The 72,089-nt window shown below is 42.9% G+C and overlaps 1 protein-coding gene across 1 annotated transcript; it reads right to left on the bottom strand.

Moving 5' to 3' along the window:
• Positions 1-22,744: 22,744 nt before the first annotated feature.
• Positions 22,745-48,663, bottom strand: EGLN3 (egl-9 family hypoxia inducible factor 3; the record flags this gene model as incomplete). The annotated part of the gene is made up of 5 exons (XM_080346116.1): positions 22,745-22,782; positions 24,147-24,220; positions 24,913-25,049; positions 26,954-27,073; positions 48,307-48,663. 5 exons carry the CDS (start codon positions 48,661-48,663, stop codon positions 22,745-22,747), a joined length of 726 nt encoding a protein of 241 aa, XP_080202242.1.
• Between the last annotated feature and the right edge of the window lie 23,426 nt (positions 48,664-72,089).

The raw sequence follows: 72,089 nt of genomic DNA, 5'->3' as shown, positions 1-72,089 counted from the left end.
TGGCTCCGCACTGTGAACAGGGAGTCACACCAGCCAGTCAGCTCGAGCACCATACAGCAGAGTCACAGCAAGGCAGGACAGGACATGGGACCCCAGCACAGGCCTGCATGACTGTCACCCATCACACTCTGCACATCGTCCCTCCTACACGTCATTCCTGCCTGGTGGTGTCAGAGATATACTGAGTGGTGGGAGTGAGCATAGCGCAAGAATTCTACAGACACTTGGGGCCATCCAAACTAAAATCAAGTTGCTTAAGACATTAAAATTCATATGACCAGAAATCACACCATTAAAACAATTTTCCCAAACCTCACAAGTATTAACATCACCAGTGGCTGAATACCAGACTCAAGAAAAAGAATAAAAAGCTCAAAAACTCTCCCACTGCTCTAATGGCATGGTGCTGCATTGTGCACTATTTCAAATGTGTGTCCCTTCAGCTTCACGGTGCTGCAATGAGACACAGACTTTGTCACCTAGCTATGCATTTGTTCCCGCTACTTAAATTCACCTTCTGATATAGACAAGAGGGGTTTTTTTCCAAACTAAATTAAGTCACTACAATATCCTAGACCCTTACTTAGACCATGAACATACACCTTCTGTCCTCATAGAGACTCTGTGCAACTGAGACACTGCTGCAGGTGGAATGATATCTCCCTGAAGTCCACATCTCTCCCTTAAATGTGGGAAATCCCAAACGTCTCCTTTTGAGAGATTCTTGCTTCAGCTTAACATCTTCTCACCTGCTATTTTGGCCAGGTCCAAAAGAAGAAAAAACTGAGGGAGTGATAAGTAAATGGATCTAAGAAAACAGCCACTTCTAACAAACTATAAATGTGTAGAGATAGTACTTGATAGCAGTACTTAGTAATGACACCACTACTATTAGCAAAAGTAGTTGCCTTAGCATCAGTAGTAGCGGTGCTATATTGTTGTAGTAGTGGTAGCAGCAGTATCACATCTACAATGCCATAGTAAAGATAGTACTGGAGATGACTGAATAGTTGAGTTGTTATCAAGATAAACTCAGAGTACTTCTGGATTTTCCAGTGCTTATGAAAGTGTGCTGAACTGGGAACACTCTCACATCCAATTTCTCTGACCCTCTGCTTGCTTCTACCCTTTCTGGTCATTGATAGACTCATTTTTTCATTTGTGTACAAGATTACGCACTGTCAGAGGTTAGCAAAGTGAGCAATTTTGAGGCTTCATTTTGGAATATTATTTGTCTGTTGACCTTGTAATACTATCATTTGATAACTGCATATGACACCAGCATTTAATACTCTGTCTGGGCTGACAGATAAAATTCAAGGCACGAAATCAGTAACTCTCCAAGGACTTGATCACCACAAAGACAGTCTGCCTTTTCATACCACACCCAAACTAATACTGCCTAAAGAAATCTGCATGAGCAATTAGGAGGACTTCATCATGGTGGGTCACTGGCTCTTAAAATTATTCCCATTATAATTTGCTACAGTGGGAACTTCGCAGCCTTGTGAGGGGCATGCCAGAAGCTTTCCTTTAGTTGTCTAAAATGGCTGAAAAATGCTGTGGTAAGTCAGAAGTAACATCTTCTTTGATGATATAGGGGGGTTTTGGGGCCCACAAGGCAACCCTCTGCTCCCTACTCTGAGATGTTACAGACTAGGGCTCAAAGAGTACCAAATGCTGATCACTATCTCAACACAGTTTAATAAAAATAATAATAATAACAACAAAACCAATAATAATAGAATTTTTAAACAGGCTTATTCATAAATATTAGTTAGAAGTGAAATCTGATTAGATCTTCATGCACATTCCATCTGTGTACCTGACAGCCCTCTGCTGAGAAATAAAGGTAAGAGGCACATGCTCAGTTAAGCTGACCCATACAGCGAAATGGTTTATGAGAAATGACGATATATGATGAGAATACAAAACTTAATAATAGGTTTATTTATTGATTGAAAATAAAATTCATGAACTGTGAAGCTGAAAACTGTACCAGAGGGAATTGGTCCATGAGGACGTTAGAGGGAGAGAGAAAGAGAGAGCGTGTATAACTGTGTGTGTGTGTATTACACGTAAACTAAGTTAAAGGTTGCCTAAAGGCTTCTGATTCCACAAGCAGAGCCTCTGAGGATAGGATCTGAAAGCCTTTAATGCTACTAAGGCTTTGTCAGTAAGATATTTGCATATTTTGCCTACAAACCCAAAACACTGTATTAATTCATTTTTATTTACCTTTCTGCTGCATGCAAAAGAAACCTTGCAGGAAGCTATTAATGACACAGCTTCACAAGAGATAATTTTTAGAGAGGCTTTGCAGGTAGTGACTGAAGAGCGAAAAAAATGTGTGTCAAATTTAGGTTATTAACAACATAATCCTTAAACAGACAGTATCTCAAAGAGTAATTCATCTTCAAATTTGACTGTAAAAATTGCATGATCCTTTGCTCTGTGTGCATGTGAATTCATATTGCATGTCTTTTTTTCTTCATGTTTACTAGAAAGGGAAGCAAGAGAGTTTTGAAGCGCCAAGCTGGAGGCTGGAAAATACAATTTCATCTTCCTGCTGTCACACCTTCCATGCAAATTCAGGTCCCTTTTTCCAAATTCACCAGCAAAACTACTGGGAAGCGGCTTTCTCTCACAGCCCATGTGCAAAGCCATTGGGTAATATCAGGGCCTGTTTCCAACAGCAGCTGCCTGGGCCTATTTGGGCAGGGTGGGCCAGTGGGGAATTCTCTACAGGGCACCTCACAGTCCCCAGCAAGTGACAGCCCAAAGACTTCGCTCGCTTGGGGCATGTTTGCTGTCTCTGGCATCGTACGTGGGGAATCTGAATTGCCACAACACCTCACCATAAGCCAAATCATGCTGGTATCTAAAGACACCCACCAAGTTCACCCACACAAAATTGGACCTGGTGTCCCTGATTAGCCCATGACTCACAGAGGCTGGCATTTGGGATGAGACTGCCATATTTTGTTGTAACTTCAATAATACTTTTTGTTTGGTTAAGTGCCAGGTTCTCAGTAGATAAGCCTTTGGACAAAATGAATGAGAAACAATTGCTTTGCAATCTGTGACCTCCTGCAAAAAAGCAGGAGTCCCATTTAACACAATTTTAACAGCATGATTTGTTAAACACAATACAGCAAAAACAGTCTCAACCTTTTCCCCACTTAAGCATAAAGTACCAAAACCTTTGTGCCTTCCCACACTGAGAGAAGTAAAATCCCTTTTTCTTGTGTGAATTTATAATATTCAGTACAAGCTTTTTTAAACCTTCCTGTTGTTGGAAGTACATTTTTCCTCCCGCTACTCAGATCCTTTCCAGATATATAATTTAATAGCAGTTTCCTCTTCCTTCCTGTACTTTTCTGGTCTGGATGCTCTATGAATAGCCTTTCTAGTGTCAAAATTATCTCTGAGGAAAAACACAGAAAGTCATATAGGTAGGCAACAGAGACAGGCCCTGTTCCACTGTCCAGTCTGGTACCTTTGCAACACATTTATAGTTTAAACAGAGGAACCATTTCTCTTAATTTATGTACATGCTAATTTGTCTGCTTTTAACCTATGTTTAATAATTTTATCTACATCTACTTTATTTTCATACAGTACCCCTTGTCTCCCCACATGCCGCATAGACCTGGTCTCCCATTGCATCCCTTGTTGGGCTGGGATGTACATGGTGTCCCTGCACACAGGGAGGTGCTGTGTCCTGGTTACAACCCATCAAAGGCTCTCACAGCTGAAACACAAGGTTATATATGTGACCCATATGAGACACCAGACACCCAGGCCCCACTGCCCTGGAGGCTGGGTGGAGAGTGGGGAGAAGTAACACATTCATTGCACAATTACCATCCTTCCACCGCCTCCTTGGCCAGAGAACCTGGTTGAAGCCAGCAAGATTCTGTGCAGCTGTGAGACTCCTTCAGGGGTGCAAGAAAGAAAAAGCACTGCCTGGTCATGCCGTGGCACCCTTATCCCCTATTCCTCAGTTGCACTGAAGTGGGTCTGCACCCAGACTTTCCTTTTTATTCAGGGAAAGACTGAACCCATAATGTCCTGGAGGAAGTCAAAATGCTTCTGTTCCTTGTAGAGCAATTATTCCCAGGAGCAATCCCACTGAAATCAAGAGCACTCCAACAGCAAGTCCCCACATCACAGTGTGTTTCAAAGCCTGAGCCCGCTTCAATGGATACACCTGGAGTTCATCACAAGGTCACTCTTTCCTGTGATAGACCAGTGGCTGAAATTTCCTTCAAAGAGAGCCCCTGTACTCACCAGCCATGCATGGCTTGGACGTGGATGAGCAGGCCCATGTGCTAGGGAGGTGTACAAGGAGGACAAAAAACGGTTATGGCAGCAATGACGGTGAGTGAGCAGAAAGACCTTGATTTCTACTGGAGCATTATGTGCAGCCTAGGAAGGTTTTGGGGGCTCTGCACTGAAAGGCTATAGTACATTGCAGTTATTCGTTCTTTGCGGGTGCTCTTCTGTTTTCCTGGGATTTTCTGTACAAACCAACGAATCGTTGCATTTGTAAAACTGCAAGGTCAGCTTGTGCCAGTAGCTGTTGCTGGAGAAGCAGCCCTGTGACACCATTAACCAGGTCACTGCCACAACTAATTAGCAGCAAACCCCGAAGACATTTCTTAGATCATGACATAGAGAGCTAATGGAGAAAGTAAGGAAAAAGAGATTTCTGGGTAGGGGACTCCAAGCTGGGACATTTCCTAAAGCAATTAATTCAGGGGAAGCAAAAAATTAGAAAGCTCAGGAATGTATGAATGCTGGTCATTTCTTCCTCCAAATACAAGTGCTTGAGATACCTTTGAAAACTAGCGGCAGCTCTGTGCAACTGCATCCCACCGTGCTGGGTGCTGTCGCAGGGACGCAGCAGGGGAAAGTGCCGCAGGGGTGAAGTCAGGTGTGCACCGAGTGTGCATGAGTAGTGTGCCAAAATGCCTCTTTGTGCTGATCTTCATTCCCTGTAATTCTAATATGACAATTATTTTATAATCCTTTAATATATTTTTAATATATTTTTAATGTATTTTTAACTAATTTAAAGTTCAGGGCTGAGAGGAGATTAGCCACATAGCTCAATTATGCAAATGCTTAAGCCTTTTCTAACACACCAAAAGAAAGAAGGGAGTTTAGGTATTTCAGCTTTAATGCCCCACAATAATTCTTTCCCTTCCTCCAAAAATGGCTGCAAAACAAACAAATAAATAAAGTGAAATGTGCAGGGCCAGAAACTGTTTCTCTTTGCTTATCCTCAGAGGTCATTACGAAGGTTTAATCCTTACTTGCAGTTCCGTAAAAAAGCAAACCATGGGCAGTGGCAGAAGAAGGCATGGGGCTGTGTGTGAGCGCAGGGCTGCTCTGTCTGATGGAGGGGGGCACTCGTGTTATGTGCCCACGTGGTCTTGCTGCGGGTGAGCCAAGCCAGGCAAGACATGGGTTGGGTTCTGGAGGCTTGCCTGGGAGACTATTTACCAAACTCAGTCACCATGTAAGTCAAAGGTGGCAAACCCAATCCTCCACCCCATGTTCCCAATGGATTGTGTGCATCTGCTTCCAGTGTCCAGCAGGACTGGGATAAGTCTCTGAAGATGACAATCCTGGCACGTGGCACACTGCCTGTCACATCTGTCACCTACCTCATCAAAAATAACCATGTCTTTGCTGCAAGTGGGTTGCCTGTTGCTAAAGGACATTAAGATTTGGGTCAATTGCCTTCAAATTTATTCTCACCCCACTACAGCCCAATAATATTTGGTCTACCATTTTGCTTACCAAAATGTACTCACCCTACTCAACCAAACATACCTGAGTTCTTTTGTTTTGTTTCTGGCCCTTGTAAAGTGTCAATAAAAATAAGATGGTTCTAAGTAGTTTCAAATACCTTGCTTAAAACTGTTCTTTGTCAATGTTCAGAGTTTTAGTTGAAGTCACAGACAGTTGTCCAGTGACTTCTTTATGTTTCATTTTAACATTGTTTTATGACATTTTCTGTTTATGTTTCTATCTCTTCAGTAAGAGAAAGAATTTAATAGAGAGGGAAAAGAAGTACATATTATGCTTACAAATGCAGATATGACATATGCAACAGATATAACCATATACAAACAACTATGTCAGAAAGAGTTGGCATCTTCCATCTGCAAAACCTCACCAGAAAATAAAGAAAACCTGATTTTCCTATAGTAATTTCTAAAATAATTACTTGGTCTGCTAGTGAATTTTTTACATCAAATGTCTGCTTGATTTATCAGTGTTAATTATTTTTTAAAGGAGGAGTAGTAAAAGCAAGAAGTGGAAGAAACAAATATAGTTTCTAAAGAGCAGTCATTGTATCAGAAAAGAACTAGCTATTCATAAATGGTCAAGTTAAACTTACTCTATAAAACAGAGTAAAACACAAGCCATTTCAGGCAAGTTCTCCTGCTCCTGACAGGACATATTTTAAATAGATCTGATAACCTAATTATAATCTTTTCCCTCTGGGTAGCAATGCTAGGTGTTATTCAGGTTAATGCCCCCCTTTACAATTTTCTTTATCTTTATAATGAGAAAAAATAAAATTGAAATGTATGCACAGTCACACTTGTAAGAGCTTTGGAAGTTATGTGGCAAGATTTTTGGAGACCTTTTCTCCCATCAGGTTTCACTAACAGACATATTTGCCAATTCCCTTCTAGTGCTTCCTTTCAGAATATCAGCTGCATTAATTTCACTCCTATGCTGTGACTTGTTAACAGACACTAAACCTGAGATAAAAGGAGCTTCTGGTCACTGCTTCTGCCTTTTGTCATCATTTGCTTGGTCTGATGATAATGGTGACAACATGGAAAACGTTTAAAAGAAAAAAAAAAAAAGAGGAGTACTTCAGGCTTTCACTCTAACAAACAAAAGGCAATTATCCAGTGACAAAGAGAGAGGTTGTTGAAAGAAAGCTAAGAAGTCATGTCTGCTGAGAAAATATGTCAGTTTTGAAATTGACCTAAATCTTTCCTGCTGGGTTCCTATTCCAGGCCTGGCCAACCCCACACTGCACAGCCACCACTCCATGAGGGTCCACTGCCATTTTCAGTTCCCCCAGCTCCTACACCACCCACACTTTCCCACCCACCAAAGACGAAGGGCTCTTCTGTTGATGGCTTTGCTAGTACTGGCAGCCACACTGCATGGGCAGCAGAGACCTGCAGACCCTCTGCACCCCCAGCACATGCTGGCATTTAAACGCGCATGTGTGTCTGTGTGCGTGTGCACAAGTCTCTATCCCTTTCACTCTGTCCTTCTCACTTTCCCTGCTGCTGCCTCATGCCTCAAGCAGCTTTGGGGAACCCTGTCCCCAGGGGAGAGGCACGTCTCAAGAATAAAGTTGTGTGCATCACAATATAAATAATTAAGATGTGCCTCAGTCTTGTCTCCATAAAAAATTCTTTTTTTTTTTTTAATCTAGACTTTTTAAACAACAGGGAAGCAAAGGGCATTATTCAGCTGCTGCACATTAAGAAAAACACGTGGCTAAAGTACAGTGTACTTAGTACTTTGGCTAAAAACCAAACCACCATAACATACACATAAGTGCCATTAAGAACCATATAAATTTGCAGGCAATTTCAAAGGTGTCAAAGTCATCTGTGAGGAGCTGTGTTGGAAATGACGGGACAGCCTGGGGTGTCCTTCAGCTGGTAGTTGGGACCTGAGGGATGCGTTTGCCTGCAGGAACATTCGCTCTGCTCCCATGTGAGGTTGTGGAGGGAGGTACACATCACATCCTGACGAGACAGGGGACTGTGTTGGAGACACCCTGAACAGTCCCATACACCCGGAAGACCCTTTGTATTTGCATCTCCACTGCCTGCAGCTCCAGAAGAACCTAAAACAGACATGTAATACACCCCATGAGTGCATGGAGATGGGTGCTAGTATGATTGTTTAACACCATGGAAGTAAAATACATCACAAAAAGAGAAAGCCAAACAAAGCAAAAAAAATAATATACATATATATATAAATAGATCAAGGCATCTCAGATTTATCACTGTGATCTATAAATTATGAGCTATTGCCTAACACAGCTTGTACCACTTGGTGGCAACACTTCCATGTTTGATTTATTGAACCTTTCTCATAATCATTCTTCTAATACTTGAAAGGACAAGTGGAGGCCTTGATTTGTGTAACTAATTACTGCAGAGAATAAAAAAATAAAAGTTTTGAACAAATTTACTTTCTGTTCAGGAGTCATACTAAATTGTTTACAAGAGCATGTTGCTTTAGGTCCTGAGACTTTTCTAATATGAAACTTTCACATGCCACAGAGATATCACGGCACAACCTTGACAGCAATCATCTCAAATGCTGGCAGAAAACAGCTACTTCCTATGTGCAGCCAGAACCATGGAAGAAAGTGTTGACCAGCTTGCAGAACATCAGGTGCTCTCGAAAGACAGGGTAGATGGCTACAACTGTGCAAAGCTCTCCATTGCCAGTGTGGTTTAAAACTGCAGGCACACATCCAAAAGGCATTCAAGGTGAAGTCTTGCATGGTACCCAAACAACAGCCATGCCATGGCTCTTACAGTTTAAGTTTAATCTGCAAGATTCATTCTCTAAGAAAAGATCACTCAGTGTCCCCATTTGCTCAACTCTGGGTCCCTGGCTAAAAAACTTCCCGAATTGCAGAATGTGCAAACTCACTGGTACTGGGCCCATACATGCAGTTTGTAGTGTCCTGTTCTGCCACATGTCCCTGCAGTAACATGCTGCTCCAAAGCTATTAAGGGGCAGGCAGGATAGCCCTGGCAAAAGCAGCCCAAATTCACACAGCAGCCCAGGAGTGGTACTGACAATGAGGATGCTCCTGAGTCTCTGTCCATGACCACAGGCACATTCTGGGTAGCAAAGCTGTCCACAGACAACATGGGTGAGGTTAATGTGCTGCAACAGCCTGCAGCAGTGACCTCCAGCCCAGAGTACCATAGCAAAATGCAAAAGGCACCTGCATTTACCTATACTATACCTCTCAGGACACACAGCACAAATCGTGCAAAGTCCTTGAGATCAGCAGCTGACACAGCAAATGAAGCCATTATTTGAGTCTTAAGATTGCCCTTCATGTGTGCTGCACAAGTCAGGGTGCTGGCACAGGTGCTGTATCCAGAGGGGACGGCAGTGGGGTCCATCGCCTCCAAGGTGCTGAGCCAGACTGGAGAGGACGTGCCATCTGCAGAGGCTGGGCAAGCACCCACCTCCTCCAAAATGTCCTCATCTACATCTCTGGCCATGAGTTGCTGACAGGGGGAATGAAAGGAAGCTGAGACTCTAACAATTTTCATGCACATTCGCAGAGACTAAGCAAAGGAAATACATTAACAATACAGGGGGAAATGTTTGGCTTATGATATTAACGTATTTATAGCAGCAAGAATACTATAGGTCCCAACCTTATATAAAATTTTGATGGACTGCCAGTTTTAAAAGTGGAAGAAAAGTTTGCAAGGACTACCCATGGTGTTTAATTAATCATAAACACATCTAGGCTCAAGTACTGATATTCCAAGTGCTTGAATTTACAGTCATGTTAGTTAACTCAAGTTCTTTCAGATGTGTTGAAAGAATTAATGACTCAACTGAGAATTTACTTAAAATATACTCGGAAATCGACACAGCTTTGCAAAGGGAAGAAAATGTTCAACAGAGGTAGCAAATGTTGACTTTCGGATGGACGTACGCACGTTCTCTTTAATCGGGACATGAACTGGGGGGAGGGAGCGGAGGTTCCTGCCTTCAAAACCTTGTATGCTGCCAAAGGATAACTTCCAATACCCTGCTATATATTTTTCATCATACCACTTTTTTTCCTCCCAGTATTATTTCCATCTGTAATGGATGACTGAAGATGACTTATAACTCAACGTTTCTTAGAAAACAGAGAGAGTCCAACCAGTTGGACAGCTGCTTTGAGTAGGAGGGAAAGCACGATGTGCTTCCTCCTCTAAATCTGTTCCCAACACCACCTTGGGGCTAGATCCAAAGGGGCATCAGGCTCAGAATGGCAATTCCAAATTTGAGACATAAAAAGAGAAGATGAGAATTCACAGCCTTAGGCACTAGATCAAAAGGTTTGGGTATCAAATAATAGGATAACTGGCATGAACCATCTGACAGTTGGCAGGTACAGAAAGAGATACTGCTTCTTCCTAGCTGTGGAAAAGGGTGTTCAGATCATCACTGCATGGAAAGATGAGAGGTGTTGCTCAGCACAGAGCAGTGCCAGGCTGCAGGGTCCTCCTAGTGTATGTGCTCACCTTGCCCAACCTGCTGCATGGTGCATGCGGCATGGGCATCCGCAAGGGTGTTGGGCCAGAAAGAAATGGGCAGGGGAGGACAACTGCTCACAACAGTGTTGGGCTGAATTTCACTCCTCAGGAAGTGGAGCCCTGGCCTAGAGCCATACCAATGAGTGTCAGCCATTCCTGTAACCATTCACTGGTACAGGACAACCCCAACCTCTTCCCTTCCATGGAGTACCTTGGCCACTTAAGACTTCAAAATCACACATTACCACGACGTGGAGCATGTCATCTAGTCTGGTCACTGCTCCAAGGAAAAACATCAGCTTTACCTACATAATTATTGGCACATGTTTCTCTAACAACATCTCTGGTAACGGCACCTTCACAACCTCTTCAGGCACTCCAGTAATTCAGTGTCGCAGCCATAAGAAAACTCTTCCCAATAAATAACTGGCAACTTCCTTCCCGCAGTTTTATCTCATTATTTGTTACCAATCACAGATACAGAGAACAAACTGCTTCCTTATTCTTTGCAGTAACATTTCCTGCATTTTAAGACTCCTATTGTGCTTTTAATTTTTTTCTTCACCTCTCTCCCCATTCTCCTTATCCCTGGAAGAAACAATCCTACTTCTTTTAGCCTGTCCTCACAGATCATGTTTTCCGGGTCTCTGATCATACTCATTTTTTCCAGTAGACTGATAGGACTTTTTTTTCACATCTTTCTTGAAGGCAGTTGAGCCACAATATTCTGGTTGAGATAAATTTCCTCTTGCATGTATGAAAATCTATTTATTATCTTGGAAGTGGAACAGCCTCAATGAGTTAACCAGAAAGATCATATTCCGTCACCACAAGGACATAGGCTGTGTAGCTTAGTATTCAGGATCTTCTCTGAGTAGGTGAATGAAGGCAGTTTGAATCTCCTTGGATAAGGCTGGTATCAGCTTTTGGCATTCTGCCTCTGTGCCAGAGAATGGCATAGGGGCAGGTCCCTTCCCTTTTGCCATGGTCCACATGGGACCCAGGCCCGTAAGAATCATGTCTGCTCAGTGCTGCCAAGACTGAGGCAGCTCTTGACCAACTAGAAGGACATCTGATGGTGCTCTGGGAACTTTGCTAAAATAAATGTAGATTACTGTGGTGGTAGGCAGGAGGTTGGGAAGCTCCAAATCTAGGCCTCTGGCATAGAGTATGGCACTTGGGCACCCACAGCCACATGCGTGCCAATTAGCTATTACAGTTTAATGAGCTGCACTGCTCAACTGATGGTGGTTTAGAATCCTCCATCTCTCTGGCCCTGGAAGGGATTTACATCCCTAGTGCTGCATTCATATGACTGTACCACAGCTCACAGCTTTGGCTTGGATCCAGCTCTGTCATGTCCACGCATTGAGTTCACAGCAGAGAAAGCTAAAAATAATCAGCCTTTCCCAAATCAAGGAAAGATATTGCAGGTGAGGGCCAACAGAGTGCGAGCTAAGTGCAAGGGGAAATAAAGCCTTTGAAGAAAGAGAAATCAAAACAGCTTTCTATATTGACGCTTGTTTTTAAACCAAAGACATAATTATCCTGTTGCAAGCCTTGGCTACAGAGAAAAACATCTTGTTGGGAACTAATTAAAGAATTAGCCAGTGTTTAGCTTCTCGTAGATAAAGCAGCATAAGCTTTGAAACAGAAGTGTTTGCAGTGAGCTTTTGAAAACTCTCTGAAGACAGCTGAGCTTAAGTCTGTTAAGCCTCTTCCTTCACCTACTAAATGCCTGTTAAAATGTCTTTTTTTTTTTCTTCCTTTCTTTTTTTCCTTCTTATGAGAGAAGTCACTGGTACCTCTTAACAACAGGCATCTTTGCTTTCTTGGAGTATGGAGTGCGGTGCAATACATCACAGTGATGAATATGGGACATCAACTGCATGTCTGCAAAGGTAGGACAAGTGTCAAAGTGAGCACAAAGTACAGTGTTTAGTAAATACAAAGCCACCTGCTGTTGCTGCATGCTACATCACTCCGAGGTTACATTCTGACCAGCCCTTGTGGCCTTTGCGAGGCACAGCCACCTTGCCTGGCCCACCTAGCTCAGCACCGTGCCCCTGACAGAGGCAACCTCTGGGTGCTGCAGGGGATGCCCAGTCCCTGCTAAGAAACTGAGCAGCTTCTTGGTTATGTGTGGGGCAACTTTCATCCAGGTTTCCCTGCCTATGACCTCTTTTTCATTTCTGGGACAGCTTTTATCTATGAAAATGAAAACTTTGCTTATGTGGACAGAGAACCTGAATGCTTTGCAAACCATTTGCAGCTACTAGTACTTTTCTGACCTACCTGCTGGGCAGCTGGTAAACTTGGCTATATCCCCAATGCACCACTGGATGTGCCAGAGGACGGTGGCAGTTAAAGTATGTAAATCCACAAGGAGATCCTGAAACTCTTCTGCCAACTGTTCCCTAACCTAACATCATGAGAACCCGTATTTTCTAACCACTTACTTTAGGTATCGGATCTGTTTCTCCCAGTTCCCCTGCTGCCAATGTCTTGGCAGGGACCAACAGCTGGTGTCTGAGTCCCTGAGATCATCTGGGCTCTACTGCCTAAGTGGTTCTCCCTTGGAAGGAGATAGATAAACCTCCCACCTGCAACTGGCCAGCACCTGCACTGCGGCCCCAGCCTTGCACTCAAGGGTCCTACCAAAGGCAGTAGCAGCCGCTGCACTGGGTTTGAAACCTGTCATGGAGGCATCTCAAAAAGCAATTTAGGCAGGCAAGAAGTTCCAAACAGACTTTATTCTAACCAGAACTGTTTAGCAGAAAACTAACTATTAACAAGGTTTACCCAAAAGTATTCAGCACTTGGACAACATTGTAAAACATAGGTTCAGATACCAGTTAGAAGTTCAGCTACTACACAGCTGATTCAAACTCAAAGGATCAGATCCTGAAACTCTGGAGTAATGATTCAAAATGTGTAACTTTCCACTCTTACAAAGTGAGGATTCTCAAGGGTACCCAGAAGATCACCTACCAGGTCAGCAAGGTGTCTTGGTCCATGAGGAGTGTGCCTTGGATGGTGAGTCTAAGGAAAAAAAGTCCCTGACCACAGACCTCCTACTCCTAGAAACACCAACTCAACATTGTTTCCAGCAGGTTCTATATAGACCCTAGTTGAATCTGAGTTCTGGTCATTTATGGTAGTTGTCCAGAAACTTCTCTCAACTGAAGCATCTCATTGGTCACAGTCCCTGTCTGTCAACCAAGGGGCGTGTGCATGACCATAGTGGTCCATCAGCCTAGAGGTTTCTGTTGTTTTTGGGGTAGGGTGGGGAGGGAGTGAGTCTGCTAGAGAACAGGAGTGACATTGCCACTTTATCCCATTTGTATGCTGGATATAATCATTTTGTACAATAACTTTCTGCTCTCTATATGGACTAGCCACCCATACAGACTGCTTAAATGCAACATGGGAGCTCTAATTCTCTTCTTGCTTTAAAGATCCAGTTTCTCTCCCCGTCAGAAAAATGTCATTGAATCCTCTTTCTTATTCACTGTTCTGGTAGTGTTTTCAACTCAAGTTCAAGAAGAAAAGCAAACCTTGATTAGTTTCTCTTTTATTTCACATGAATACAACATATATTGAAAAACAAAGATATTTCCAACATAAAATGTGATTACTTTCTTTATCTTTGGGGAAAAAAAATAGCAAACAGCCTTTTCTTCACTTTATTGAGATACCAGCAGTCACTGAGGATGAAGGCAAGCGTTTCCCATGGCTGATCAGGAGACTTTGCAGTACTGCTACAGGGAAATTCCAAGCCTTCCAAGCCTATTTGGGTGATTTGCATGTGGTTACAAGTACCATGATTGGCAGGCTGATCAAGCCTGAGTTTTTGGCCAGATGTGAAGTGTCTATCTCTTTTCTATTTATCTTTTTCTTCTCCTTTTTATTTCCCCTTTTCCTTCAGATTAAATAAGGAAGTGTTATGCAGTTTTCCTGGCATTCAGAAGTTTTTATGCTTGTTTTCAGGTTTGCACACTGATGATCCTTTCTTATCACTTCTTCCATTAGGTCTGGCCCACAGCTTGGCCGTAGGCTCAGAAGGTCCCTCCAGGCCCCGAGGGCTCAGACCAGCCAGGATATGTCCTTGTGGCCATGCAAGACACTGCGTGAGGCTGCTGAAGCTCATCCTGGGCCATTTACCTTGTTGGGACATTGCACAGCAGCTCATACCAAACAACTTGGCAGCCAGTAGTAAGGGTGTGGCAGTGGCAGGTAGGTGACAAAGGCCCTGAGTCCCAGATGAGAGCATTAAGCTCTTTAGGAATAGGACTTTGGAGACTTATTTTTCAGGGCTATCGGGTCCATCACAGGCAGCCTATGTAAAATAGCTCAGGGCTAAGCTCTGCCCCACAGAGGCATTTGATGAGAGATGAGGTGCAGCTGAGTTAAACAAAGCCAGAAACAGCACCAATATGTGACAGCAGTGATAGCACTGATTTTATTTCTCACTTTGCATGCTCCTGACTGATACACAGTAATGCCACATTGCAAAACAGCTGTCAGAGGAGAGCTGGGGTCTGCTCTGGTTTACTGCAGTGCTGCAGACTAGCCTAATCCTGCTCCCTTAAGAACAGCACTAGTAAGTACTAGTTATATCATGAACGGATGCTATACTTCTATGTTTACCTCTCCTTCAGTTTACTTAAGGAAAAAAAATAATCAAAACAACTTCAAAGATGCACCTCTCAGGAATGGCAAATATCTTAACTATAGATACCTCCCTATGCCAGTCTGGCAAAGGGAATGAGTCCCTTCTGTATGCTGGAAAACACAGCATATCTTTTCTCCAGTAACAGTAGCTAGTGAAAGAGCCTGGGAGGTTAGCTGAGCCATAACAAAGGCTTGATGGTAAAATTACTACCATCTAAATCATTCCATTTTCAAAACATGTGCTACCTGGTTTCGTTTTGCAGTCCTTTCAGGAAAAATAAGTTGTTTTTTTTTTCCACCAAGCTTAGTTGGTAGCAGACGAGTGACTTTCAGTCCAGGCTCCCATCTGGCTGCACTGGGAAAAACACAACCATGCAGACAGACACAGACACACATAACACAGGCCCCCCTCCGATGCTTTTATCTCCCCACTCTCCACAGGCAGTGGCTGCCGAATCTCTGCTACAGCACTGCAGAGATGTAGCTGGTTTCTGGTACCAGTATCAGAGCCAGTGAGAGGGAACGGTGGCAGTAATGTGTCATCTTTCATAAACTTTAATAGCTCAATGTCCTCTGCCAGGGAAGGGCTGACCCAGCCTGGAGCGTGGGGACAGGCAGCCTCTGGGCACGCTCCCATGCTGGTGTGAGTGCTCGGAGCTGGGCACTCTGCTCAGGGGTAACTGGCCTTAGCTTCAAAAGCAGCTTTTCTCTGCTGTGGAAACAGAGTTTATCACTACAACTGACCCAGGAAGGCGACAGCCATGGTGGCATCAGCAGAGCTGTGGGGGCAGCGAACATAAAATTGAGGCAAAACCAGACATTTGTCCTAGGAAGGTGGGACATGAGCTACAGATGGGGTGACCAGTGGTTGTGTGGTTCACCCTGTGAGGATTGTCTATACCAATGGATGCTCCAAGTAGTTGTCTCACCCTGTCTTCCATAAAGCCCACCAACACCAGCATGCCATCACCACCTCATGCAGCCACGTCCAGGATGTGCCTGTGGCCACAGCTGAGCTGCTGGGACACTCAGGAGATTGGTGACCAACTCCCCTGTGTGAGGGGCAACAAAATACTGCTTGTCCCAGCTCCAGCTGCAAAGGTTGCAATGGGAGGGGGATATGGCCCCTGCCAGTCTCCATATGCACCACCACCCCATCTCTTTTTTACTGTTTCCATGCACTGAGGAGATTTAAATCTTTACATTCTCACATTACAGTACCCATTGCTGCAGTGCCCACAGGTCACACTTTCAGTTCCCCCAACAGTTTCTTCCCTAAACATCCATACCTAGGAGACAGGCACTTCTGAATGCTACCACTAATACTGACGATGAGGCAGAATTTTTGCAGAATTTCAGCCCAATATGCAGATCTCAGACAGGTGCTGCTCTGAAACTGAGCTTCATTCCCAGGGCGGGGTTTTTACTGCTGCGCTGCTGGCTCCGAAGCAGCTCCCATCCCTACCTGTGTAAAGTGAAAGAGAAGCCTGGATGATGGCTCTGCTACCTTCTGCCCAGCATCCCAACAGGAGCTGTGAAATCAATCCCCTCTGCCAGGAGCAAAGGCACCGCCTGGAGATGGTGGTCATGGCTCCACATTATAACTCCTAAATGCATAAGTGCTTGGGTTTCCACTCTCAGCTTTCTGCATCAGATCCCCCAGCTGATCCCCAAGCTCTCCCACAGCGGCAGGACCATGTGCCTGGTCACAGCACACACTGGCAGAGGGCAGCCCAGTGCCAGCAGCTGCTGTTCCCAGGGTGCTGGGAAAACTTGCCCATCATACACTGGAGCCTTCACCACTGCCATGTAGTTGATTCTTGTGCTAGCCCAGATCTGCTCTTACCTATTGCTATCATACATGCTGTTGTTAAATAAGCATAACAAAACCAGCTTGCCACAGCACCACCATCAGCTCCATAGGGCAGAAAGGGCTTCTGAGTAATGCCATCCTTTCTCCTGCTTCTTTGCTAAATTGGGCAATGATTTCTCAGTTGAGACATCTTCTGTGCTGCACACAGCATCATGGTGTTTGAAAGATCATGCAGCAGCAATGCTTCATAGATCATGGGGCATCAGGGACCAGGGAAATGATGCAAGTCCACAGTTGTGGAAGTTACTAAATCATAACAGCTATATGAGAGAGGCAGCGCTTATAAGGCGACAGTATTTTTTTTTGTTAATCAGATGGGCACAGCTGCAAAAAAAAGGGCACATTCAGGGACAAAAATCCTTCTGTTTAAACGCACTGCCTCTAATGTTGGGAGATCTCTTCCCCACCATAAGTGCTCTAATTTATATGTCCATTCTGATTTTGCTACTCTGAGGTGTTTTAGCACAATACACTCAACAGGTAAAAACTGAGAAAACATCAAAATTAAAAGAACTAAGAACAGCTGCAGGTAATCACAAGTGATCTTCAGAGCTCTGTTAGCTTGGGCTACGGAGTCTTTTCCTGCTTCTCACCAGCCACCCATACAGGAGACTTTTAAAAGAAACAGCCACATTAACACTTTCCTAAAACCTTGGGACTAGACAACTACACCCTGACTCCTCTCCTGCTAAATCAGTCTCCAGGGAGTTGGCTAAGACCAGGGACCACAAACTGCCTCCTCTCTCAGCTGCAGCAGGAAGATTTACCTGTATGGGTGTCCAGCATAGACTTGCATACTGCACTGACTGGGTTTGCCACCATATGAGAATTGCTGTTGACTGTGGTTGGCCTAGTGTAGCTTATTTAGTATCTCCAGCATTGTTTAAAATAAGCACATGCGCAGATTAAATTATCCCCTCTTTCCACATGATTAAAAAAACAAACAAAAAAAAACCACCAAAAAAATTTCTATACTTTGTGAAAGAGGATGAGAGTTCTAGTAACTCTGAAGTGGATGTATTCCACAGAGACAAAATTATGTGGGAAAAGGGAAATCAGTTTTTACTAACCTCTCTTACACTGTCATGCTACTTTGTAATTTTCAGTACAACTTCTGATATCAGACGCATTCTCAAGAGTCATGGGAATTGTCAGTGCAAGTATATTTAGCCATATCCCTTTGGGTAGGTGGAGGAGGAAAGAGACCCCTAAATAGCTGTAAGATAACAATTACTACAAGCATATTTACTTAGAGAAAGTTTAGTCAGAGTTCAGAGAAAAGATGAAGACCTTGGCAGCTGGATGGCCAATAGCCAGCTTCTTCTTGACAAACCCTTACCGTCTGCTTTCCTTCGGTCTTCACATGGAACAAGCACTCCTCTGTGAGAATTAAATGCTTAACTAAGTAGCAAATTATCTGGAATTCTCTTCCCTCTTTAATAATTACAAAAAAAAAAGAAAAAGACAATCCAAGCCCTCCACAGCAGAAAGTGTCTTTTACATTGCGGGGCAGGTAGGGGAAGATGGGAATTACCACTATTCACAATATTACAAAAAGAATCAGAAAAGTTCACAGGACTTTAACAAACAAGTGAAAAATGTCCTGTTTTTCATTCAACTGCAATGTTAGTGGGAGTGGGGAGAAGCCTCCCCTGTGGTTGCAGGAGAAAACTCTGGGACTTGGGCTAGAAACATAGCGGGGGGGGGATGTGAATGCTGTTAAAAAAAAAACTTATCAGACAACAGTTGAATCATGAGAATTTACAGGAGTGTAAAAACAAATAGGCATTTCAAGAAAAGGGTCACTATAGCAAGGTAAATAACTTCAAAACAGCAGGAAGTGTCCAAGGAAACATGCCAAGCTGATGGCAAACATCATAGTCTCCCTGACCATGGAGAACAGCAGTAGCCACAGATTACAGTGTCACCTCTGTGCAGTGCCACCACCCTTCACCCAGCTGTGTGGCACTGCACACACCTGCCACAACCCCAGCCATGGTAAAATACAAGATTGAAAATAATTGCACCGGACAACATTTAATATGACCCAGTTTTTATTCACTCCTGCCACATCTTTATTTTTTTTAAATAGTAACAGGAACACAAAGCGTGATGTATGGTAAAACACTACGTGGTGTTTCTATATCAATCTGATGCAAAGTGCCAGCATTGTTGACCAGCATACAACCTGACAAGAGAAGATGTAATCATAACTCACTTTCAGATATCTGCTGGGAGTACAGCACAGTCAAAGTAGAACTAGTTATTTGCCTGCAAATAGATATATTATCTTCTAGATGCAAGTGGTGTTAGAGCCAGCTATTTTGCAACAACAACAACAAATACATATAATATATTCCAACATTTTTAAAAACATTATATTCCAACATTTTTAAAAACACGATAAGAAAGGACTAAAACTGTTTAAAGAGAGAAGGAAGAAAGTGGATCTTTTTAGACATTATTTTGCAGAGGCCATTCCTCATAGAACCAGAAGTAATCTAGAGAAAATAGTATTTATTAAAGGCTACTTTACCCAAAAGGCCAGAAGTTACAGGTTTAAGAATAAAAATAGTCGCTTGATTTTTAGTACAGTGTCCTGGCCTTTTTCCTCCCTGCACAACAAAAACCACCTGTCAGAAGCTGTGGCTTGGTGGCTCTGCATATTTTTCCAATGCAATTGCATTTGGAAAGGCAACCATATTTCTTAAAAAGCAATGAAAATCTTGCATGACACACAGGTGGCATGTAACATCTTCACAGGTATGAATGATGAAGGCACATTACCTAAAGGTTGCAGAAAACCCAACAAAACTTCTGGAGGACTAAAAATTAAATGCCTTAAAGAAAACACCTCCTCTCAACTGGGTGACAAGTGCTGTTCAGCTGTAGATCTTTCAGTTGACCATGAAAACAAAACACAAGTAAGGGAGTCTCCTTGGAATGCCCTCCCTACTACAGCAGCCTGCTTCCCCCACAGTTCTTCAGACAACTCCATTCTTGCAGAGCAGTTTGCAACAATTCCAGAGACAGGCATGAGAAATTCATGTCAAAAATATCAAGCCTGTGCATTCCTACATGACCAACACCTCTCTTATCCACTCAGTTAAACTACAGCATCTTCAAGGGGGTCGTCACACTGATCTGGAAATGGGGTAATGTCTGGAACAGAAGAATTAGTTTCAAAATCTTGTGCCCTCAACTTTTTTGTACTTAATTATATATGTTAATAAAGAAAAAGAGTGCTCTCTGCCACTGAACAATTGCTCTCTCCTCTATCTAGATCATGAAGATACTGGCTAAAAATGAAAATAGGTACTTTATTTACAATAAATGAAATCTATACTGCTCCACGTTTCATCCACCACATGTTGCTGACCAATGTTGAAGCCATGTGGTAGCAATAGTGGTAACTGAAGTACCTTTCTTTTTCAACCTTTATACAAAGCCTTTCCTCTCCCACCCCATCATTTTTCCACTGTTCTAGGCTCCAGAGAGATGTGTACTAACATCTCTTTCTAGTGCATTTTTTTGAAGGTTACAGTTTCTAAAAGCAAAGCAAGACTTGCTCTGCTCTGTTTTAGCTATCTTTGCCCCCTTTAAAATCATGTAGGAGTTTCAAATTTACGTGCCATTATCAACTTTGCATAGCAATACAACAGGTTAGGCTCCCTCTTGCCCCCTCCTTTTTGAATAATAATCCTGTGGCTCCCCTTTTTCAACACCTCCCATCTTTCAGTACATTACCTCTCATTCTCAACCAAGAGCCCTAACTCTTCTTCCTCCCATATGAGCACTGCAGAATGAGAACTTCAAGTTATCATTAAATTTCCTTCAAGTCTATGTTATGCTACTTAAAAGCAACTGTAGTGGAATAATGTTTTTCCTAACATTAAAGGAACATTTACCAGATTATTTGTCTTTCTAGTCTTTTAATTTATAAGAATTTGTGTCACTGTTCCCTCATGTTCCTCTCTTAAGGTGCAAAGTGGTCAGGTTGAACAAAGTCCAGCCCATAAGACCATAGCTTTATCTCTGGGAGAAGCCAGAGAGAACAAGGGGTTTCTTCACACAAGTGTGTTTACATTCAGAATTCAAGGGCAGGCTGAAGGATGCCCAGCTTTTTTCCTTTTTCTTTTAAGTGACATAACTGCTTAAAAAAATACTCCATTTTTATTACCATTTTTTTATATTACAAAAGTTATTTCTTCACTGTCCTATGCAGCCATTACCTTTCTGTCAGTGCTGTTTAATAGTTGCCATTGCACACTGCCTTTAATTTCCTAGCTGAAGGGTAACAGAGCTGGCCCACAGACCCATCCCTAGCATGACCGCCCAGCACAGTGTGGTGAACTGGTGCAGGGGCCAGTGGTGCAGACAGACCATCTGCACCTCTGCAGGCACGTGGCGTGGGAACATATGGGACACCAAACAGGGCACCTATTCACAACACTTAGTAGGGTCTGACATACACACTGACAACATGAGATGAAAATGAATACAAGTGAGTGTATTAGGTTGAGAATAATTAGTGTGAGTGATGAATACATCCACCACCAGCTCCCAGCTTCACGAAGAGCTACTCTGAACTGCATAGTAAGTGCTGGCTGTAGAAGCTTAGGAAGATTGGAGATAGCTCACCAGTTCTCATTGAGTCTAAGTTGTTTAAAAAAAATAATGGAGAAAAAACAAACAAACAAACACAAACATGCTTTGCCAATTGAATAACTCTGATCTCACAGCTTGGGCACAGCAGAAGTAGTTACCCAGTGTAACAGGCCAATTGAAACCAAACTGTTTCATTCAAATTGCATATGCATGCAAAGTCAAACAAGTGTGTTAACTAAGGATAAGCAGCATAGAAATCAAGTCTAAGTTACCCATTATTTGTCATATATTTGTCAGACTGCCAAACATATCTTTACCTTTCAGATTCATATTTGTGTCATACAAAACATAGTAGATGGAGAAATCATGAAAATAACACTTAACTCTACATATTGTTTGCCTTTAGTGCCAATGCATTGTGTGCCATTAGCCATCCATGTTTACCAGACTTTTTGGAGAAAACTGCTGCTTTACAAAGCCATGAAAATAGAAAACACGCAACCAATCCTGCTCAGAAGAGAAAGGAAATGGTTTTACAAAGTTGTGGACAGATGCATAACTTCTTCCCCCTCAGTCCTGGGACAGAAAGGGCAGCACAACACACAGTGAGAACTTGACTCTTGAAAAGGAAAAAAAAAAAAATCAGGAAATGTGATGACTGTGTAGACAAGAATCTGTTCGTAAAGTCATGCTATGGAAGAGCTGAGCCAGTGTTCTGCACAGCAAAGTGATGAACAGTACGTCAACAGGCCTGTGCAGGACAGACCATAAGATGACACTCCAAAAAATCCAGTTTAATTTCACATTTCCAATATTTGTCCTTGCCCATTAGCAGTCTGCCACAGATTTTCAACTTGTAAAGCTCCTTCCCATTGAGCTAGGATTTTTTTTTTTCCCATAAAGTGCAAATAAGACTCAAGTTTTTACTAGTCCCAATGATCATTATCTTGATTACAAGAATGATCAAAAGCCAGCTGGCTGAGCCACTACCACTAGGTTTAGTGATACTATTTTTTATTTAACCCTGGTTACTTTTTCCAGCAAAAGGCAAATAGAAAACAAGCTTTCCTTCTGCCAAATGCAGGCATGACAGGAGGCTGCCTTGAGTACCATCAATATAAAAATGCACATGCTAGACACAAACAGTACATTCTTGTGCATAACAAGAATTTGCCCTTGTTCACTGGAAATGAAAGTCATCTTTGGGATCTTATTTCCTCACAAATAATTCAGGAACAGTTGATTAGTCTTCATTAAGAGGTGCTTCTCTCTTCCTTGCATCTGCATTGAAAATACGAAAAAAGGAGACACAGTTAAGCCAGAGAGTTCTGACAGCATTCTTCTCAAAACTCAAACAGCTAGAGTTGGTTTGTTTTCAATTGACAGCACCTTCCATTTCAGACTCATTATATGAATTCACTACATGGACTGAAATGCTGTATGAATCCACAGCATGTTAACAAGATACAGCAAGATTTTGTACATATGCCTTGATGAAACCGAAGATGATTCATGCAGTATTTAAGCAGCCCAAAAAACTTTCAGACTCCAAATCCATGATACTTTTCCCCTTCACTCTTGGCTCCTCGCTCATGGTCCCTTTTAAGGGCAAAGTCAGTATTTGCTTTGCATACCAGCTACATAGATGACAGTGTGTTCTAAAATGCATTTGACTAATTACAATACTGCTGGTCCTCAACTGCATACCACACATTTTAAAAAAAGATGAATGCTCTCCACATTGTATTTTGAGAAGCTACCTGAAGCAGTCCCTGAAGATCAGATCTTAAACTGCTCCAAACAGCAAACCTTTGAGCATGGCCCCAGGTAGGGTGTTAGAGCACATCTGGATGACTCAGTCCATTACTCATGTGCCATTACTACAGTAGCAGGCAGTGTGGCTGCCATTAGGAAAGCTGGGGTCACCTCTTCTCAGGCTTCTGCAGAAGTGCCTCTGGGCTGACTTTAAGCAAACTGTGAGACCCGGTTGAATGCAAGTAGCACTTGAAGTGCACTATGATCACAGCTAATCTAGCAACTGCATGCCAAAAGATTCACTTATATATATTTATAAACTTAAGTTTCTTTCCAGCTCACAATCTATACATTCCAAGTTCATTATGAATATTCCCAGTCAGAAATTACTTGTAAATTAAATACAAATCCCTTTTGCATTACTGCAGGTCCCAACTGCCCTTCATCAATATAGAAGACAGGTCCTGTTTGGCCAGAACATGATTAGGAAACTGTTTATGTAATCCTCACAACTTTGTGCTAAATGACGTTTGGAGGAAACAAAATATATTTCACTAATAACAAAAGAAGATCTTAGAGACTCCCAGTGACTAGAGCAGCCACCTGGACTAGGACAAAATCTCAGCAGCCATTTGGGAAAGAAATCAGAAACCGCTGCTCCCATGTTCCACATCATGCTCATCAGTGATACCAGCGCCAGGCCTGAATCTTCTTCTGTCACAATCTCTCCACTTCATATAAAATAACTGACCAGTGATTAGAGATGAAAAAGCTTTCTAAAAATGAATGTCACACCCATCTAGCTACAGAGTGACTCCCGGACTGTCTCTGACTTTGCAAATATCAAAATGCATTTCTTTTTCTGGTAAACACTTATAAAAGAATCATACCAGTTAAGTTCCTGAACTTCTTTTTGGCTTCTGCTCTTTCTTCGGCATCAAAGTACCACACAGTCATGGCATATCTATAAAGAAAAGAAATCTTGTGTTTGTTTCAAGATTTGCTATTAAAATAGAGCCCAGGAGTTTTATGCTTATGGAGAAAGCAAAAAACTAAAACTGCATTAGTAGGTTAAAAAAACCAGGATGCAAATGGCACATCTTTATAGACAAATATAGATAGCACTTTTAAATGCAAGTAAGACAGAAATATAGGTGAGAATTTCTGCTTGGAGGCACAAGAGTTCACAGCCCCTGGCAACAGAGGGCAAAAGTAGCTTACAGACCTTTGCATGTTTTTCTGTGTTGGGGCACCTATAGGCAGCTTGGGGTTTGTCCTGCATCACATCAGCTTTTCATAGCCTGTTGACAGAGGGCAGCCCCAAGAATCCCTATAGTGTCACAAGGGCAAAAGGATAACCCAGCATCTCCCAGCTAAATAGCTATGCCTGGCTTGGAAGACTTATCCTGTCAATGGTAAAAAAAAAAAAAAAAAATAATCTTTTTTTCCCCATCACACAAGGAATCTTATCATTCAAGCTTGTTCCTCACTTGATGACAGAACTCCCAGTGATTCAAAAACATAAAATCCACTCAAAATCTAGCTATTTTTTTATGCACATGTGTACTTGGTGGTTATGATTTTAGATACAAATATTGGTAGAAGAGACACTTTGCCTTTTCCTAGCCAAATGTCACTACCAAATATGCTACTTACCTGGTTGCATAAGAAGGCTGGACTTCATGTGGGTTCCTTCGATCTGACCAAAAAAAAAGTAACCGGTCAAAAATCGGCTCAACATCTGCTACATAGGACTTTCCTTCTGGGAATATTCGAAGAATTCCACCATGCAGCTGAAAGAAAAGGAAAGGTTGCCTTTTACACATAGGAGCATCCACACATTCATGTGAACAATGACTTATTTCTCCCTCCTCAGCAACCAACAAATGGGGAATAAACATCTAATGATAACCAAGACAGCTACATGGCAACACTGGAAAACCATACACCAAATCTCTTGGCCACCTTGATTTTGCCAGTTTGTAGCATTTCAGCATAAACATCTGGCTTAAGCAAATGAACCAAGATAAATAAAGACAACACTGGCCCTGTAACAAACACTGGGAAACTTCTGAGCTCCTAGTCATATCTCTAGAACCAGTGAATACCGTAAGGCAGGTCAGGGTGCTCCACCTGACCAGCTGGAGATTAGATTCTCCTCTCAGCAATTGCCAGATACTGCTTATGGCATTTCAGAGCCTGCATATGATCATATAGGAGTTAACTTTAACACCCTGGGAAGAGTGAAGGCTGTTCTATTGTTGGATTTGTAATAAACTTCTCATAAATGCATTGTATTTCCCTGCCAGTTTTTTCCCTACTTATGACATACCCTAGTTTCTCTACCACATCATTTCTCTCTTGCCACGTGCCACAAGTTTCCGGCAAAAAGTCTGGTGATCTGCACGCACTTTAGAAACTTCAAAAGCTGCGGATGAACTCTGTCTCTTCCCTGCTGCTGTTTGAGGGCTCTTCAGAGGCTTTTATGCTGCAGCTGCACAACCGAGTGCAGGGGAAATGCTGTCAACCCAGCACTGACCTCACTTAGTAACTCCACGTGGCACGCAAGCCTCAGTAAGAAACTATTAGGTCAGGCTTAAAGCAACATGGTCGCTTTCAAAGGCCAGCATGGTTATATTGCATCTCCTCCAGCATACATTTGCGTAAAATTACTGTCACTCCCACACAATACTCTCCACCAGTGTCCTGGATTTCTGTTAGGTTTCTCAGTGTCCACTTGGGTGCTTTCACACTAATAGAATAAGAGTTCTGTGCACAAAATAAATTGGATACTTGCACTTCTCCTACATCTCCTCCACTGTCATACTCTTGGTAAAGGAATGTGTTTTTTCTTAACGGTGCATTTTTCAGTGGCATTGCCTCTAAATCTGAACTTACTTGTAGGGGTTCATAGTATTTACAAGTGCTTAATAAACAGCATCCACCTGAAGTGGCCAACACAGGTTAGAGAGACAAAATATATTGGGCCATTTTCAATAGATAATCTATTTGAGTGATTTGTGCCACATTATGACAACAGAAGTATAAAGAGACATCCTGCAATTCTACAAACCTGTATTTCGTTTCTGACTTAAAGGTATGGTAAATTCAAGGCTGACTTAATTGCCTTACAGTAATGCAGGCAGAAGCAGAAGCATTGTCCTGTCAAGAGACTGCTGGAGTCAAAGATGGAGAGGACAAACCAAGTCATGTGCTCACTCCTCTTACTAAGCTTCATAACTTCTAAGTAAGAAAACCACTAAGGCAACTGCCTGAAGATCATCTGCAGGTTAGCCTGAAGGAACAGCATCAAGAACACTAAGTCCCAAATTTGGGCTGTGATTTTATTCTCCTCCCAGAATCCACTTAGTCCTTAGTGGATTATGTTTTTCTTTCTAGTGCTTCATTGTTCTCTCCTCTAAACAAAGCCTAAGAGCCAGCAGTCCGGCACTTAGAAGCTTCATTCTATAGCAACAAAACAGCATGTGTGTGGGATGGGAGAGAGAATGATGAGGAAACAGTTCAGATTCTTACTTCCAAAGGGTTGCTATAAACACCAAGAAAATAAATGTAGAGATGAAGAATGGACCAGCTGCTCGAAAGTTTACCAGAGTTCATAGAAGCAACGGACAGCTCCAGAGCTCTGTTTCTGAAGTAGTTTTTCGTTTGTTATGTCTCAACCCTGTGGCTTACTCACCTTGGAGTCCCAGTTCTTATTCAGGTAATAAATACAGGTGATGCAGCGCCCGTCACCATTTGGATTGTCCACATGACGAACATACCCAGTTCCATTTCCAGGATAGCAAGCGACCATAGCCTGGATGAAAGATAAAGATTGTTAAAAAACAAGTTCTGCAAGATGCCCACCTTCAGTTTGTCTTTGCTAAGCATCCTCCCACCACCAGTTTGGCTTAGCACTTTTCAAATGAGCAATCCAAAACCTACAGCAGACACCACCAGAAGGTATCTCTGCACAGCTTCTTTCACTGCATGAGTCAGTGTGAAATTCCAAACTGGAAATAACTACCCTTCATATTTCACAGTATATACAACAACAACAACAAAGAGCACAGCCAAAAAAAGACCAAAAACGCGCACACACACAAAAACAAAACCAAACAAACAAAAAAAACAACCACAAGAACACTGGTATGTATGGGACAAGCTTGTTGTTCTCTACAAGGTGTGTGACTTTGAGGCTGTTTTAGCTAAAGTTTGCTAGTGTTTCTAAAGCTGAGCAGTCATTGCAAAAGTGATTTGCCAGTCATAACGAAAGTAGAAATTAATCTCAGGACATCATGCCTTACTACCACTGTCTTCCTCTATTCATATCATCCAGTCCCTGTCATATACGTCCCTATAATCCAACACAATGTGAGGATCCCCAGGAAGTGTGGGTAGAAGTCCACAGAGTAAAGTCTGCAAAAACCTGCAGTGCCTTTGTGCTGTGTTTGCAGAGCGCAGTGCATGTTTGCCTTCATGGACTGAGCAACAGAACTAACCAAACAGTTTTCAGAAGCATACTTTTCTCTTTGATCATCTCCACTTGCTGACACAATCATTTAATTCATGGTTCATTTAGATTTTACCTTGAAAGATGAGATAAGCCTAAGACGAATTACTCCAAACCACATGACAGTCAACAGGTCTTAAAAGGGTTTTTACAGCAAAAGCATATTAAACTTGACTTGACACAAATTAGCAGCCTAAGCAGGATGCCAGGAAGAACAGGTGAGACTGCTGGTAGGGTACCAGATCTCTGGCTCAGAGTCACTTCTTCGCTATTGGGACTACTTGGTAGCAACACCAGTCACCTTCCACTGAGTTTAGTCCCCTAAAGCTGTGGTAACAGAAGTGTTATTCCCACTCCTCTAACATCTTTCATTGCTTGCCAGTATTAACAGCAAGAGTGATGGGAGATGTTGGGCTAAGTTTGGTTGGAAAACTGGACACAGTGTCCAGATGTGGTCTCCTGAGGGCTGAGGTGAGAGCAATAGTCACTCCCCTCAACCTACTGGCTGTGCTCCTGTGACTGTGGCCCTGGATGTTCTCATGGAGGGACACACCGCAGGCTCATGTCCTGTTCACTACCCACCAAGACCATCAGGGTCCCCAGGCTCTCCCATGGAGCAGAGCTGCTCCCCAGCCTGGCAGCCCCCAGCCTGGGCCACTGCAAGAGGCTCTTCCTTCCCAGGGGCAGGACTTCACATTTGTCCATGTTTAATTTCATAAAGGTTGCCATTGGCCTGTTTCCCCAGCACATCTGGGTCCCTTAAGGTGGCAGCCCTGCCCTTGAGTGCATTAACTGTTCCCCCTCAATTTGGTGTCATCTTCACACTTGATGAGGGCGCACTCTGCCATCTGCTTCAGGTTACTGAAAAAGGTGTTTAACAGGTCAGGTTCCATGACAGACCCTTGTGGTGCTCCTTTTGCAGTTACCAGCCACTAGGTATAATACAACTCAATCGTTACCCTCTAAGCCCAACCATTGAACCAGATTTTTACCCTCTAGTTTTCTATCCATTCAAACCGTAAAGTCCAGACTCTGGATAGAAGAGTATTGTAGATGCCTGTTGCACAGAACGAGGATGTGATTGTGCACCATTTACGTGACCTGCACCTAATAATCTGCCAAGCACAGTTGCTAGCATTTAAGATTGACAATACAGTTTTCACCAAGAGCAACTGAAATTCTGATCTAGGAACCCCAGGGGTCTTGTTTTCTGTTTTCCTAGCACATGCTAAAGCCATCCTGTCCTCATTGAACACATGACCAGACAGAGTATATATAGCACATGCTGCTTTAATCATAAAGGTAATTTTTCTGTGCCAAACATTGGTACAGAAATTACCACCAGCCAGAGCAGTGGATCCCTTGGGCCCTCTGGTACCAAAAATGAAAGTCTTTTCACAGGAGTCAGCCGGTTTGGATGGGCGCACACATACAGCTGCAAAAATACTGCTCTGCATCTCAGGTCAGTTATGAATTGACTTTCCTTCCTCCCTAGACGCACCAACAAATGGTACTGCAGGCAGCAGTGAGACACGAGAGCCCACTCCTCACCCCGACACCTCAGGCCGCAGCTGCTTTGGTGCTGGTGACCCAACAAGGCCAGGAGATTATACTGTACTATTGTTCAGTAATAACCCCTCTTCCATCATGCCTCACAGTTCACTCAATGCCTTGCTGTAGGTCCTGTCTACTCTGTTGTCATTCTGCTCCACAGCTGAACTATCAACCTGATAACAGCAGTAAGGGCCAGTCTACAGCCTAGCACTGGAAACAAGCCCAGCTTGGGGGCACAATCCTGGTGGAAACCACGAGCCAGCTCTAATTGCAATCTAGGAATGGTCCAAGGGAGCTGTATGCTCACTGGGGAGAAAAGTCACCCTTGTGCATCCCCACATCCCAGCTGCTAGCACAGAAGCTCATGCAGGTACACCCTTCACCCATCTCAGGCACAGCAAACTGGATTAGGTTGAACAAATAAAATAGTAACCCTTCTTTGCTAAACCACTTCCTCACATGTTGAGGAAAGTGGCCCTGGAAGCTGGGAGAGCAGAAGAGAGGGGTTAGCGGTGCCAGCAGACGGGCCGGGACGGAGGCTGCACCAGGGGCTCATCTCTGCTGCCAGCAGAGGTCTCTCTGGATAGCAGACATTACTCCAAGTCTACTGAACTGCCTAAAATATATATATATATATATGTATCAATCCAATATTACTACTATTTTTAATGCCACAATCAAAAAGCTGCTGAAGAATAGTAACTAGACTGCAGGCCAGATCCTTAAAGGGATTTGCATGCTTTACTTACTACTAAAATCTGGGCAAAGACCAGAGTTTTCCCAAGCCTCCCCCACATAGTATGTTCTCTTAGCAGAACATGTGCTGTGACTCCGAGACATTGATGTATTATTTATTTATTTACAGCATGCACCTTTTGCAGTGCACAGAATCCCTAGGGATGAAGAAGTAGAACAATTCCCACAGAATCCAAAAGCACCGACCACATTCTTGCCTAACTTTAAGAAAAGAGAGAAAAAAAAAAGTTCTCCTTTCACTGCTGCTACTAGAAAAGCAGAAGTGAAATATCCTTTTCCCTGGCATGTTGAATGTTTGAATGAAACCTTAAACAATTAAGGGAAATCATTCTGGTCCTCCTAGAGCCTGTTGAAACGATATCAAGCTTTATCAGAGCACTGGCTGCAGCAGCTCCAGAACAGATCAGGCTGCCCTCAGCTGGGATTCCAGCTGTTAGCACTACTTTTGGATTCATTCAAAGCAAACAAGAAACAGGAGATGAGATGCATGACCCAGACTTAATTTAGTTAATTGGTGAACACTGGTATTTGCCAGCTTACTGCACAGGCCAGTGACAAAAGCTGGAGGCTGGATCACAGTAGTCAAACCATTTCCCAGGTTAGCAAATGGAGTGTCAGTAAAATATGTTTCCTATACATTTTTGGCTATTTTGCCCAGAAGAACACTCGTTCTTGGAAGAACTCACTTCATTAACCAACTCCAAACCTAGACTAACTATAGCAGGCAGTAATGAACAGGAATGTATTTAACTATGGGGTTTTTTTGTTTGTTTGGGGTTTTTTTGCAATACAATACAATGATTCTGATCTGGCTTACCATCCCACTATGAGAACTCAGAGCAAATTCCAACAAAACCACCCCCTTATTTTAAGTTAAAGTAGATGAGTTTGTCTTAAATAACAGCTGAATGGTTAAAAACTGATATACAGATGCATGCCTTTGCAGTCACACACTGCATAGTCTGAAGACCAATGCTCTCCAGTGGTCAACAGTCATAAATTGAAGCCTATAAAACCTGGAAAATGAAAAAAGCAAATCATCAAGACTGCAGTTTCTGCACTGTCATTTTCAGAGATGTTAGGTTTCCCACGAGGGTGCAAATCAACTACCAGTTAAACAAGCAGTAATTACCAGCTTTAGTAAGGAGACAGGAATCATCAGTAAACTCTGCATTGCACAGAAGCTTGCAAAAATCAGTTATTCATCATTCAGTTTTTAAGTATTACACTCAAGTCAGCCAGAGAAATCTGCAAGTCAAAATGCAAGACACTAGCAAATTTTGGTCACAGATTAAAAAAAAAAAATCAACAGTTCCATAAAGAAGATTTTTCTCTGCCTCCCAGTACTTCTGGCAAAGAAAAATTCTCTTAGCTGATAGCCAGGACCATGCTGTGAGGCATCATTCTGCTACATTTCATAAAATAAGCAGTGCTGGAGTGGACCGATACTTGGAACAAAACACTGCAGAGAATACCTCAGCTAGAAGATGCTGGTAAGTGGAAATGAGTGCTGCTCACGAGGAAGCCGAGATGGCGACAGGTCAGGAGGAGATGCTCTCTGTGCCTGCCAGCACTAAGCCAGGGCCCCAGTGTACTCCTCGTGCAGACTGTATAGGTGGTATTGTAACCCTATACTGGTGTCGTATTTTCCTCTCAGAACTAGTATGACCTTTGCAACCAGCAGAGAAAATTCTGACCTGCGTAACTCTATCCTGCCAACACCAACCGCCCTTGCAGATTAAGCTAAAGACTCCACAATATGCTTTTCCATTTTCTGCACCAGATTTGTCCTCTGTATTGTTGAACAGCTACTACTTTTGTTCCCTAGTGTAGATCATGTCCGTGTACATCAAACAGTTAAAGTCAGAAATTACTTGTAAAGTCTGTTAGATGAAAGGTACCATATTGACACAAAGCAATTCTTATCTACAATATCGCTATGATGGTTGTCACCCAAGGTATTAATAAGAATTAACGGTGCTGTAGCTACTTCACCTTTCATACGCATTTTTATTTGGATGCACTCTTCCAAGTTTCCCAAATTTCAGTCCAATATTCAGTTCTGAAGTAAGCATAAACTAAAGTCACTTGATGAGACTTCAGGAAATGAGGACTACCAGGCTTGACTTGATCGACCTAGGTCTGAGTGCATATTCTACTCAACCTGAGTTTAGTTTGTAGATGTGCACAGTCTGTACAGCCAGAAAGGGAAAGGCACACAGCATACTCTACATTAAAAGAACATGAGTAGTCTGACATTTCATGATCAAAGACAAGAGATTCTCAGTTGAGGCTTGTCTGACACACAGGCACAACGGGGTGTTTCTTAAGTACTTTCTTGTTGCACCCAATTGCACCCAAGTGTTTTTTTTACCATGTAGCTTATAATGGTTAAGTATAAAATATTCATGAACATTATTAAATATTAGTTTGTTTGAATATGTGAAAGTTAAAACATTCAACTGCTATACTAAAGCATGAAGTAGGAAAATTGGTCTAATTTAATACTCTGTAGAGATATGAGGGAACAGAGGGAAGAACATTTATGTTAAAATGTCAAAAAAAATCAGAGACATGAGCTTTGTGCCTGTTGGAAAGGGAATCACCAATTCCAAGGGGGAGTGAAACTGTGCTTGCTTCAGTCATGCAAAACATGAAATGGGCTTCAGTGGCAGTACTGCATGAGAAATCAGTAACTGATTTCCACACCCATAACTTGATTATCAGTCTTCAGTCAAACAGCTGTTGGATTTATGGAGCTAAACCTAGTGATCTCCTCTTTGATAAGCTTTTTGCTTAGAGGTGGAAGCAAGAGAGGGGAAAGGTTGTGTGAGGAATGAGCCTGTTCTAGAAATTAACACTGATGAAAGGGCTAGAATTCAGCAGCACAAGACACCTGTACCTTTTCGCTTCAACTTTCTTCTTCATACAGAGGCCTAAACCGAAGTCGAAAGGAAGACAACTAAAAAGCAGAAAAACCCAACAGAAATAACAGTAAAAACCCCAGGGCAGTGAAACACAAAGCAGATCAAACTCCACAAACTGAGCTATAAGCAGAGTTGGCTGAATTCTTCCTTCATGAACCTGCAGTAGTCCTAGACAACAAATGTTCCTTGGGTGCAAGTGACCAGCATCTACTGAAGGGCCAAATGAGCCATGGCAAACAAGATATGAAAGACTGATATGAAACCCTGTACTAGTAGATGACTCACCTCTGAAGAGCTACATCTTGCACAGCTTGAAATGATCACAGCTACTTTTACTCCTTGTTCTTGTACTATATCAGCAACCTTGAACATTTGAGAGGAAAGGAGAAGAAATTTCCATGGCCAGAGATTCAGCTGCATAACTGAAAATAAATTAATTCTTGACATTTCTCATCTCAGGAGCATGATCCTACTTTCACAATGTCCATCACCGCGTTTTATTTAAAAAAACAAAAAAGCAAAAAAAATACCACACAACAAACCTTCCTGCTGGGAAAGTACTTATAACTGTACAAAAATCCTGTTTCCATGGATAGCATTTTAACTAGGTGGTCTGGTACTTGCTTCTCCCTGCACGTATGCAACCCTGATCATCAGGTTCAGATCTTCCAAGAACTGGAAACCTCATCTCTCCCTTCTTATTCTATTTGTTTTTTTGTATGCACCTTTGTAACTTGACTACTGTTTCTAGATGCACAGAGGCACATTTTGGAAAAGTTTTTGAGGAACAGCCTGAGTGGGTTGTGGGAAAGAGAACAGCTCTCATCTGCCAGAAAAAGATGCATATACCGCTTTATCTCTGCTTGCCAACCAAAAGGCTATTACTACCTGATATTTCTCTAATTACCATAAGATGGAAAACTCTTCCTGCTTACTTCTCCTAGAACTAAGGGTAGATGCAAGTAACCACCCATGAAAGCTCTGTTCACGGATTATCTCCATGCCACATAGCTGTTGATAACTGGCATGTTATCTAGTGGTAGCCTGAGGAGCCCCTAATAAGATTTGAAAATCTTATGGAATCTGTTTGTATGGAAGCTAGATCACAGACTGATGCTGCTTTAAAAATGAGCTCCCTATTAAATGAATCTGTGGTGGGGCTTAGGAAACTTTTCGAGTGATTGGCAATAAAATTTAGTTCTTCATGGCCTGAAGGGTCCTATCAATATGAAGGACAGCTTCAGCTCGAGACTATTTCATATTTCTTTTCTTAGCAGAACACCCACTTAGAGAAAAATCTGGATGCCCTTCAAGTTCAAGCTAGCTGCCAGGGCAGTGCTGCTGTGAAGTGGGACGGCATGGAACAGCCATGCCTCGCATCAGCCGTGGCCGTCCGCAACTGCCGAGAGAATAGGGAACATTTGCGAACCAGGCTTTGGAGGCAGTGACAAGTTTTTTGAGCTGTCCCCTGTTGCTGGATACTCCCTGGGATCCTAAAGTGAAGGGGCACTTCAGGAAACTTCAAAAGCACCTGACCGAGGGAGAAATTCTTCAGGCTTCTCAAGAGAGACACCCAACTAGTGGGAAAGAGTCCCAGGCATTGATTTTCCTCTGTATACTGTCTTTTTTTTTTTTTTTAAAGCCAAGTAAAATAACAGCAGTTGCTTTCAGACCACCACCCAAATTCTGTGTTGAGCCTCTGGGCACGGCCAGGATAAAACAGAATACTGAAATTTAAGGAACCAAATCTAAAATTGCCATAGGATCACAACTGTCCTTGCAGTGAGCATTTTTGGCTCTTCTAATAATAAGAAGAACTAATCCCCTTCCTTGTACACTTAATTAATCCCCTTTCTTGTACGCTTAATTAATCTATGTATTTCTGCATGTATGTCAATTAATGCTTTTCTCCAGTTCCCTGGTGCTTCTCTCGTCTTCTACAACAGTAAAATCAGGTAAGAGTTTTATTTTACATCCTCCTCTGACCCAAAACCACATTTTAGGCTGCAACGTTACTCGTTTGTTGTTGTGCCTTGCACGCACACAGAGACAACACAGTTTCAGATAAGATTAGCGTGCTGTGAAGAACAGGCATGCCATCACGGCAGGACCTGAAATTTAAAAGGCTTTTTGCCAGTGAATTAGTTCAGTCAAGGATATTCAGATTAAGTCTCCAATTAGCAGCTGTAAACATGCACAGTGCATCAATATATCAATAAAGGCTGTGTCAGTTTAGAAAGACCGCCCGCCCCTGCGCCACGGAGCCCTGGCTCCCGGCCAGCGAGATGATGGCTTAACGACAGTGCTACGTGCGGAGCGTGAGGCGATCTGCGATCAAACGCAAACTTTACTCCAGAGTACACTTCACAGAGCGACTGTGGAGGAAAGAGGGGGAAACCCACGCTTGCAGCACACACATGCTCAAGGCACTTCTCTGTTCTGGTTCTTACTGGTCTCTCTCCCCCTCCTGCTGCACACATGCTTATTTGCCACACTTAAAAATAAATACTCCATTTAATTCCATTTTAGGCGTATTTTTGCCTGTTCTTGAAGCCATCTTTGATCACCCAGAAAACTCTTTCGGTCCCCTCCTCTGCCCCAAGGACCCAGCCTGGAGGAGCAGCACTAACAAGAAAGCATTGCAAGCAATTGATGCAAATAGAGAAAGCATTCCCTGTAATGAGTCCCAGGGGACACAGTGACAAGTGCCACCCCCACAGAAAAGCAAATTTGTAAGTAAGTGCAGGCTGATTAAGAAAATCTGTAAGGACCATCCCTGTATGTTCAGGTTCTCAGCAGGAAATAAAAGCATGGTAACCAGCACAGACATCCTCTGCGGAATACCTTTCTGCCACACAGATGAGGGTAACTTGATAGTTCCTTAAATATTCCAGCCTTTCATTCTTTGTCAGTACTTAAGACCTTTTCAATTCTGCTACTAATCATCCAGAGGATTACACCACTTTTTTTTTTCCCTGCAACATTTAAAGAACTCTATGTATTTTGGTGGTCTTACGGGTGCGTTAATAAAGGTCAGGAAAGACAACCTCAACACAGACAAACTGTTTTGCTGGTGTCTGAGTTGCCCAAGCTGGCCAATATCCTTTTTCTACTATTACTCTTATTTTTAGCGTGTGGGCCCAAGGCAACTGAGCAACACTGCCCACGAGACTTCCATCAGCTCACACATGGTCCACAGCACCCCTCATGATACACATCAGCATTTCACTTTGGCCGCTGGCAGGGGGCACCCTGGGTGCCTGCAGGCAGGAGATGCCAAGCCACCACCTCAAGCAGATGCACCACGGGGATGGGGAGGCCCCAGCTGTTCAGCAAGGTCCCTCCTTGGGGTCACCATCACTGCACAGGACACATCTCATGTCCTCACATGCTCCCACCGCAGCGGAGGCAGCACACCACACCAGGGAGATGGTTTTCATTGTCCCCTTTGGCTCAGTGTAAGTCTCTCTCTGCTGCCAGAGAGGAAAGCAGGGTTTTCACTAGCACTGTCACACTTGGCAGGTACCCCAAATACGCCTCTAGGGTCCTCCCAAAACTGTCTGAGCTGTCTGGGCTTCTAAGGCTGCGCATTATATAGCGCATTACTGCGCTATATAAACAGAGAGAGGGTTCTCAAGTGTTAGTTATCACAGCAGTAGCACCAAATTAAGGCTAATTGACAAGATCAGTTATCTCCTATGTTAACTTTGGAAGAAAGCCATCTCACTTTCTCCCCACACGTCTTTTTACTCACCCATCCCCTTTTCAGAGGACCTTGCCTAGCGAACAGCGCATTCATGCCTGCATAGGATTTTGTGTAAATTAATGTTTATGGGTAAAACTCATTAAAATTACCTATAATAAATTCCCATAGGAAACAAATTCTGCTGTCCTTAAACAGCATGTGTAGTCTTTACCTCTAAGGCTTTGCATGCACATGAAGTTGTACTGCTCTGACTACATGTGTACCATCTCTCTAGTATGGTGCAATTAAAGCAGACAAATGCGTTTACAGTGACACAGCATTCTTCCACGCAGGAGGGGAAACAAGCTACTCACATTTAAGGCAATTTTGTAACAATATAACTATACACCTGTTCTAAGGTCAGGAAATAGAATAATAGCAAAAAAACAACAAAAAAAAAATCCTTCCAAGTGTTGTAGTGCCTGCTCTCCCCATCATCTACACAGGTGGTACCTGCACCCGTAAGATGTGTGTAGATAGAAACTAGGCAACTCTGAACAAAGAAAGCATGCATAAACACAGACACGCACGCACTGAACGTAACTCCAGCCTTACATTTGCACATCTTAAAGCTATTCACAAAAGCTCTCAGCTCATAGACGAGGAAGCCTGGTCCTAAACCCAGCTGCGAGGAAATATCAGATGCCGGATTTGAACACTGGCTGCTCAATTCCCACGTCCTTTTTTTTTTTTTCCCCACTGGTCAAGACTCTCCCACGGATTTATGCTGCCACCACCTGACAGAAGAGACCAACCCTACAGCCTGGCTGCATCTCAGCCACTGCCACCAGCTTCGACCTACAAGCCAGGGCAGTGGCCATGCACAGGGACACCACCATTCCCAAAGGATGTCCTCGACCCCAAATGCCCCTCCAGCCCCATTCACATCTGCCACTCTGTGTCACGGCAGTCTCCTCTGGAGCCTTACTCAGACATTCCCACTGCACCTCACTGAAACTGCAACCCTTGGGAGGTTCCTCAAGACCCAGTTCAGGACTGGGTCTTAAAATGTTCTTCAGCATTTAAGGTAGTTTCTGCAGGAAGCACAGCAACCATTGAGCAGGGGGGTGGTCTCTCTAGTGTGGGTTCATCAGGATGTTTCCTGAGGATGCTGAAAACCTGGAGTGGTCTCTCTGGCTCTGTTCCCTCCTTTTTCCTCTTCCTCTCCAAAACCTTTCCCCTCTGGCAGCCAGTCTGACAAGAGCAGCGTGTACTCAGAGCCACTGCCAGGGTGGCCAGAGGTGAGCCAAGCTGGAGGTTGGATGGGGGCTGCTCCCCCAGGCTGATGGATGGTTGGGCAGGCAGAGAAAGCAGCCCTTGTCCTTGTCCCTCCTGTTCCCTGGGGTGGACATGACAGATGGTGGCTCCTCAGCCACGACAGGTTATGGGTGGGAGTAAGAAACCCCTTGGTGAGGGGCAGCAGCTGCCTTTGCCTGAGGTGTGGAGTCCAAGTGCTCCTCTGGAGTGGGAAATGTAGTGGGAGAAGGCAGTACAGATGCATGGTGGCAAATCACAGCTACAGGGATATATATGCATATTTAGATGTGGGGGTGAAGCAGGTACTATGTCTGCCCATAGCTATGGTCACCACTGGGACAATTGGTGCTTTTCTTAATGGTACCAAACATATGGTATTAATACAGCTTATAGCAATAGCTTCTATAGCAACAACAATAGCTTCTATGGATGGTAAGCAGTGAAACAGGCTTTTAATCAAGTGCCAGCAAAAGACAAAAGTAAACTAAGAAAGAAAAAAAAAAAAAAAGTATTTGTTTCAGTTGCAGACATCTTAGATAAGTATAAAGAAACAAAGAACAAGTCAACTACATCTTCATCCTTGCCAAGAAATTTTCACTTTGAGTGTCAGACTGGCACTGAGCCCTAAGGTCACCAGTCAGATGTCAAGTTATGCACGGAGAAATATAATGGTAAAATGCACAACCTTGACACTTCAGCCTTTGACCACCATCAGATGTTGAATTATAGTAAATTTGGCAAGGAGGACCGTCATTTGCAAATCCTCTTATTGCTCCTCCATGAAGAGGAAGTCTGTAAAACTGTTAGCCAGGCAGTGACCCTTCCTGTTGGCTTGCTTCAGAGACACCAGGCACAGGCTCCACAGACATCGGAAAACAGAGAACAAGTTCATTTAGGGAAGCAGAAACTTTAGTGAACACTGTAAGGAACAGAGTTATCAGTACATCCTGGGGGGACCCTGCTCTGTTTGTGCACATCTAGTTATACACCATGGTTTATATGCCTTAACAGCAGGACATGTTACAGCATTTACAGTGAAGCTTCTTTTTCCACTTCTCAAACCACTTCTACCAGATTCCATATGGGAAATCAGAAAGGGAAAGTGTAGTTATACATACAGTCTTCAGCAGCAAGTACAACACTCAAGGACGATTAACAACCTAGGAACAGGCAAGCTGAGGATTAATTGACAACTCCTCCCACCCCCTCTTTTTTTATAAAATATCTCCTCTCCTAAATTTCCCTGAGTCATCTTTTTTTTTCCTTTTGCTACCCACATGGTCCAGCAAGGAGCTGTGTGCAAGACACTTATCACTCCCTGGAGCCTCAAGGCAGTCAGGAGGCTCCATTCTGGCACCCACCACCTTGGAGCCTGCTGTCCAACAGTGCCTGGCACCCCAGGCTGTTCCTCTTCAGGGTGGTGTTCCTCAGCCTGCACTGACCAGCACCTACCTCCCTCCACGCATTACTGGAACAACTGCTCTTAATGGTATAAGGCAGGTTTGCTGCAAGACAGTCAGTCACAAAGGTCAGATAAAAACCATAATCTCTATCTATAACTTCCATCAAGTAACGCTCCTTGCTCCCTCCCAAGACACCACACAAAAGATGGCCCATATTTCAAATCTACAACAAAATGTAGACAAAGACTGGGGACAGCACAAGAAAACACTGTTTAGAAAACCTCAGGAAAAGTTGCGTATTTTAGCTTAGTCTAAACCAAGCAAGAAAGGATGTGCTTCAGTACCATTGATTTGAAAGAGCCAAAGTACTTAAGTGAACTGCTGAACTGGGTCCAAAACTTTAAAAACATTTGCCTTATCAATTTCTATTTAAAAAAAAAAGACAAACCATACCACAGTGCAAGAAAACTTAAGCAATGATTAATTATTATGACTTACAGACAAGAAAAATGCAAACGTATTTCTTGTTTGTATTTTCAGATCCAAAAAGAAAGCACATAAGAGTCTGTTATAACCAAAGGATTAATATGAACTAGATCCATACCACATTCAAAACAGTTGGTTAACTTTTTTTGCTACAAAGTAGGATGCAATCTGGTGTCTGGTAAAAGCCACGGCTCCTCTGCCATTTCCAGCTGACAAAGCTTTGAACACACCATTTCCAATCAGTGCTATGATGTACTCCTGCCATTTATACCATTCATTTTAAACTGGGTGGCTCATAGCATAACATTTAGTAAGCCTCCATGGAACCTTTATGGTCAGCAAAATGTCTTGCATTACTTTATTTGTGAAAAATCAGAGCAACAAATAGCTTGCTTAATCAACGGCTTTCTATGAAGTGCTTTGCATGGTGGCACTAAGTTTCTTTGTCTACTAATCTTATCAAAACACAATTACGAGAAAAATGACCATAGGGAAAAGCTCCTTTCTGTCACTGAAAGATAGTAGATGCATATGTTGAGTGAGTGATGGAGAGGAATGGGGCTTACAGCTCTCTCCAAATCACTCACAGGAATGGTCAGGAGTGGTGTGCTGATGGGATGACATGCCTGTGAATAGTTTACACAGCAGGAGATAGTCTACTTGGCATGAGCCCCCTTCATCTGTTTTGCTCCTCCACCTCACTGCCTAAACAGCTAGAGGGACCTTCCTATTTTTCTAACCAACTCCCTGTCATTTTTTTTTCAAAGCAATAACAAATTGTTATGTAATGTTATGCATCAATCAAAATGTTTTGTCAAGCCACATTCTGTGCCAATGCATCAGTTACTCACCCAGGAGCCCAACTTCGGCCAGCAGCTGCCCAAGGCACAGGTACCAGAAGCAGTTCCCAAAACACCTCTACCTGAGAGCTCCTCTACTAATCCAATAAAACCCTTCCACAGAACCTTAGGGAAACCTGTGTTGCTGGCAGCTTTCTAACAACATTGTTTCAGTCTTCAGCTTTGTGACAGAAGGATTACAGTCATGATAAATCCAACCCAAAGCTTCAAATTCCCTTGAGTTGGTATGCACACATCTGCCTTCACCATAAATCTAAAACCAGCAACACTTACTCGCAGGCTTCCCTTCCTGACAGTCTCATTCTCACAAGCCATCCACCGAAAGATGGATGAGCGCTGTGTGGCCTGCTGATGCCTAAGGACCACTTGCCCTCGACCTATTATACAACAGGAGAAGGCAACACACTTGAAACAGAATCAAGGGAAAACTTTTAAAAAAAGTTAATACCTACACACACACCAAACAAACAAAAAGCAGTATTTTGACTTTCTAAGAGTAATCTTGAAACATTTGATTAAAATATTCATCTCTTACAAGTGTGTCAAGTCTGTTCAGCAAACATGAAGATTTCCTCTGATTTAAAATGTATTCATGTTTGGGTCACTGTGATCTTCTCCTTCTATCCTACCCACTCCACATATGGAAAAGAACTGCTGAGGGAGTACAGTCACTGTTGAATATCCCAACCAGCCCCAGCAATGGGGGGAGATATAAGGTGGGGAGAGGAAATCTGCACCACAGGAGAAAGAGGAGGGAGAAGCATCTTCCAAGTACTAAATCAAGCAAATTGCTCAGGAGGCAACATACAGGGTAAGGCTGTATTACATTGAGCCACCATCCAGATAAGTTTGGAAGTCAAAGAAAGAAGAGTTTACTCTGAAATCAAATAAAGACACTAGGATTAACACAGACAGCTGGAATCCTTAATGCAAAGAAAGAAGTTCACTTTTACTGTGTACATGCTGTCCTGCATCAGTGTTATGAGCATCAGTGCATCTCCATTTAAACATATACTGTTATTAGCAGTGAGCTGTAATGAACTGAATTATTCATTAATAATTACCTTGGGAAAAGGCCATGTAACATATTAATAGCAAGGACCAGCTCCCCTCCCTCCCAAAATGCAAGCTCAGCAGGAGGAAGCACTGAACTCTGAATCTTGCCATTTCCCCACTGGCTCTCCCAAGGATATTGTGCCATGTGATGCTGTACACACCCCTACCAGTCCAAAGGACAAACACCACCCAACACCAGAGGTATAAATACCACCTGTATTACAGTGTCCCTCCCCACACAGCTGAGGAAGGTTTACACTAACATTTAATGAGCCCTCATACAAAACAAACTGAGAGGCACATATTTGCTTAGGGCTTACAAGTAACAGGGAGAATAGGCACACCAGCTGGGCTACCACTGCGTGTCTCTGGCTTTCAGAGCTGACATAGTGGTGCTGGCAAAGACTGGTACCAATGCAGTCATGGCAGTGGATAAGCAGGTACTGAGGAAAATGGACTATCAGTATGGGACAGATTGCAGGACACATCAATGTTCTGCCATTATCTTGTAACTCCAGAGTCCAATAAGACTCATTAAGCTCTACCTGGCTACAAGACTATAGACAGTATAAACAAAAGTCAAGTAACCTGCACTAATGCCACAAACACATGCACAAACTCAGGATAAACAAACCACTCTGCTCTTTATACTGCCCAAGAACTCAGACTTATTTCCTTTCTCTTACAGGATGAGCCACCTGCTACCCTCCTCTGTGACTACAACTGTGAAGCACATGGGGAGGCTCCTAACACAGCATAAGATCACTGGCTTGTTGCAGACTTCTCCCAGAAGAGAGGGAAAGGAGGACCAACAGCAGCCACATGGCTGCCAAAGGCTCTGGTGTAACACACACTGAATATAGCATGTTTTTCCCACTGTCTCCCATGGAAAAAGTCTACCCATGTACTACAGCCAAGTTCTTAAGGGTGACGATACATAGCAGCTACTGAATGCAAGCTGCTTGTAACTTCAACACCCAAGTATGAGCTCAAACACCATTCCATAGAGGCTACCCACACTTCTGAACTCACTAACAGATGTGCACATCACTGTCTGTAAAATATTGACCCCGTTTCTCCAATACCATGTCCCTGCTGAGTGAAGAAGCAATCTGAAAGATTTCAGAGTGCCTCTTTCAGAGAATAAGTATCTTTTGAAAGTTTCAAAAAGTAATTGAGAATAATTTGATGGAGAACTAAAACAAGAGCTAATATGCCAAGGTTTATACTCATTTAATGCTCTGATTGTCAAGTAAAAATTATATATTCCTGTGTATAATTAACTAGGCTAACTAATCTTGCTTGACAAACACTGATATAAACATCATCTTTGACACTGAGCCAAAGCAACCACTCTAGGATCTGTGCCAATGCTGAATTCCTCAGTCTGATATCATAAAACGACTTGTCTGTTGTATTTACAGTTCCAGTGGCTCTGGACTCTGCCGGCAGCCAGCCAGAACAACAGATTTGAACCTACCCATTATGCCAGAACATGTGCATTTGATTAGAAGAACGAGACATTTTGCATATTTCTTCTGGATGGTGATATTCATCAGACCTCCCATTGTAAACTAATTGCAAGCCATGCTGCTACATAAGTATAAAAAATCCTTGGTAACATATAATAAACTAGTATATTTCTATAGGCAGTATTGATCTTCAGCTCTATAGCTAGTTTTCTGTTATCCTGCTACTTACACCTACAACTCCAATCAGAAAATGTGGCATTCCATTGTGTTGCAAACAAACAAACAGGTCAATGCTATAGAACAGAACTTTTCTTTATACACAAATGCAAAAATATCTCACCTCCTTATCTGATCTCGGATGGACTTGGTAAAACCACTCAAGCCAAGCTTGTGAAATTTCATGCATTTTTTCAATCTTCAGGAACAGAAATCTTGGTAACAACCTGCTAGACAGACCATGTTTCAAAATCTACAAAAGAACGCCCCATCATGTGGTAGGCAGATCAACCTGCCCTGGTTTTCAGCAAACACCCGCCATGAAGTGCCACCACAAAAGACCTCCTTCTCCTGCAACAGTCAGAGAGGCATGGAAGGTCAACAGAGATTTTGAAGCAAGTTTAACACAGTTCACATTCCACAAGCATTTATAAATTAATCTCATATTGAAAACACTTTTTTTAGCTTAAGGCCAAATACTTGACACTAAATGCAAGCAGTTGTGTTCTGAGCTAAAAACACAGGTCAGCTCTTAGGATTATGACTTCTTATTTTCTAACCAGCAGGGCTCAAGCTCAGCAAACTCAAGACAAGCTCGAAGATACCAGTGACTCACAGCAGGACACGCTGCTGTCAGGACCAGGGTGCAGAGGCCACGTAGAGTGCACCCACACCTGTTGAATGTACCTTCCACCCCTTGCCCGTGAGGACCAACGCAGCTGCTGGCAGCACGTCACATGCTGACACAGCCGAGGTGGCCCAGGGCAGCAGGTGGTGACGGCATCACTCTGGGACCCTGCCAGACCACAGGGAGAGCTGCCCTTCTCCAGGGAGGACAAAACAGGAAAGGGGGAATAGCCACAGCCCCTCAGCAGCAGATGAGCTACCCAGGCATCCCAGCATGACCACAGGTTTCACATCTCTGCACGCCGGCCAGACAACCTTATTCTTGCCAGACTCCAGCCCCTGTCTCCCCACAGGAGAGACTTCCGGAGCCCAGGGCTCCCCCAGACTCTGCAGCATTTGAGGCTGCCAAAGGCATGGGTATCCTGAACTGCACAGCATCTGGCACGTCTGCAGCTCCTACCTTAAAAAAAAAAAAAAAAAAAAAAAAAAAAAAATCCCTTATGTCTTGACAAAGAAATTTCTCAAATGGCTTCTTAAGTATTTTTCTGCCTTTGTTTTAGGAAGGTCTTTTTAATGTTGTCATTTTATTAATTCATAATACAGGGATTATTCTTCTACAGGACAGACATTTCACTGCCTACAAAACCTTGTATAATAATTGCACCCCTGGAAACTTTTACAATACGTGCCAGGCCCCTGTGCCACGTCTGCACCTAAGCAATATTTATTTGCAAGTGGGTCCAAGCCTTTTACAGACAGCATCATCTTCACCATCCCCTCGAATGCCCACAAACCCCAGTTAACTTGAGTAAGGCACTTTGAGACTGGAGGAGTCAAAAGCTGCAGCACATCACCCTTTCACCCCCAGTTCACGGAGCACCACCTGACCAGACTGACTGTGGAGACCAAGCTGTGGCCTCCCAGTACAAACCACCCACCAGCTTTTCTCCACCAAGCATCAGAGCTCCAGAAGAGTGAAGACACGTTCTCAAAACCAGACAGACCTCCATCCTCAAGCCAGAGTGCCCTCTGCACAGGGACATAAATCTTCTCACACCAAGGAGAAGACTCAACCTGTGTCAATGATGCATTGGTGAGATCCTTAGCCATTTACCTACTACAAAAGGGGAATCACTTCATTATTTTACTAGAAAATGGAAATGCTAGTTGAGGATAATGCAGAAGCCAACAAGCAGTGCATTAGGTCTGCCAACAGAAGAGTCCTTTAAAATAATGTTATCTGGTTATTTTGATAATTTAACCATGTCAGCTATTATTTTTAAATATGAGTTATTCCAAAGATAGATTTGGATCACTGGTCTGCAAAGATGAAAGGTTATATTTCATTATAAGCCCTCAAATGTCAACCAACAGCTTTTAAGAGTATCCCATACCCTTGCAAAATTTTACTTCTGTTCATTCCCTTTGATGTAATCTTAAGTTTCTTACACTGCTGTTGAAATTCATTTGGAAATGGCAAAATCCTAATTTGACTCATTCTCTCATGTAGATATAAGGAAACCTTCCTGTATCGGACAAAAGTCATTCTTTTCTTATGTTTGTGTAGCTACAAAAACAACCATGAAGTACATCACACTAAGCAGACAGTAAGCTAACGGAAGTTCATTTACTAAGCAAACCTCTCCTCCTCTTCCAACACTCAGGCTGAAGATTAAAGTCACCCTATTGTTTTAAAAGCATAAACGTCTAGAGAATTATGAGGCTGATATTATATACAATTCATTTCCATGACAAGTGGAGTTACCATGTAGCCAAAGGCTTACACTTTAAAAAATTGTTCTGGACTCTTAGACCCATATAATACCTATATCCCAAAACAATAAATTATAACAATACATGTCCAGCTAAGAATTTCTAATCCAGTTGCTCAGAAACACTCCACATTGCTCCATGTGTTAAGTCACGGAAGTTTTCTGGGCATCCATTTATGTGTGTAATCTAGCAGATAAAATAAAAATACACTGAATTTAAATCTAGGATTGTGTATGCATTCACAAGACTTCAGAAGACAAGCAAAACAGGTAGGTTTAATACCAGAAGGGAAACATCTATAGGAGACGTGGGAACCTGCACGCACTGTAGCAGTCAGTTGGTTAGTCACAGAAATAATCTTCCTGCTGAAGGCGTCCCACATCTCAGTTACAGATGGCAGCTGCTATTCCAGGGCCTCATATATCCATGGTACTTATTATTATAATAAGGGGATTGGCTATTATTAATTTCTGGTGGAAATTGCTCCACATTTAGTTTTACAAACAATGTTGAGTCCCTTTCAGTCCTGGACTCTTGCATTGTTTGGAGTCTGACACCTTCCACACAAAAGCACAAGGGACAAAAGTCTCTCTTTATCTAGTTATAATCTTTATCTAGTTATAAAACAAGTTCTATCCTGTCTGTTACTACTATTTGTACAACAATGGTTGCAAGAACACAACTCCATTTTAAAATAATCTCTAAAACCCAAGGTCACTCTCCAAAAGACCCTTCTCCCCAACCAATGCCAACAGTCCAGTTGACTCTTTCTACAAATACCTTACAAAAATGCTGAACAACCTCACTGCAGTCCAACTTTAATGTAAGACCCTGTTGTTTTTTTTTCCCTCCAGGTGGCCAGCAATACACTTTCAGTAGTAATCAGGCAAACAGGAGTCACCCAGAGAAAGAACTAAGATGACCTTAAAGGCATACCAAAGCAGAATGGTTATTTATATATACGTCCTAACACCAGGCTCTCACCAAGAATAAGTGAAATCCAGTCTACTCACATGTTAAACCAAATCTACCCAATCTTTAACTGAACTGAGGATCAGTAGCTCAGTGGAGCTAAGCACAGGAGCAATGTTTCAACCTTTTATTTCCAGCACTGCGTTGAAGTGTGCAGGGGGGTGCATGCACAGGTTTTAAAGTGTTTCCAACTAACTGGCACACATCACCATACTGTTTTCTTCATTTTCTGTGGAGAAAAAAATCTCAGTACCACTCACATCCCCTTAGTCCAGTGCAAATCAGGACCAAAAGAAATGCCTAACTTCTCACTTTTAAAAATATTTTTAAAGTTTCATCGTTTCTGTTTCTGGCATATCTCTAAAAGAAGTAGATGTTTTGAAAATGTGCTATATATTACAGAATTCAAGTCAGAAATAAATAAATATTATCTGGTTATTTTGACTTTTTCAGCATTTGGGACAACGAAGCAAACTAGTTCCAAGCAAAACAGACGAGGAAAGAAAAGCCAAGTTATCTCAAACTGAAGTAATGACACCTCAAGTGCAAATAAACTTTATTGGGAAAGAAACCTACACGTGTCCTACAACACGAACAACTTCTCCATTTCTGAGCAAGAGAGCCTAGGAAAAAAAACAAACAAACAAAACAAAACAACTCTTCTGTTAAAAAAAAAAAAAAATCAAAGTTCGCAGTGCTCAAACTGAGCATCCCTTATTTTGTGCCGCATATCCAATGCAGTAACCATAACCTCTTCAGCTATGGGACGCTGACATGAGTTGGCCCGTCCAAACTACTTCGAATAACGCTATCACAAGGTCGCAAACGATCAAATAATCGGATCCGAGCCGAGTATGCGCGCAGTGAGGGGTAGGGGGCTTTTCCCTCCACCTGAAACCATCCCCCAAAGGAAAGTCACGGCCAAGGTTAGACTTTTTTGGCGGGGTACGCCCGACGTTGGCAGGCCCCGCTCCCCACAGCTGGGGCAGTAGCAGCCAGCCGCAGGGTGCTGCCGGGCTCCGGACCCGCCGCCTGGAAGTGAGCCCCCGGGGCCGCTGCGAAGTGATCCCCGGTGGCACATGGGGGTACAGGCAAGGGCCTGACCGGGGCTCGGCGACCGAGAAGCCCAGCGAAGACCCAGCCCGGCGCACCGCGCCCCGGAGCGCTGCCGGCACCGGCGGGGCGAGAGAACAGCGGGCAGCCCCGCTGCCGCGTGTTTTGCAAGACCTCCGCACCCGGAGCCGGCAAGGGCTGACCCCCGGACAGCGCACAGCGGAGCGGTGGTGCGGCCACAGCCCGGCGGGGCTGCCCGAGCCACTGACACCCGCGGGCTGCGAAGACGCGACACGGACAGGCGCCAGTGGAAACTTTTCGCCAGGTCCCACCGGCAGCTGCGAGGCGGGTCAGTCCGGCCGGGAGCCGGTGCCCCTTACCTTGGATCGCTCCTTCACGTAGTACTTGCCGAGCCGGCTCCCGCAGTACATCACTAGCCGGTCTATCAGCGTGAGGAGGAAGTTGATGGCCTCGCAGCCCTCCTCCGTGCCCCCGATCCACTTGATCTGGTCGCCGCGGAGGTGCCGCTTGGCGACGCCGCGGCTGGGTCCCGCCAGCTGCCCGTCGGTCAGCTCCCCGTCGTGGTGCATCCGCTTCACTCGCTCCAGCACGCAGTCCCCAACCACCTCTCCCAGGAAGTTGTCCAGGTAGCAGAAGCCGATGTCGTGCAAGCAGGGCACGACGTACTCCAGGGCAATCCTCTCCAGGTCGAGCCTCATGATGTGCCCCAGCGGCATGGCGCAGCGGGGACGGGCGCTGCGCTGTCCTGCCGGCGCCCGCTTCGGGACGAGATGCCCGCCGGCTCCAGGCCGAGCCGGGCAGGGGCTCCGCCGCGACGCGGGGCCAGGCGACGCGAAGCAAAACTTTCGCTGCGGCGGGCTGCGCTGCGCTCCGCGGCCCAGGGCGGCGGTGCTGCCGGAGCCCCGCGCTGCTGCTGCCGCCGCCGCCCAAGCAGCGTGCGGGACCCCCCGAGCAGTGAGCGAACCGCGCCCGACAGCCCCCGCCCGCCCTGTGGCCGCGGCAGCAGATGGCCCCGCGCTGATTAATACGCCGGCTACGTGCGGGATGTGTGCTCGCCCCGCCGCCCGCTCGCGCGGCGCCGCCGCACGTGGGTGGAGCCCGCCCGGCACGGCGCGGCGCTGATCGCCCCGCCCATTCCCCGCCCACGACAGCACTAGCGGCCAATCCGCTGCAGCGGGGCGTGGCCAGCCCTCGGGGAACTAGCGGCCGGGGCTTCTCCACGTGCGCGCAGAGGGTGTGGTCTGCGCGCCCGCACGTCCCACCCCTCCGGGGAGTGGGCGTGGCCAGCGCCATTGAGGAATTCTCCCCTCGCATGTCGGCGGCGCGGCCCCTCTGCCCCGCCGGCCCGGGCGCACCGGCACCCCGCCTCCCCTGCCCCGCCGACCCGGGGCTCTTGGGCTGGTCCAAGTGAGGTTTGCAAATGCCTCCCAAGAGTTCTCCTGCCGCTTCTTATATTCGCCTCCCGCTGTGTCAGTTTCAGCACCAGGCGACGGTATTTCATTAGACGGCAGGTACAGCTTTTTCAGGGCGAGGAATGCACTTTTTAGAAAATGTTTATGTAATAAAATAGTGTTTCCCTGAATTATTTACCCCAAAGGGCCCGCCAGGTTGCTTGGCTCTGCTGGCAGGAAGCACCTCCCGGGCTGTCGGCGGCTTCGTGTCACACCGAGACAGCTCGACTCAAACCGTGACAAACTTTGTTCCTCTCTTCCAAACGAAAACGCGCCTTTCCCCGGTGTCACCATTTTTCCGTAGCGCTGACCCTGCACCGGCCGGCCACGAAACACTATCCTGCTGTCGCTCTTCAGTCTGTCCCCGACTGAACAGTCTGCATTCAATGCCTCATGAAAAGCAAAAAGTAAATTACTCCGCTCCACGCGCAACACGCAACATGCCCAGGATTTGCTAAACAAGCAGACAAACTAAGGAAGTCTCCACAGAAACCAAGACTAAAGCAAAGACACGTTAGGGAGAGAGGCTGCCTGCGGCCGCGCAGGGCTGGAAAGCTTGCGGGACAAGGCGGCCGTGCCTAACCTGGTGTCACTGAAGTTACCGACATCACCTTCCCATCTAATTTTGCCACCCCCCAGCCGCCTGTATTGACAAGGGCGTCCCTCCCGCACGGCGACCACCTGTCCCGTCCCACGCGCGCCGTGGCACCGCGTCCCGCGCAGCCCTGCAGTACGTGTCACCTCCCTCACCGCCGCCCGAGATCCCCTCAGGAGGCAGGTGCCTGGGGCTGCCTGTCCGCGGGGGACGGGCCCCACGGGACGCCCTCCCGCCCCGGCGGAGCCCCACGCCAGCAGCCGCGGAGCCCGGCCCGGCCGTGCGGCGGGTCCCGCGCTGCGGCGGGTCACGGCACGGCGGTTGCATACGTTTCAGCTGGAACCCGGTACATTTCACCCCCAAATTAGACAAAATCCGCTCTGATTGTTTTCTTTCCCTTCAAAACGCGAATTCTGCCAGGATTACGAGCAGTCCGTGCTGCCGATGCTGCTTGAGCTGCAGACTCCAGGCCCTGACACATGCAGGAGTGGGTCACATATCCCATGTTTGTTCTCCTTGAATGCAGCAGTATCTACCCCCAGTGCATGACACTAAACACGGGTCTCCTCCCTGACAGCTCTGTCGAGAGCCAAGTGATACTTTCACATCAGATAAATTCATATGCACTGAGATATGAATTGTCAAAGGATTTTATTTGATTTAGGTACGCACTTCACATTAAAGTGAGGTTACAATTAATGATACAACTCTGAATCTTATTAATCCCTTAGTGCTTATCTGAAAAATCAGTCAAGCATGATAAACTAAGAGCAGCTACAATAATCAGCAAGGGATATGAGATTAATTCAACAGCAAAATGTCAATGTTATGAAATTTGGATACATCCAGAAACATCATTGCTGCACTGTTGTACTGTTCACACACTTCTGTCATGTAAAAGCCATGATGTGCCCAACTGATTTGCTTTTCTTGGGATATTCTTGTGTGTGCACAGTCCGGTGCCAGAATCAAGTATTTGTAAACTGAACATCTGGCCTCTTTACCAAATATAATACTGTCACTTTGACAAGTTGCCCACCAGCACTCTGCAAGAGCTCTCCCATTCCCCTTAAGGGTACCAAATCTGAGTGGAGAGGTGCTGGGCTGTGACTGCAGTAGCTCCCAAGCTAAGCCATGAACTTGCCAACATAAGAGGCAAAGCAGTCCTCCACAGTCCTCGTGCACAAGAACCGCCCAGAGGAATTGCAAGGCCAGAGCAGGACAAGACATTGAACTTTTCTAAGCACTTCTTGTGACCACAACTCCCCAAACAAAGCTATGGTAGCTTATACAACCTCGCAGTGTTCCACAGGTCACAAATAAAGGCATGAAAGTGTGAAATAAGGCAACTCACATTATCATCTGCACCTTTGGACGTGCACAAAGGTTGTTTACTGTGTAGCACAGGTATGAAAGGCATCGCCACATGTTAATTAAAAATCCTACATCATTCAATTATATATGAGCTATCCCTCTGCCATGTAAAGCTCTGTTTATCCTTACACTGTAGAAACTTACTTTTCCTTCTAAAATTAAGTCTGTATTTTCTTATTTTCCATTCTAGAATCTCATTTTTAAACGTTTTCAGTCCTGTGTATCTGTTGCCTACATCCACCTCCATGGTACATATTAATAGTATTCAATAGACTAAACCAGGACTTCATCATGCTGGTAGAATAATTTTAAGGAGATTTGTTTTAGAGAATTAGAATAATCGGTGTCAGTAAATCCTGGATACCTTGTTACACACTAATACATTTTTTTTCTTGATAGAACAGTTTACAGATGAACTGCTTTACACTTTTTTATGGCAGAGAGTTTTAAATATTTTGAGTCTCGTTTTCATATTCTTCCTTTCAGAAAGCCAGACCACTTCAGTGGCTAGAGCTGAATTGCAAAGGCCCCAGAGAGAGGGAAGAGGGGAAGAGTATTCTTTATTTCAGTGAGAAACTGAACAGTAGTGGTTTTAATACCTCGCAATGTGATTTGTAGAGCTGATGTCTCTTGTTCTGATTAGCCACTAACTGAAGCCCTGCCTACAGAAGGATGTATTTTTTCTGCTGATGTTGGTACAGTTACACCAACCCCTCTCACCAAGGGGCAGGCAGTGTTTGTAGGGGGTGACACACCAGCACTAGCAAATCTTGCCATGACTGCTTAGGAGGTCACTAACCCAACCTGCCCTTCCCACCCCTTTGCTGGAGGTTTCAACCTCCCCTCCCCAGGGCTGACAGAAGGGAACATGTATTTTTGCCTCAGCCGATTCCAAAGTACAATGCCCAGAGCCATAAAACCACCTTTACTGGGGCCTTATTTTTACAGCTGCAGCATCGGCACCAGTGCCATTCCTCTGCCTGCTGTACTGGCAGCAACGCCAGTCACCATGTTTTGGTGTGGTGTCTCCTCCACCTACAACAGCAAGACTTGCTGTAGCTCCTTTGTCAGCACCCTTAATATTAAGTCTTACTGAAAGCAGGCATGAGGGAAAAGGTACATGTCATGGCTTGAGCTGATCTAGCAGCTCATTCAGCGCCTTTTCCCCCACACCCCCTTCTGCACTTGCTTTGTCACACTTTGGACTCCTCCACGGCCGATCCCATTTGCAAAGGTGACAGAACAGCAATGCTGAGCAAAACAATAAAGAAAGAGCTATCATCTGCCAGGTCGGGAGCGGAAATATCTCAAGTCAGGTCTCATGAGATCCACCAGAAGAACAGGAACCATTGGGCCTGACCTCTTTGGGCAGGAGTGAAGGATTTGAGAGCTCAGCCTTCACTGGTGTCTTTCCTTCACTGCGACAGTCATCTGGCCTGCACCAGGGTTCAGAGTCAGTTAATATGTGATAAAACTTCAGGGTAGGCTTTGCCTCAGTTTAACACCTGCTGAAGATTGCTTTGTTTGTAGTAGGCTGTGAACACCACAAGCTAACTGATGCACCAGTAAGTATCTTCCAAATCCTATCCTGGGAAAGAACAATGCTATAAATGTTGTCAGTGCTAAAGGAGCTCAGCTAGCATCAGCAACAAGTGAGTGTTTTCTCAAAGTTTTCCTAAAGCATTCTAGGTGTAAAAATGGTCCTTTGGCAAATGAGATTCCAAGCTTCCCAATGGGATTAAGTGCCCCTATCTTGTTCCAGCAGTCCGTGAAGTATGCCAAATCTTAAGCTTGCAGCTTTTACTGGCCGTCATGCATCTCTGCTGGAGGAATGGATGTTTGTGGTGTGCTCTCAGATGTCTGAGGAGCCATGGGGTGTTCAAAACTGTCCTGCAGGGAGTCAGCAAGAGAGCAGACTGCAAGTGGAGCTGTCAAAGCTGCACAGTAAATGCAATTAACACAAGGTCTGACAATGTAGCACTTGGCCATTAATTTTATGGATATCAACTATCAAAAACTTGGAAGTCAGTATGGCTATGAAGATAAAAAGGCAACTATTGAGACTTTTGCTATGTAAACAGAGATGTTCAATGTGGTAAGCGAACAGCACAAACAAGAAAAATTGTATCTATGCAGTAAACTTTGATAGTATAGTGTTGTTGTAAAACAAAACTTCAGTGGTTTTTAAACTGCTAACACAGTTTTAGGAGTCTGTACAGACTACCATATATATCTATTTCCATGTTTCAGAGAGGCTTGTCTTACGTTTTTGATTTTAAGTGAGAATTTAAGAACTACATCTAAGGCAAGTATTTATATTTGAAAGGAAAGAGAAAATTACCATAAATAGCATTCTGATTACCTTAAAACTGATTGCCTTTTAAAACAGATACTCCCCCTGGCCCCCGAAACCATATCCTTTGCTACCAAATGTATCTCAGTGTTTCTGGGATTCAACAATCAATCTCAACCACAGAGAATTAAGTCTGCTCAAAATGGTGCATTGTAACAAAATAGAGAATCTGCCCAGGAAAGTGATAATCCATCAATCAGAGGACTGGAGCTGTAGCTGAGTTAGCTACATTGCCAAGGTTTTCAAGTCAGAGAGCCCTCAGAAACATAAGCTTTGACAGATTGGAAATCAACGTTTTCATCATTAAAGAGATTTTTACTGAAAAGACCAGGCTTTGAAATCTTTCCTGTGCCTTTTGTTTCTCAAAGAGATTAAGAGATCATTTAACGTCAATATGGATGAAGAAGAAGAAACACAGAAACAGCATGTTGAAAATACCTTCCCTGCTGGTTTCCAGTTGTTGAGTTTTCACACTTCTAGCTCTCCCACAGCTTCCAAGGAAAACAATAAATAAGAATACGATGTAAACAAATATCCCCTTTCAAAAAAAAAAAAAAAAAAAGAAAAAGGATCTTTGGGTTGGACAATTTTAGCTATCAGATTTTTCACTTTTCCAGTGTATTAGTCAATGTATGAGCAATAGCTTATTATCTGGAATTTATAATCAAAGCCTCTACTGTGCAATTGTCAACACAGGCAAATTTCGTTTCTGGGAAATCTCTACCTGGCAGTGAAAGTGAAAATTACACTTGGCTTTGAGCAGTTACTGTCTTGCTGAAATGCCAGTAAGATTAGAGTTGTCTGGGTTGCTTTGTTGTTGAAGGGTGTTTTTTCTAGGTTTTTTTAGTGGTTTTGGTTTTGTTTGTTTAAGTTGCTGGAACAGAGAACAGTAAAAGGCTTTATAAGGGAAGAAAATTAAAATTCTGGTTCATCTTCTTATATCTTTCTGATCAATATGGCTGCAAAAACATTGTCTTCAATGTGAGTGAGTGGACACATTGCTTAATCTTGTTTCATCTCCTTGCCCTTTTACTTTGGAAGTCCCTGCCTACTACTGGAAAATTTTTGAGGCGCTCAGTGAGTACACATTGTAACTCACATGCCTTATCCCTCGAGAATTACGGTCCTCCACTTTGTCTTTAGATTACAGTATGATCCCAGTTAAACAAACAGAAAACAGGATTTGTTAAACTGCCTGAGTGAGAAGTCAAAATGTCTTCCTCTAGATTACTTAAGATAATTAAAGCAGTGTATTTCTACCCTTTCTTTTCTATCCTACAAGTATTGGTGCATTTGTATACCTACAAAGGTGCTTCACACTAGTATATAGACTTTTTTTTCATCAGAGAATAGATCCTATAAATTGTAAGGCTCGTTCATATTGTTGTAATTATATCCACACCAGTAGTTGCACCAATATAATTATTTTGTCAAAAATTATCTGACAAGTACTGATTATATATGTTGTGTATAGCCAGGCCATAAATAATGTGGTACCTCTGCCTATCTAAATGCCTATCTTTATGCTAAATACTTTTGTTATGTTGATGAAAATATGGTATATGCTTTGCTATTTTTTATTATTTTATTAAAAATAAAGTTGACATTTTTGCATAAAGATCACAATAAAACATTTTGGATTAGGGTTTCTGTGATACAAAATGGATAGAAATGTAAGCTTTTTCTATACTTTGAGTTTCGTGATGAGGAACAGATGTTCATGAACTTGGACATCTTACTGTATATATAACTGCTAGAGCTGTCCTCTTAATCATCGCATGCAGAATTGATCCCTTACCACATCTAATTAAAGCAATTTTTCCTCCTAATGCTGAACCATGAAAGTACTGTTCCCTAAATTATCTTCTGAATGGCTTGCTAATAAAACTTGTATCAAAGATTCATTTTCCTCTCTTAAATTAATCATTAATTTAAGGTTTCTAATAAAATTCATTTATTTAGTAAGATGTCTGCCAGATGTTGTTGTGAGTACCGCCTGAATGTTACTTTGTCTGCACAAAATGTAAAATATATATTCATATCAACTTAAAAAATTAATGATTTACACATAAAAATAGTTGCCGTGCCAGGCTTAAAACAAAACTGCAGTCAGTTTGTCCTGTACACAGTTGCAAACACCCTCATGGCAGGACATATGCTTTGCTCAATTAAAAATATGCCTTGCTTTTTTTGGTAAATAAAGTTTGATTGAGATCTTGACAGTCTTGTTGGTGGCTAGCTCTTGTTTGCACATTTGATTTTCTGATAAGCAACTTTTCTCTTAATATTTTTCTACCTGAAGAGCTGATAGCAAGCTGTCTGGCCACACAGTAGCAACAAAAATCAATGTTATTAGGTGCTTATCAAAAGTTAACATCAGAATCCACAGTAGCTATCAATCACACTTGCACATTTCTCAGTTCATTTGTGCAAATGCTACACAATTCCTTTTAAACCTCAAAGTCCTTGTCCTGGTGTTTGAATAGGGAAGAAGTGACTTTACCATCTCTTACATTGGGTTCTCATTCTCTTTGCTGACCAAACAGTGTCACCTTTCAGAGGCCACACACTCCTCAGCAAAAAACCACCACTTGTAATTAAAATCTGCTTTTTCAAACATACTTTGCTATTCCCAACCAGCCTGTAGTATCTTTCCTTGACAAACCTTTCAGAAGGCAGTGCAGAAAAGGAAGTCCAACGCTTTGTGTAGTGTGTAGAAAAAGCAGATACTTAAGTGGATTTTGGAGCATTGTGGAAACAAATACATTGTTAGTATCTTTTCTCATAAGTGCTGAAATTGTTTTTTTCATTGTGGTTTACTATGTCATATGGGAAAATTGAGAAGGAATCTGTGTGTTTCAGGCACAATATGGTGATTTAACTGCTTGATAAGGGCTTTTTAATGGAGAAAGAACTTGTGGAATGACTGTCTTTCCTAGTTTGTTACAAAAGCAAAAAGAATGCAAAACATTATAACCAAAGGAGGTCACAATTTATTAAAATGTTGATTTTATGTATTATTTCATTCATATCCTTTTAAGGCACTCATGATTCTATGATTCTGTTATTTGCTCCTACAACTCATCTTGTGGCCAAAGCAAGGTTCCAATTAATTTACTTTCATTCATATTTCCCATCATGTGTCCATAGATGATTTGTATTCTGCCTTTCACTGTCTGACTATAAAAATGTCAGGATGCTGATATGTCCAAATAAAAACCCTAGACATGGTGACCATAACGTACTTTTGAAGAGGGACATTTTTGTCCCACAACATAAACTTTTTTCCATTAGGGAGCTTTTGAGCTGCCTCTCCTGCACAGAAATTCCAGTAATCAGGCTCAGTTCAAAATATAATTCTTACTTAATAAACATATCAATCCCACTTTGCAATTCCTTCATTGTCTTTCTGGGGATCTACAGGTCGGAGACTAAGTAGCTATTTACTGCCAAAAACCCAGTGGAGGTTCAAGAGCTACCTCAAGGGGAGTCAAGCCTGGAGATCACAGAGCAATGCCACTCCTTGGAATGTGGCTGCCCAAACCAGATAGGAGCAGCTAATATCTTCAGAAAATACTTATTTTGAGTTAAGATAATTTGAGCAGATACCAGGTAATTGCCATGTCCAGAGAATGGAACACCTAGGCACACGTTGAAGGCTTTATGAGTATGGTAAGTGAACCTCTACATGATTCATTCTTTAGTAATTTCCAGAGAAAAGTATCTGTTTTGTTTTGGTTTTCTGGGCATGTAGAAGGAAGAGAAAAACACTCTGAGACATCCATGACTGAGCTTGCCTGTCCATTGTGTGGTGGTGAACGGAAACATCATCTGGGTGCTTATCTGTACTGCTGTGCTCTGAATGGTCTGACCTTACGACCTGAATAAGGAAACAAACAAACAAACAAACAAAAAACCCAAAAACAAACAACAAAAAAACCCCACCACACATCAAAAACAGCCTTAAAATTGTTCCTTTTCTCTCTTTCTTAAGGAAGAAAAACGTGTCAATGTTTTGCAAACAAAGATTTTATCAAATGACTGCACCCTCACCTAACTAGGAATTATTACCTGATTATACCTTCTGGTTTGGGGTGAGGAATCGCCCCAAGAGATCTGTGCCACATTGCATTGTAATTTGAGATGTTGATTACACTGATTTTTTTTTTTTGCTTGCTTGCTTTATGTACAAGTCTATCCTGGGGGCCCAGGAGTCTGTCCTTAAGGCCATGTAAGATCCCAGGAACTTACTCTGTTTTTCAAATGTTAGAACAAACTGCCTGATGAAACGTCCATTGACGTTTTCCATGTGACCTCAGTGAAGTCTCAACAATGAAAAACATGCCTATTTCTTCTGGCAGAGTTATTTCTTTCCTAGAGGCCAGAATCTTAACAGATTGCAATATATTGATCATAGAGTAGATTGATTCATGTTGATTTTTTTCTTTACTTTTCTGTTAAAAACTCCTGCGCCTTTTCCATGAAAGACAGAAAAGATAAATCGACATTTTAAAGATCATGTTATAAGTAAGCTGCGTTTTCAGTAACAAGCTGTCTGAATGTCTTTAGATTATTAAATATGTGCCCAGGAGCAGTTACAGCATCAATGATAGGCATAGGCTGATTTTACATGGAAAAGTGGATCATCCATCCTGCCTCACATCAACAACACACATTTTAGTGCAGATGAAAGTAAACTCATGCACTAAGAAGCAAAAGACCATAGATGAGATCAGGGTCTCTGTATCCAGATATATTTAGGTGTGTAATAAATAACCTGTGTATTATTCTGTGCTTTAGGATCCATGTACCACAATGATTTTTGGAAGACCTTAAAGGGCAGGGAAAATAAGTTTGCTTTGCAGGATCATGAGTGAGAAAGCGATGCAATTACGGCAGAAGCATTGGTCTCAGTGCAGGAATTACACTGTGAGAATTTTGCTCTAGTAGAGACGTGTGCATCATGCCCATATCTACCTGGCACTGACACATCCTGCTGATAATTTGTCATTCTCCTTTCTAATATGGCAAATCCTTCCCGGTGGCTGCATCAGAGCAGTGGAAATGATGATTTGCACTGTTACAGCCAGCTGAATGCAGGTCTTCTCACATTCAAGAGTCTGGTAAACTTTTTGAATGCTGCTGCCCATAATTCAAAGTCCCAATGACATTAACAGGTTTTTTTTTTTTTTTGTATTACAAGCTGCTACACTACTACTTCTATTTTCTGTCAATAAATATGAACTGTGTGCACATTAAGGTGCAGAAAGGAAACTATGGATGGTCTTGGATGGAGATGCAAAGAACAAATAGAATGAATGGTCTGAAAGCCCAGCATTGGTCTGGGTCCAACCCTAACACAGACAGAGTCCAAAATCCCACTCAGATGCCCAAACTTTTATTGCTCCAAATGAAAGAAAACCACCAAAACAGTTTCCTGAAAAAATGAAACTCACTAAAATCCTCTTTTAAAACAGTTCAGTAATTTCCAGTGAGTGGCCACCTCTATCCTCACATAACCCCAAAAGGCACCTGTATTATTACCAAAAGCTTAGGCTGAATGCAAGAGCAAAAGACAGTGCTTGAGGGTGGCAGCATTTCACTTCAGTGATCTTTTTAAAGTACATTATTGAATCCATTAATGAAGCATATTTAAATCATATTAAGTATATTACGCAGTATGTGTATGACAAAACTAATTTACTGTAATACCATCATATAGAAAATTAGAGGAGGAAATTATATAATAGGTGCCCACAAAACACACTCATTGATTATGTTACATGAGTGAATGTGTGGTATGAAATGTGATACACACATATAAGCAACGAAGGGAAAAGACATCTAGATAGCTTACAGAAGTGAAATTACATTTCCCAGGCTAATGTATGTGTGTTTGAACTACAACAGGGGTTTGGTTTGGTTTGTTTTTCTGCTACAAACTCATCCACAGTTATTTAAACTTGCTTTGTGTGTATCAGAAACCCAGCTTTTTTGATCAGACACGGGCTTGAGTAGGGGATTTTGCCATGTAGATTTCAGGTTATGCTCTGCCTATCTTGCCGTGTGATAGAAGAAGGATGTGTAATGGCAGGATTTGTTTAGGGGGTGAGAAGCAGTGGCAACAGGTACACTGCACTGTGCAGAGATGTGGTGACGGGCCTGCACTGGAGAGGCAGAGGAGGAGAGGGAGCCAGAGCTTGGCAGAGACCTGTAAAAACTCACTGGAGGTAGCCACACTCCGTCCCACAGTTTATAGCCACAGCAAACTGCTAGCGTTCATGTATTTAAAGGCAGTATTTGACAGGATGCTTAACACTTTGCCAGCACAGCACAGAGGAAGAAACCGAATGTGGCAAGAAAGGAAAACACTCCTCATATAATTCCACTAGCACTTCTCAGAAGGCTGTAAAATATATTGGTTGCATATTTTCCCAGCTTGTCTCCTGCCATCCAGGGATTCCTCTTGAAAGATATTCCCTGAAGGATTCTGTCAGGAATACTTTAACATCCTTCATTAAATACTTCATCTGCTTACCCTTCCCTATCCCTTTACTTTAGTATTCCCAGGAGAAATTTTACAAGATGCTGATCTTGCACAGTAGGGAAAAAATACTCAGCACCCAAGGCCTTAAATGGACTGTTTGTTTCAAGACTTTAATTAAGGTTTAAATATATGTTTTTAAGTGGGGAAATAAAAGGACTAGGAACAATTATCTGCTATTTGTTTTCTTAGTTCACCTACAACTTCAAGGAGCAAAATTCTGCAATATCTTTCTACACCTCTGCAAAATTTCTGGTGGATGTTTGAACCACAGGGAAAAAGAAGAGTGGTGAGTGTGTATTTTGCAAGCTTATGTCCAGAAGCCAACAAAACACCACCAGAGGCAGAAGATCCTACAGGGTTGACTGTGGCAAGTTAGGATGGCGTAACTTGGGAAAGCATCCCTCCATAAGTGTCTTATCGTTATGCACTTTCCTGAAACATCTACTGCTGCCACAAGGAGACCGGTAAGTAACTGGACTTTTGCTCCACTTTAGTATGGCCATCCTTGTGGGAATGGCAAAGAAGTACTGAAAGACACGCAGCTAGATGCAATCCAGACAATGAAACACCAGACAGAACTACTGGAAACAGTAGTAGGGAGTCCACTGGCAATCACAGAAAATACAGCCCCAGATCGATGGAGCTGAAGGCATGCAAGCCATCATCACCGGCCCATACCTATATCACACTCCATCAAGCCACCTCTTCCTCCTATGGAACTCTCAATTGACTTCATCATCTCACAACAATACCTTGTTAATAAAGTTCAAGTGTTTTGTAAATCAATGTCCTTTTATTGTAAGTGATAACCATAACAATAGACAGGAGATGAACAATAGAGGTAGTAGAGATAAGCAGCGGGGTGCAGCCTTACAATCACTCAAGGAAATACTACATCACGATCATCTGCTCTCAAAATAAGTTAGGACTGCATTCCCCATCCCCACCAAAATGGTGGTGCACCCACATGCTAAAAGCGAACTTCACAGATTTTATGTACCAAAAACTAAGTAGGAGAGGTGGCCTAGTTTAGTTTTCTGGTTGAGCTTAAGCTATATTATGAGACACTTCCACTTGCCTGTCGGGTTTCTGCAAACTTACTGCACACCCTCTGTGACTACCTGTCACTTGTTGCCTTCTTTAGCAGGAAGAGAGCACTGCATTTCGTCAGCCTGGAAAAGACAGGGAAGGACAGCTTGATTGCATCATGAATATCAACTAGGTGATTGGGAAAGGGAGATGTCCTTACTAACAGCTTTGTCAATTGTTTCCTGAATTGCCTGCTCTTCTCCAGCCCAGGCTGATGGCACTGAGGCTTTCCCAGTGACTTGCTACAACAGGAGAGCTATTAGCTCCCAATTATGTCCCTGGCAGGTGGGTAAGGATGACCAAAAATAACACCCAGGATCAATTAGGAACTTGGAATGAGTGTATATGGGGACTATAGTCTCCCTGTGCGTTTTCTCACTGAAAATGTACAGCTCCAAGGACATGACACACCCTGAGGTTTTAGTTTCATTGCTGGCCAACATAGCAACCAGATTCACCAAACTGTACATCAGCCCTGCAAACGCAGCACTCACAAGCAGTTACACTTTCTTCCTCTCACCCATGTTCTCTACCATTGGCCATAGGTACTTCCAGCATCCTTCTCATTACAGCACGGTAAATCTTGACCTAACAAGAGGAAAGGGCTTAATTACTCAGTCCTCATCCATACAGGCAATGATAGGTTCAGGAATGAGACAGCCAAATAAATTAATAGATTAAACAAGGCAAAAGTCAGTATTTGAACCTCAGCTCCTATTATTATGATAAGAGCTGGTATTCTGTCAGGGCCACAAGAGCATCCCTGCTCCCAGTCAGGCTGTAGGGTTCAGGGTCTCTTTGGTGGCTGTGGGAAGAGGCTGCCAGGCTGCACTGCTGGGAGCCTTGACCAGGGCTGACCCCGCTTCTCCTGGGAGCTGCTTTGAGCCAAGCCTTTACCATTTGCCTCTCACCTGAGCTTGATCATCTAAGGGCTGTTTGACCCTGGCTCCCCTCACTGGGCCTGATCCTGGCCCCCCATCCACAGGCTGACATCTCAGTCTGACCATATCTCTGTCCCCAGTGCTCCCAAGCCTGCTCTGGACCCTGGCTGGGGCCTGTCTGGGAGGCCCTGCCGTGTCTGCTCCAGGGAAGCCCCTGCTTGCCCAATGTACAGTGTGGTCACAGTGCTGAAGGTGCTAATGAGGCACAGCTGCAGCAAGGAAGATGGAGGAGGTTGATTATCCATGTGTGGTGCTCTTCCACACTGCCATGCAGAGAGAGGAGCTGGGACACAACAGGGGTGATCAGAGTCAGCCACCTCACCAATAACATTTTAGCAAAATCAACCACCTTGTGCCCCAGCAGTTTGCTTTTTTGCCTAGCTTCTGTGTAGATTCAGAAAGAAAGAACTATTAGTATGAGGCTTGTGCTAATACAGGTATATCTGATGCCACCACATAGAACAGCAGACAGACCGTGGCTCAAATAGTACAGCCCAGTGTCCATATTTCAAAAGAAAATTTAAAAAACAAAACAAAAAAATCAAAAGATTCCTAAAGAGAATGATGGCAATGGCAGAAAACCTCCTTTACAGGGAGCCTGAGGAAACTGTATTACTTCACAGGGAGAGAAGTCTTTAATTTGGTATAGAAACATACAAAACAATCCAATGGCTAGAAGCCAAAGCTTCAATTTCAGATTGCCAATAAGGGTCACAGCAAAGGGAATAATTTACCAAATGCAAAAACTAATTTTCCACCATTTGAAGTACATAAATGAGTGTTAGAACTTTCCAGTGTCCTCTGTCTTCACCCAAGCTAGGGACTAAACTACAAAGTGCCACTGTGAAAGTTCAGTTTTTTCTGCTACACCTATGAGCAGAGAAATAATTCCAATGGGCTGCTCCAGATTCAATCTACAGCTATAAAGCCATTTCCCCCCTGCCAGAAGTTTGACAAAAAACATTGTTTTGTTTTTTAATAAGAGTAAATATCTTTCACTAAATCAGGGTAAAGATATTGGAAAGTACAATGTCCTTGTTCCTAGTTCAAGGAATAAAACAGAAAAGAAAGGCAGTGGGAGGTGATCCTTCCCCTTTACTCAGCACTGATGAGGCCACATCTGGAGTACTGCATCCAGTTTTGGGCTCCCCAGTAGAAGAGAGACATGGACATCTTGGAGACAGTCCAACAAAGGGCCACAAAGATGGTGAAGAGACTGGAGAATCTTTCCCATGAGGAAAGGCTGAGAGAGCTGGGGCTGTTTAGCCTGAAGAAGATAAGGCTCAGGAGACCTTACCAGTGCATCCAAATAGCTGAAGGGAGGCTGCAAAGAGGACAGAGACAGACTCTTTCTAGTGGTGCCCAGTGACAGTACCAGAGACAACGGGGACAAACTGAAACACAGGAAGCTCCATCTGAACAGCAGAAAACACTTTTTTTACTGTGATGGTGACCGAGCACTGGCACAGGTTGCCCAGAGAGGTTGTGGCCTCCTGTCTGGACATGGTCCTGGGCAACCAGCTCCAGGTGTCCCTGCTTGAGCAGGGGTTTGGGCTTCATGATCTCCAGCAGTCCCTTCCAACTTCAACCATTCTGTGATTCTGTGATCCTGTGAATAGACAAGACTGAGTGGGTCATAAAACAGTAAAACAAACTTGTGGTAGCCACCAGCTTTGATTGCATTTATTTTTGAAAATTATATTGCATGACTATTTTTTACTTGTATTGCAGATATTTTTCCCCTCTGGTCTATGGAGCTAGACTTTGCTCTGAGTTTTATCAGAGGAGTCTGAAGCCATATCACTACAAAGAATTTGTGATCTGGTGTTCTTCTGCTAATCAAAGATCCACCTTTTGATATGGTGGCATTTGACCCTGGGAACGCAAAGAAATGGAGCCTATGTGAAATGCCCAGACAGTCTCTGTCAAACCTCTTTGCAGGGCAAAAGAACTAACACCCTGAAATGGATGGAAACATATAACATAAAACATCAGATCCTGTCCTAACACCAAAAGGCCTTATGTTCTGTTCAATTAACAAATGTACTGTTAGTATTTCTTCCTTGCTTGCCAGTGTGGTTTCCAGTAACATCTGTGACAGCACAGAATTTTTCAAGACCTAATTAGTGATGTCAGAAGAGAATGCCAGTTCACGAGGCAGTTTGAGGAATAATGTAATTTTTATATATATATATATATATACACACACACATATGTTTGTTAAGCATCTTGATTCTTCCTCACTTCCCCATGAATCTTGTGCAGTAGCAGCCCTGGAATGCAAAAATCATCGAGGGAATTCCTCATCGCTAAGTTTAGTGCTAAAGAGCTAATGGCTTCAGTATGCTGTATTGTTTAGATGTGAGGTTAAATTCAGAAATCAGGCTCGGTTTCTTTTCTGGAAAAATAGTTTAAATACAGTTATGGTGTGCAAGTTCCACTTTTGACTCTGCCCTGCATTGTACCCTGGAGGCTGTACCCTGAAAACTGCAGAACAATTTGTTTAGCAGAGTAGTAGCTTGGGTATGAAAGAAAAAGGCATTAACTCAGTTTTTCATTTCTAATTCTCCAGTCACTAAAATATTGTCTGTCACAAGAAGAAGGATCAGTGTTAAGAAAAGACCACTGGATTTAAGGAAAAGTACATTCACTGAGTTCTTCAGAAAAACAGAGCTTATGTGTATATTTAATTCCCACATTTTCAAAGGAGTCAGCTTATGTAAAATGGCTTATGTAAATCAAAAGGCTCAAAGGATCTAGATCACTGTAGTTGCCTAAAATCAAATATGTCCCACTTTTATTTAGTTTTATAGATTGTTATATCTAGAATTTACTTTCCAACCACGTTAATGGCTCTCTGCCTTGATTCCATTCTTTTTAATCTTCTGATCTATTTCCAATGGATAAGAAATTGCCTTTCGGTCATATTCCCACATCACTCAAGTGACTGATGAGTTTGGCCAGAATTCTCTACCTTTAGAATGTAAGAGCTGAAATCTGCTGTTAATGGCTACAGCTATGCCTAGAAAGACTGAGAAGTAAAACCAAAGTTGTGCAATCTGCTAGACTTAAAAAAAAAATACTGTCACTGGAAATAGCTGGCCACTACTGGGAAACAGAAGATAAAAGTAATTATTTTTAGGTGAATTTATGCAACTAGGGCAAAACCAGCTAAATCATTAATAAAGAAAGGAGATTACTTAAATACTGCCTTCTATGACCTGTGCCAGATTCCAATAATGAAAACAGTTTATCAATATTGTAAAATCAGCAAAAGATATAAGCCCATATCTATTTGTTTTACCCAGCCTTGGTAAAGTCACCAGGATAGTCAAATATGGTGATGTAAAGATAATCTGAGAGTTATAGAAAGTAGTTCCCATAATACAGTAGCACCAATTACTCCACACCTTTGCCAGCCCAGCTGATACTTTAGATGCCTTCCTTTGGGTAATCTGAAAAGGTTTGCTAAACCTATAGCATAGAATATTATTTTCTGATCTCTATTGCAAGGCCTTATGATGCCTTATATTTCCAAAGGGCAATGAAGCTGGTGAGGGGCCTGGAGCACAAGTATGATGAGGAGCGGCTGAGGGAACTGGGGCTGTTCAGCCTGGAGAAAAGGAGGGTGAGGGGAGACCTTATCGCTGTCTACAACTACCTGACAGGAGGTTGTAGCATGAAGGGTGTTGGTGTCTTCTCCCAAGTAACAGAATCACAGAATGTTAGGGATTGGAAGGGACCTCGAAAGATCTCCTAGTCCAATCCCCCTGCCAGAGCAGGAACACTTAGATGAGGATACACAGGAAGGTGTCCTGGCGGGTTTTGAATGTCTCCAGAGAAGGAGACTCCACAACCTCCCTGGGCAGCCTGTTCCAGTGTTCTGTCATCCTCACTGTGAAGAAGTTTCTTCTCAAATTTAAGTGGAACCTCTTGTGTTCCAGTTTGAACTCATTACCCCTTGTCCTACTGTTGGTTGTCACTGAGAAGAGCCTGGCTCCATCCTCGTGACACTCACCCTTTATATACTTGTAAACATTAATAAGATCACCCCTCAGTCTCCGCTTCTCCAAGCTAAAGAGACCCAGCTCCCTCAGCCTTTCCTCATAAGGGAGATGCTCCACTCTCTTAAACAAGCAATAGGACAAGAAGAAATGGCCTCAAGTTGTGCCAGGAGAGGTTTACATTGGACGTTAGGAAAAGATCCTTCACAGAAAGGGTTGTCAGGCATTGAAACCAGCTGCCCAGGGAAGTGGTGGAGTCACCATCCCTGGAGGTGTTTAAAAGATGCTTAGTTGAGGTTCTTATGGACATGGACATAGCAATGTTAGGTTAACTGATGATCTTAAAGGTCTTTTCCAACCAAAACAATTCTATGATTCTATGTACTTAGCTTAACCTTTGAATATGTTAATGAACACTGGTTCAAAGGGTAGCACTTACAAAAATAGCAGTGTCCTCTGACCTCCAGACAGATTGCTATCCATAGCATCCTCCACCCCCCTGGCAATACTCTCCTCTATACAAAGAACAAGTCAACAGTGTCAGCCAAACCACTTAAATACTGAAGCCACTGAGGCTAATGCAGATCTGGCCTTCTTGCTTTACCCTGGCTCTTTAGTGGAGAAGAGGGGGTGGCTGCATCCTGTGGATGGAGGTAGCTGCAGTGCAGCATTCTGGTGCACACAGCACCCGCCTGCGCTGCTGCACAACCACCAGCAAGCTGTTCACGGGCCTTTCCAAGGTGCACGTCCTAAATGGTTTGTAATAAGAAAATTTAGGCAGACTTCGCAATTCTCACAGGTTATTTGTGGTTTGGCTTTTGTGAATCACCCAACGTTGCTTTGGGCAATGGAGAGTGTGCTCCTTGTGCACCTGCTCCATCACTGTCCTCAGCTCCTGCCACAGCCCCTGTAGCCACGGGCAGCCCCTGTAGGTCCCAGGGCTGGGATCAACACCTCATCTGGACTGCGCAGTAAACCAAGAAGGGATTTTACTCCCATATCTGGAGTCCTGCACTGAGCACTCAGACAGGACTAAGAATGGGGCTAAGAGGAACCATTCATAACTGCAGATTTGGAAAGAGTTGAAGCAAAACATCAGCTGATAAAAAACCTCTTACATAACATTTCTCTATGCCAAACAAAAGGGACTGTATTGTAGACAGAATTTTCATGGTGATTTGAAGTAGATCATAAGTTTTCCACAAGCTGTTTTTAAAATCCTTTGTTTTTGAAGCTGCTGGTATGTTTTTAGAAGTTGTATAGCAGGGATTTAATATTATACATAGAGCTGAAAAATCAGTGTATATGAGAAAGACACGTTTTCCTATCAGTGCTATTTAGTTTATGCTGAGAATGGTTACAGATCAGTAATGAAGATGAGAAGAAAATAATGTAGATCTTCCACTGTAAAAACACCTGCCTTATCATTTCTTTAAGTAGATTTGGGTAGACATGGTGCAGAATGTAGACCCTTATTGACAGATAAACTGAAGTATAACATAATCAAAGAAAAATCTATGCAAGTTCATTTTGCTGAAGATACTGTCATTTTCTATTAGCATGACATACTACATTTTGCTATTTTATGCTCACTGGTGGTATTCTATCAGTCTGTAGAAAAAATAATCTACAGAATTGTCTATTTCTTTCTGTGGTAAGGACAAAATAAGATTTCCACACTAAATTAAGCTAGATTAAGATTGTATATTTAAAAAAAAATCCTTTTTGATGCCATCAGAAAACAGCAGCAGCCTGCACCAACCATTACCATTTTCTTTACATTTAAAATATCTTCTGAATAGCAAAGGTAGCTGACAATAGTAGTTTAAACCAGTTATGTTATATAATGAAATGGGAAGTCAGGAGGGCATAGAGGAACAGAAAACCGAACAAAAATTCCATTCACTGCATTCTAACGTGACAAGATAATTTTAAGCTATATGATGACAACAACCAAACACAATATGAACACTAGAAACTTTTTTAGTAAATGTGCACTATGAATGCAGAGCTTTGGGCGTTACACAAAGTTTTGTTTGTAATGACAAAGTTTCTTTAACCCCAGGGTGAATTTGGTGCTGAAATACTTTTTATAAAGAATACTGCGGTTCTTGTAAAAACTGAGATAACCATAATGACTCTTTAATTATTAGCTGAGACCTTTAACAAAATACATCTGCAGCCACTGTTGCTAATAGCACCAGGTTGAGGTAGGTCTTTGTTCCTTCCACACAGCTCAAGTCGCATGAGGATAGCATTGACCTTATTTCAAGGAAGAATTATTCTTGTCATTTCTTTTACTTACAGAGGCTGTCCACCCAGTCATGCCTGACTGAAATAGAAAGGATGGATTTACAAATTCAGTGCCAGACACACTGACTCGACAAAGTACTTCATTTAATCTATAAAATTAGTTCCAGAACTACACAAGGCAGAGGGAGAGACAGATCCAGCACACACACTGGAAGAACTCTAATATCATTTAGGACCTCAAGCAGTCACCTGTCAACTTCTATAGTCTCTTCTCCACAGACCTTTTGTCTTCATCCCTAACACAGCACTGCTCCATGAGTCATTTATTTCTTTCCACTTCCACTATAATCTCTTCACTGCCATGTCTCACACAGCCCAGCCTCTCAGCTTCCTCAGGTCCTTATTTGTATCCCCCAACAGAACCTCTAAACACTCTTGCAATCTTGAAGATGCCTTCGTAGCATTGCTCTCCAAAAAGTACACTCATTTCCCATCCCCCGGGCACCAATCCTTCTCTTTTCTTTAAATTCCAAGGAAAGGAGACAGAAACACTGACATGTCAAGGTGACAAAGGAAATCTACATTTAAGCAGAAAATTAAATTCAGGATATCTATAGTCTTCAAAAGAAGACATCCTTCACGTCTTCCAAGTCCCCTTCCCCTCTTCCTTAAGTCTATTCTCATTGCTACTTGGAGCTTAGCCAGGGCAAGTACTCATAAAACAACTTGTCCAAATTATAAGGAGTCTAAATCTTTTCATTCCCAAGTGTCAAATGAAAGATGTCCCTGTTTAACAGGTAGTGCTCCTTACACTTGGGACACAGGCCTTGTGATAATTCAGGCTATGCACTCCTAAATCCCTGTTTGAATCTATACCTAAGAGAATAAATTATATTAGCATACTTCCATTCTGAATAAGAGTATTCATGCAGGAAGATAAATGCCGTACAACCACTGCAATTCAGAGAATCATTCAGATTAGTTAAACATTCCTATATACAGGAGCCTTAATGGATTTTCCATGCAGGTACTAGTCCAGTCAAGGCCTCTTCACCATTGGAACTCTGCCTTATGTCATAAGACACCTTATTTTGCAGAGATATTTTCTGTGTTGTCCACTTGCTGTAGGGTATGCTGAGGGGCTGAGGGGCACATAGCACTGGATGCAAGTCGTCTTAATGTTTATTAAGTGACTTGTAAAGGTTAGCAAATCAGAAGAAATGTGTGTGACGTCATACACCATTTCCTGTATGGACATTACAGTAGCCAGTGCTTCTACTCACATATTAGTCAAATAAGGCTTCTGTTTTCTGCAAAGATACATAAGCAGTAGTAGGTAATAACTACACCACAACACACTTATGTTGTAGAGCCTGAGCACCCAAGCAATGTAGGAATCAGCGGTGCTGCTTTTATAGTCCATGTTCATATTTGTATGGCAAGTAGCTAAGCTGACAAAACAGCAGTATTTCACTTAAGTATCTTTCTATTTTCTGTCTTTTATGCATCCATTTCCATGTTTATTCCATTATCATTCACTAATACAGGAAATAATTGTAAGACGGATTTTCTTTCAAATAGAGCTCTGCATTGTTGATTTTATTTTAGCTTTGCTGAAGCTGTGCTAATAAAAACAAGTACTTGATCTATGAATGATCTTGTCACAGCCATTACCTTTCTCCTGATGGCTTTTTGAGTTCAATGCAAAATATTTACATGTAGCTTTTGGAAACACAGAAATAAGGGCAGAAAAGGACCTCAGGAGGTCACCCATTGCCTCTCCCTGCTGCAGGGCAGAGGTGAACAACTAAACCACAGCTAAACAGATCTGAGTTCTCCCTAGTTCTTAAAAATCTGACCTGTGTCCACACAATAGCTGCTAGTGGCTGTTCACTTCAGCTTGAAGTTCTGATCTATTTATAGATGCTGTGGCTTTGAATAGATGATGTGATCCATACCCTGCATTGCATGTGTAGTTCTTTTCATTCCATGCTCTTACTGTCTCTTTTCACAATGCTCTGTGTCCTTTGCAGGTCTGAAAATCTACACATCACAGTAGAGAGAACATTTCCTCTGTCCTTCTACCCAACACTGTGATCTGCAAATAGTTTACATCAGCCTCTGTGTTCTCTGATAAATCCTCTGCTTTCACAACCCTGAGCAGTTATAAATAGCAACACATGATATCACATCTTCAAAAAGCCACAAAACTGCCCAAGTAACCGATTGCCCGACTGAAAATGCAGGAAAAAGGGCAAAACTAGCCATAAAGTACCAGGTAAGCAAAATGTCTGAGACTTTGGTTCCTGCTTTCTTTCATTTGCAAAGCAGACACAAGTGTAATTTCTAAAATTATAAAAGTTTGTTGAGGTTGCACAGAGCTTTCCTTGAAAATAGTTTTGCACAGTGGAAACTTCACTGGGAGAATGTGGCTTTGATAATGAAATGGTCTCAAAGCTGGTGGTCTATGTTCTAGCAATACGTTACTTATCCATATGCTGTTTGCTTTTTGTGTTGTTGTTTGTTTTTTTTTTTTTTTCCTTTTTTTCTTTTTGTTTGTTTCCTGAGGCATTCATCATCTTCATACTGCTATGGAAATATATGTATGTTTTGCAGGAACATGTGTGCAACTATATAGAATTTATCCACAGCAAAATGTGTAGCATGGAAGCAAAATTCTACCCACTTTCATCCTCAAGACTGCCCCTCCTTTCAGAATTATGGATGAGGTAGAAAAGTCTTACTTGCTTTGCTTCAGAAGGGGAGTATCAGATAATGAGCAAACTGTACTGTCACTGTTGCAGGGGGTCCCAGTAATAACCCCAGCTCATTGCCACAGAAACCTTGTCTTTGTGCCTTTTCTGACAGAACAGCAACAGCAAATTCTACACCTTAGAACCTTGCATATGGGTTTGTTTTTTTTTCCCTCTGGGTGGGAGTTATCTGGTGCACTGTCCTCGCACAATACAATCAACCATGAACCCCAACTAGGGTAATCCCGGGGAGAGGAGCCTGACTGTGTGGAACAGATATAGACTAACCAGAAAGGACACAGATCTGAAGTGTAATGACATACTTCAAGTGCTCCAAATACACAGAGTCTTTTAACCCATTAGGAATGACAAGCTCCAACTCACTGTATAATAAGAAAAAAAAAAAACCACACCAGCCCTACTACCTGCTTTTAAAGGAAAGCCTCATAGTTCATTGCCAGAACTTGTGCCCAAGTGCCTTCATACTTGTACAACCTTCCTTTGTACAGAACATGTCTCATAACAAGTGCTAGGTGTTAAGAATGAGGAAGAGAATTTGGTTTACATCATACAAATAGAAAATCAGAAAGATTTAATGACCAAGATATTAATTTCCTTATTAATTTCCCAGGCAAAAATTCCAGAACCATCGTCCATTCCTGCCTCAGGAGGGTGACTGATGATATGGTGTATTATAATGTTTCCCAGGGTAGGATGACATAGTAGATTCACTGGATTAAAACAGCTTCATTCCCATCTGGGTCTGAAAAATCTTGGGCCTG

Source organism: Nesoenas mayeri, assembly GCF_963082525.1.
Source record: "Nesoenas mayeri genome assembly, chromosome: 5".
In the NCBI taxonomy this organism is placed as follows: domain Eukaryota; kingdom Metazoa; phylum Chordata; class Aves; order Columbiformes; family Columbidae; genus Nesoenas; species Nesoenas mayeri.
This window is presented reverse-complemented; position numbering and strand designations above follow the sequence as displayed.